The sequence below is a fragment of the Talpa occidentalis genome, unplaced genomic scaffold, assembly GCF_014898055.3.
Source record: "Talpa occidentalis isolate TD23 unplaced genomic scaffold, MPIMG_talOcc4v2.1 talOcc4.8, whole genome shotgun sequence".
In the NCBI taxonomy this organism is placed as follows: domain Eukaryota; kingdom Metazoa; phylum Chordata; class Mammalia; order Eulipotyphla; family Talpidae; genus Talpa; species Talpa occidentalis.
The window spans coordinates 76,983,601-77,039,510 of NW_023605194.1; the positions used below are offsets into that span (position 1 = coordinate 76,983,601).

General features: G+C 53.2%; 2 protein-coding genes across 2 annotated transcripts; both read left to right on the top strand.

Annotated features, from left to right (window-relative positions):
• The first annotated feature begins 2,587 nt into the window (after window positions 1-2,587).
• On the top strand, window positions 2,588-25,525 carry CSRP1 (cysteine and glycine rich protein 1). Its single transcript, XM_037496056.2, has 6 exons — window positions 2,588-2,706; window positions 12,437-12,549; window positions 18,093-18,261; window positions 20,406-20,535; window positions 23,768-23,861; window positions 24,314-25,525. The coding sequence occupies exons 2-6, from the start codon at window positions 12,438-12,440 to the stop codon at window positions 24,388-24,390; spliced, it is 582 nt and encodes a 193-aa protein (XP_037351953.1). The 5' UTR covers window positions 2,588-2,706; window position 12,437; the 3' UTR covers window positions 24,391-25,525.
• Window positions 25,526-40,673: 15,148 nt separating this feature from the next.
• On the top strand, window positions 40,674-43,915 carry PHLDA3 (pleckstrin homology like domain family A member 3). Its single transcript, XM_037495843.2, has 2 exons — window positions 40,674-41,124; window positions 42,425-43,915. The coding sequence occupies exon 1, from the start codon at window positions 40,685-40,687 to the stop codon at window positions 41,060-41,062; it is 378 nt and encodes a 125-aa protein (XP_037351740.1). The 5' UTR covers window positions 40,674-40,684; the 3' UTR covers window positions 41,063-41,124; window positions 42,425-43,915.
• Window positions 43,916-55,910: the final 11,995 nt, after the last annotated feature.

Here is a 55,910-nt window from a genome sequence, read left to right on the forward strand (position 1 = left end):
CGGTCTTCCCTGTACTCCCAGCACAAGTCCATGTAGCACAAGACCAGCACAGAGCAGGCCCTCTGCGAATGTCTGCTGAAGGAATGGATGGACAGACAGATGGACAGTGAGAAATCTCTGGCGCAGCCTGATGCGCTGTCTCTGGGATGCTGTGAGAAGCTAAGTCAGTCACATGCTCTTCAGTTCAGCCTCACACCCAGGTCCCCCTTATTGGGGATAAATAGGAAAAAAGTACTTGACACAGGAGGGGAGAAAGAAGATGAGCCAGGGGAAAGAGTGTGTCACACTGAAGGTGAGAGGCCCAGAGAGAAGTCCCAGCAGAGGCACCCACCCACTTTTCTTTTCTTTTCTTTTCTTTTCTTTTCTTTTCTTTTCTTTTCTTTTCTTTTCTTTTCTTTTCTTTTCTTTTCTTTTCTTTTCTTTTCTTTTCTTCTTTTCTTTTCTTTTCTTTTCTTTTTTTAGATTTATTTATGCATACAAGAGTTGGGGTAAAGGCCAGAGGTGCAGGGGATGAGAGGATTCACCAGAGACAGAGTGGGGAGCAGAATGGACGGATCTACTGAAATACACTGCTGAGGGGGTTAGCGGGCGAGACAGGTACCATGTGGGTAGCTCCCTGGCCAGGGATTGAACTCATGTTGCAGTAGCCGTGGACCACCTGACAGTGCTGATGCCTAACCCCTTGCACCACCAGGGAGACCCAGCACCCACTTTTCAAAGCTGCTGTTCTGTTTTTTTTTTTTGGGGGGGGGAGCAGGACGTTCTCCTTTAAATAACAGGGAAGAAGGGGAAGTTGAGAGGACAGGAGCTGTAGGAGGAAGGAGGGAGATGTCACTAAATAGCGCATGGCTGGCCACAGAGAAGGCTCCTGGAACTTAGCATCTCATCCCGCCCTCCCCTACATCCCTGTTCCTCTCGCCCTTTCACAGATGCAGAGCCCCAGGCCCAAGTGAGCTGTGTCTAGGCCCAGGCCAGTTTATAGTTTGTAAACATGTTGTAAATCTGGTTTAGCAGGCAAGACAGCAAAGACATCTTCACGGGGACCATCCTGTGCATCTGCTACCTGAAGGTAAAGTCAGTCTTTTCAGGTAAAAAAAAAAAAAAAGAAAAGAAAAGTAACAGTGGTCACCCAGCCTTGCATCTATGCAGCGCATTCATTAGCAAGGGGGGCAGAAAAGGAAAAAATTTAAATCCTGCATGGCCTGCCTCTTGCATCAGCATCAGCATGGCTTTAGGTCAGGACAACCTAGAGCTAGAAGCCTCTGCTGTCAACAATTACATTCACAACATCAATGACTCACTGCTTCTACCCATACAAACTAAATCCAAACTTGTGTTGGCCTATTAATATGCAGCACTGTTCGGAGAACTGTGATGATGCCCCTTTGACTCTGATATCAAAGTGAGATGAACCGGGAAGAAGAGACTGAGTAGAAAGGGGTCCCTGCCAGCTGCTCCCGCAGCCCTCCCCCCTCCCTAGGGTGGGGCTTGATTTATAGAGGATAGAGACAGTTAGGGCTTTTGTTTTTGTTTTAAAGCCAAGGAGGGTTCATTGAGGTAAGCACAAGGCAGGAAAAAAAAGAACTCATTTTCAAGGGGTTGTTAACTCCCACACAGGGCAATGCCTACCTTAACTCCTGATCTCTGGTAGGTAATTTGTGTGTAAGAAAAGCTAGAGTTTAGGGTCTCCCTGGTGGGGCAAGGGGTTAAGTCTCAGCACTATCAAGCTATTGGCAGCCACTGCAGGGTGAGTTCCATCCCCGGCCAGGGTGCTACCCACATGGCACAGCAGACCTCTCCTGCCTCACCCCCTGCTCCCCTCAGCAGTGTATTTCAGTAGGGGCCAGTTCAGCTCCCCACTCTGTCTCTCACCCCCCATATCTCTGACCTACACCTCAGCTCTTGGATGCATAAATAAAGAAAATAAATCTTAAAAAAAAAAAAGAAAATCTAGAGTTTCAGAGGCAGAAGTTTTTTTTTTTTTATTATTTTACTTCGTCCTCTGTGGGAGCCAGGGGAGAGGGCTCAGCCTTCAGCCTCAGCTCAGGTTCGAGCCCAGGGCTGCACAGGTCAGCGCTCCTCACAGCAGGCCCACATTTTATTTTGTTTCCTTTCATTCTTGTGTTTAGGGAACAGGGCTGGTGGGCTGTTTTCCCTGCTCCAACCGTCATTTTGACGATCTAATAAACTCTTTGTCTATCCCCTAGAATTTATTGTCAGTTAACAGCTGAAAAGGCAGGATTAGAACTTGGCTCTGACCCTGCCGGCCGGTACAGGCAAGCGTGACCCGGCTTTCCCCTCTCCACCTTTCCCCTCTCCACCTTTCCCCTCTCCACCTTTCCCAAGCGTATCTGATCTCTCAGATTCCAACTCCACCCTCCCAGGCGACAGACAAGAAAACCTAGAGAGGTTCGGGGCAGGTGTAAGAGACCGGGGCTCTGGGACAGGCACAGTAGGGTCGCGGGGGAGTCTGTGCCCCCCGCCCTCCCCGCGCCGGCCGGCCGGGCTGCCCGGGACTTGGGGGGCCGCGCGCTGGGCTCCGCGCCATGACATCAGCCCTGCCGTGGTGCAGTGTGCAAAGCCCACTGGTTGGCGTGGCCCCGGACACGCCTTCAGCGAGCGGAACAAAACCGGGAGCAGGAGGGGCCACCCAGACCGCGCTTCTGAGAGGTTTCCCGCCCGCGCACCCCCAGAACCCGCTGCCAGGTGAGTGTTCCCCCGGGGTTTCTCGCGGGCTGCGGGGCCCTAGCGCCGGCCCCAGGGTCTGTCCCGCCGCGCCGTCGCCGGGGGCTGCAACGAAAGCTGGAGGCCAAGTGGCGCGGGCAGGGGGCTGTCGCGGGCCGAGAGTCCGGTAAGTGGCCGGAGTCAGCCTGGGGGACGCTTCTCTCTCCAGAAGGCGCTGGGTCCCACCCAGCCTAGGGCTTCCTGGACACAAATGGACCCTGAGTGACCCTGACCCTGACACGAGCGGCCAGGCGCCCACACTCTCCCCGCCCCCCTGCCTGCAGGGCCCGCAGCAGAACAATTGAGGATTCTGAGACCCACTGATGCGCTTTGTGCGGCTGGGGGATGAGGACATCCGTGCCACCCTCCCCTCCCTCCTGCTCCCAGGGGAGCCTGTGCGCGGGTGGGGGGTAGCAGCTGCCTTCGTGGGCCAGCCTGAGTGCAGGTGTGTTTTCAAGCTCCCAGAAGAACTAGAAGCTGCAATGGTTCACCTCCCTCCAACCCAAGAGTTGGCACCAGGTGGGGACAGTACTGAAGTCTGAGAGAACCCACAGTGAGTGTTGTGTGGCCTCAGCCTTGACAGCTGGACTGACAGTGAGAAAGGGCTAGTGTTGAGCACATTGAGAGCAAGGCACTAAGCAGCCTCTGAAGCCCGCGTTTCGTCAACTCTAGAATATTCTGTATGCTCCTGGCTCCTCGGCTGCTGCCATCCACTCAGAACTGGTTATAGGTTGCAGCATGAGGGTGGACTCAGGCCCTTCCTTTCTCAGCTGAGAGGACCCTGCTTTGGGGACCCTGTTATTTGGGGCCAAGATATCCTCTGAGCTCTAGGAGGGAGTGCATTGAAGAGGCAGCCTGAATCTCAAGGGGGGCATTGGACTGACAGAGTTTTGACTGGAATTTGCCACTTCACACACACCGGAGACCCTGGGCTCCTGATTTAACTTCTCAGTGCTCTCAGTTTTGGGGGGAATGTCCTTTGGGAGTATTTTACACACAGGGATGCAGGAATGCTCGCTGACTCTCCCCCCCTCAGCCCCCTATCTGAGCCCTTCCTAGGAACACGGAGGTGCTGGCTGCCTCTCCCTGTCATCTTAGGGTGCAGGTTGGGGATTTCCCCAGGTGGGATTTGGGGACAAGGCTGCTGGGCTTCCCTGCTCTCACTCAACACCAGCTTCGGAGCCCCCAAGCAGGCTCCGCCCAGGGCCAGCTCTTAGAACAGAAACACCATCCTTAACCCTTAGCTGCTAGTGGTAGCTTTCATCCTACCCTCTCAGAACATCCCAGCTTAGCAGCTCCAGCCTCCCAAAGCGAGTTCTGGGGACTGACCTCTGCCTCAGGGAGGATATCCGGGGCGGGGGTGTGGAGGTTGGGGGGGGGGCATCTAACAGGGAAGGAAGTTGATCCCACAGAGGGTGTGGCCAGAGGCGCCACCGTTAGCTGCCCCCAAGTAGAGGGTCTGCGGAGGTGCGGGGGAGACTGGAGCACTGGCTGTCAGCATGCGACTGCCTGTGCGAGAACGTGAGGCCTCTCCGCTCTGAGCTTGCCTTGCCTCACTGCAATTCTGCCTTGGAGCCAGCAAGTCCTCTCCAGGCCCAGTTGCAGCCTGGGAGTGTATTGTTGACATTTGGTTGGTGATCAGTAAATATTTGGAAAATGAATAGGGTAAGAATGGGCTTTTGGCAGAGCTTCTGTACAAGACACTAAGTGACCTTGTGAGTAGTGACCAGCCAGCTTTTCCTTGTGAGTAGAATCGAGGACCCAGTTGGAGTGGTGGGGGCGAGGGAGGGGAAGGCATAGTTCTTATTCACTGTGTGTCTCCTGGTGGGAAAAACAACCTGGGAAGGCTTTTGTGGTAGGCTGCCACTGTTTTAAATATTTATGCAAACAGGGCTTATTGTAAAAAGTTGGCCTCCTGCAGGACTGTGAAGAGCCTGGCTTTCACAGAGGTGATAATGAGGGGCCTTAAACAAAGTGGCACTCCTGCAAATGAAAGGACCCTTTCCTCTAAGGCAACCACTTGTCAAAGTTCACACAAAAAGAAACAATAGCCTAAGAGTGGCCTTCCTGGAATGACAGGAGGCAGGCTCTCTGCACTGTCTCCCAGGATCCTCTACGTGTGGTCTCTGGGACAGTCTCAGAGGTAGGTGCCGTGTTCCCATTTTACAGATGAAGACACTGAGGCTCAGAGGTGATAAGTAACTTGCTCGTATTGCGGCCCATCCCTGAGCAGCCCACTCAGACAGGCAGGCTGCTGCCCAGTCTACTGCCCCTGAGCCATTATCTGTAGTGGCTGCTTTGCATTTCCTATTTCTAGATCAACGCACTAAAGAATGTCTGTCATTTGTGAAACAGGTTAGCTTTGCAGCTCCTTGTAAACCATTTAAGGAAGTTGGGGCTCTGACTACTGTCAGAGAATGGGGGTGGGATCAGGGCTGGAATGGCATGGCCCAGGAAGAGAGGGGCTCTGGAAGTTAGGATCCCGATCCCAAGTCTAATGTGTGTTTGAATTTCAGGGAAGAGAAGCCTGGAAAAGAGCCTACTTGGGAAACACACACACACACACACACACACACACACGCACCTGAGTGTAAAGTAGGGGGAGTGAGCAGGGGTGTACTGAGTACTGACTGGAGCCACTTTGCCGGCTGGTTTCCAGTTGTCAGGGATTTCTGTGGTAATGACGGACAGAGCTACGCAGCTCCCCAGGAATTTGTCTGACGTCAGCATGGAGCAATTCCCATGTATGGTAAAGTGTGTAAATACCGAGGCAGCTAGCATTTCCAGACGCTGGCATTTCCAGTCCTTCCCCAGGCCAAAGGCAGCGTCTGATTCTTCAAAGTGACACAGGAGGAAGAAATAGAAGATTTGCAGATGGAGCACAGGCCCCTCCCCATCAGGCAAGCAGACACATCCTGCCCAGTGGGCCTGCAGTTCTTTCTACAGGGATGGCGTGGGCTGGGCTTCCTAAGAGGTCAGCTGCAGACAACCTGTTTTTGTAAGGTCTGTAAGCACTTTTATAAGTGCTAATTTGGTTTTGCTTTTTAAAAATTAGTCAAGAATTAATCAAGAAAAAAATCTTTCAGCTCTTTTCAGCTTGAGATAACCAACTGTTACCCCTCTAAGTTGATACCATTCCAGATTAAAAAAAAAAACAACATGCAAAGCAACTTGATCTATGAATTTGTCTGTGAATGCTTATTATAATATAGGATTTCCTGGAGTGGCTTTGGAATACTGAAAAGAAACCTTTGGCCTCCATTTCTACCTTTGTTGGCCTTCAGAATTCTGAACTCCAAGGGTGGAGTTTGCTGAAAAAGGCATTGGGGGTAGCAGGAGAGGAAGAGACAGCACCACCCATGTCAGCTCACAATCTCACAGGGCCAAGGGACACAGACTTGGGAAGAAAAAAATCCCACCACAGAGAACGAGAGAGCTGAGCTGAAACGGCAGTCCGCGTCCCCTGGGAGCCAGAGTAATCATGGCTCAGTGATGCTCATTAACTTCTTGAGAGCTGAGGCGTGAGCAGGGCTCCCAAGAAATCATGGGTAATGTGGGGCTGAGGCCAAGCTGTGCTCCATGTTGGCATTTGTCTCCCCACACCCCACCCATCAGTGACCATTACTTTCAGGGCATGTTTGTTTCTCGGGTTTTCAGTATCACCTCCAAGATGTTGACTCTGAACCCAGGCCAACGCCCCTCTTCTCTCCTTCCGCTCCTTGACTGCCCTCCAGATGTGGGGGTGTGGTGTGGAGATAGAGGCCGAGCTGTGGGTTGGAAAGGATGGCAGTGCTCCTGAATACCTGGCCACATTCCAGCCCAGGTAATGCAAGCAGCACATTTCCAACCAAGCACCTGACAGGTTTCTACCAGACCCAGTGGGTGGGTACTTGAGCTCTGTGCTCAGAAGTCACTCTTTGCCCCTGAGGAACAAGAGATTTTAGAAGGGCAGATGGGATTTTCCACTGGAGTAATAAGGATGTGGCATCAGTGGCTCATCAAATAAGTGGTTTGATATGAGGGGGCAGGACTCTCCATCAATCACTGGTCCCGTGGAAATTGTCAATGTTCAATGTTGTGTGTGTTCCACTCAAAACAAGTTGCGTGTTTCTAAGATGGCTTCTTCAACGTGAAGCTTGACCATACGGGACCCACCATCTCGGCTTAGCCTGTACGTGGAGTCTGTGCTGTGTCTGCTCAGGCTTTGGCTGGGTTCAGGCCACCATCTTGGATCTCTCCCTCAAGATTGAGGGTCTGGATACAGCTCTTCATGGGCCAGCTGGTTCTCGAGGTGTGAGCATCAGAAACCCAAGCGAGGTGCTTATCACAGGATGGCAATCTTTTTTCTTTTTGAAGGAAACAATTTTATTTATTTACTTATTTCTTCATTGAAGTAACATTACATAAGAGGCCAATCTTTTTTTTTAAGATTTATTTATGCATGCAAGAGCTGGGGTATAGGCCAGAGATGTGGGGGGGTGAGAGGACTCACCAGAGACAGAGTGGGGAAAAGAACAGACAGACTGACTGAAATACACTGCTGAGGGGACCAGCGGGAGAGAGAAGAGAGGTCTGCTGAGCCATGTGGGTAGCTCCCTGGCAGGCCAGGGATAGAACTTGTGCTGCAGAGACTGCTGATTGCTTCATAGTGCAGTGTTTAACCCCTTGCTCCACGAGGGAGGCCCCAAGAGGCCAATCTTTGACTTCCAATTTCCAGCCAGTCCTGAGAATCTTGACTTTTCAGGTAAATAGCCAACCCAATACATTTAGCAGAAAACTTCAGCTATTGAGATCATCAACATGTGACAAAGAACAGATGGAACATGGACAATTTCCAGTGAGAATGTCACTCTGAAGGGAACCGTTGTGGGCCTCGCCAGTGGCACAGTGGGTTGAGCGCAATGCTGTGAAGCTGTCTGCAGCCTCTGCAACACCAGTTTGATTCCCGGCCAGCCAGGGAGATACCCACATGGCGCAGCAGACCTCTCCTGCCTCACCCGCTGCTCCCTTCAGCAGTGTCTTCGGTCTGTCTGCCTGTTCTGCTCCCGCTATCTCTCTGGTGAATCCTCTCACCCTTTTGCGCCTCTAACCTATACCCCAGTTCTTGCATAAATAAATAAAATCTTTAAAAGAAAAAAAAAAGAAAAAGGGAACCATTGCAAGCCCAATGTGGACAGTGTGATAAGGAGGACAGTAGAGTGTCCTGATCACTCACAACAATACACAAGAGTTGCATGTCAGGATTTGTCTGTATCTCAGGTAGCCTGGGGGAATTAACCCCAAAGAAGGACAAGTCCCTGGTCCCAGACTCATTCACTGGGATGACAGATAAGTCAGGAATCCTTGATCCTTATTTGGTAGGTAGCTTCTCAAGCCTTGTTCCTTCCAAGTGTGGACTAGTTGGGAAGAAGAGTAGACATCTGGCCCCAAGTCTGGCAGGATGATAAGACATGGCCAGGCCAGTCCTGTTAGTGCTTGTCAGAGGGATGAGCAGTCAGCCAGGATTTCATTTAATCCCTTGAACCGCTTTTAGGAAGTCCGTGTGTTATAGGACAGCCCCGATATTGAACGGGTTGCCTGGCTGTGGGTCCTCACCCACGCGCTTAAAAGGGACTTATGAATACTCCACTACAGGCACACACAAAAGGTTAATAAAAGGTTTATTTACAAGGGAAAAGGAAATAAGGAAAATGTACAACTCAGGGAGAAAATAGGGAAATAAAGTCTTTAATGCGTCCTACCCGATCCGCCGACCTGGAAACCCAAAGTCACTCTCAGAGCTGGCCGGATGCTGCGAGCTGGCGGAGAGCCCAAATGGGGGACCTCCCCAAAGCCCACGTCTTTATACTCACTTGGCTCCACAAAGCCTGTATGAAATTAGTTTAGGACATCCTTTTCCCCCTAACACGTGCATGGTCCAGTTTAGAGACAAGCAGGTTGAAACTCAGAGAGGAAAGTAACTTGCCCAAGATTACCCATCTAGGAAGAGATGACTCCAGACCCCACTTTCCTAAGCACTGAAGAAGAGCACATTGAATTTTGACCCCGGGAGCTTCTCTCCCTCCAGTATCAGGGAGGGCCTCTGTTCCCCAGAACTGGAAAGGCAATTAAGAAGGAGCCAGGCATCCCTCTCCACACTCCAGGAGCTCAGAAGCAGGTTTCCTTTTAAGGCAATCCAGCTGTCCCCATAGGCAGCCTGCCTGCTGAATTTGGCTGCTAAAGAGAAGGGGCTGGGCTAAAAGCAGGGGTGGGGTGAAGAGCGGCCCCCCTTGCAGGGAAGGAGGTAGCTGGGGCTTCCTCCAGCTGAGACACCTCCCCAAGGCAGGGTTCCCCGAGGGTCTCCATGTGGACAGAGGAAATGCAGTCCCTGCCTGAGACTCTTCCAACAAGGGCGCAGTGCTTGCTTCCCATTGAGAGGTGCTGGGCCCCTTGACCCTCTTCTGAACTCCCGAGGGACACCCCCAACCAGGCTGTGGGCCTCAAAGGAACGGCCCAATCTGAGGGCAGATTTCCTCGCTGGCAGGGCCTTGGGTTTCACCCATTCTCCGCCCATGTTCCTGCTTCCCTGGGGCCCTGCTGGATGTGGGCCCCTGACATGAAGCCAGGGAGAACAAGGGAGGCCTGTATGGAGCTATGGATCTCCCCCAGAGGGAGAAGAGGACTTTTGTGTCTGGGAACAAAACACGGCTTGGGACTGGCTCGCAACCTCGAGGTGAGGGCAACTTTCCCCTTTGGGGAAGTATTCCTAGGGACACGGCCTGGCCCTTGCTAGTCTGGGCTGGGAAAGGCAGGAGAGAGCCATTGGGAATATACCGGTGCCCCCAAGTGAGGCACCCTTAAAGATGGCATGGTGACACGCTGGCGATGGGGGTGAGAGGACACAGAGATGAATGACCCTCATTGGAAACCCGGTTCTGCCTCTTCTAGCCCAGCGGTGGCGGCAAATTGTTTGACCTTCTTAAGCCTTATTTCCTTATCTGAAAAGTGGGCATTTATTCTTCATGTCCAGGTAGTGAGAATGGCATGGAACGTGTGGAAAATTCCGACGCACTGCACTTGATGGCCCTCTGTCTGGGGGTCCCATCCCGTCCCTCATCAGAGGCAGAATAGAGCCATAGGAATGGGCATATTTACCCCAGAAGCTTCCAAGCGGGGCCCCTCTGACATCTCAAGACCATGAATCACTTATGGCAGGAGGCTGGGTAGACTCAGTGGCCAGGCTCAACCCCTGAGCTGGGGGTGGAAACCCCCAGTCACTGTGTGCAGGAGCAACTGCCAGAATAGAGTCAGGGATCTGGAGCAAGGAAGGAAAAGAATGAAGTAGTTGGTGGGTCACATTCTATGGATTTGCTACTCTGAGCTCTTGCTCACGAGTGGAAGCCTCGGGAGTTCTTGGGGGATGAGGGGTCTGGCCCCTGGTTATCTGAGGAAGGCAGAGAGGTCATGAGCAATGAGAGAAACCCTACCTGCAGGTGTGTCTGTCGTGTGGTGTGTGTAGGCCTGAGGAGCCCAGAGCCTGGGAAGGGGACAGCTGCCTTAAGCCTGGGCCACCATTGCCTGTTAGACCCACATGGGAGAGGACAGCAGCCTCCATTGGGCCCACTGCCTCATCACAGCCACCTAGGGTGCTCTTCCCCAGGTCTGTGCTCAGGCACTAAAGGTGCCAGGCCCTGTGCTAGCACCCTGGGGGCTGAACCCTGATGGTGCGTGAGGTGGGAAACAGGAACAGATGGAAAGTTAGTGGAGAGTGTGGTGGGGATTGTCCAGGTGAGGCCTTTGGTTCTCAGGCCAAGGGGAGTCAAGGGTAGTTTTTGAGTGGGGGAAGCACCACAAAAAAGACCTGGCCTCTCAGTGGGGGAAGGGCTAGGAAGGGGATTCCAGAAGCTGAGAGACCCTAATGGTTGTCTCTGGGGATGCATTAGGGATGCCTTTCTCTCTCTCTAGACAAATCCAGAATTCTCTCCTCCCTTGGGGGAGAGTGTGCTTGCCTCCAGCTGACTCCCTCAGGAGATCCATGTTGTTTTTTCTCTAGAATCCCCAGAACTCTCTTATCTCATGACTTGAATTATATAACCGGCCTGCCCCTAAACCTGGGTTGATAGGTTTGGTCTAGGCACACGCCATGCTGAATATTGGGGTCCCAAGAAAAAAGGTGATGGTAGCATGGTATCTCCTTCAAGGGAGCAGGAGTAGAACTGGCTGAGGGTGACAGGTGATTGGATTGGATTAGGGGGAGTGGAAAGAGGAGAGGAGAGACTCTAAAGAGATTGCACCTGGTTTTGAGGTGAGGGGGTTGGTAAAGGGGAGCATAGAGTGGGCAGCAGAGAGATGGGCCCATGCTCTCTAAGGTTTGAGATAAGATTCCTTAGTGACAGGAGAGGAGGTTGGTGTTACCACAAGAAAAAAGAGAAGTCAGAAAAAAACAAGTTTGAGAAGGCAATGAGTTCGAGTCACTCTGTTGAAGTTGAGGCACTCGTAGGCCTTCCACTAGTAGGCCTTCCACTCGTAGGCCTTCCACTCGTAGGCCTTCCACTCTTAGGACTTGCTCACCTGAAACTGGGTGGATGAGCCTGAGCTCAGAGAGCCTGAGCTCAGAGAGTCAGAGATACATGGAAGCCCTAGAAGTGGAGGTCACTGCAGGCATGGGTGGGGGCATAGGAGATTGGGGGAGAGACACGGACCAGGATAGAACCCCAGCCTTTAGGAGTGGGAGGACAGAGTGGACAGAGTGAAAACATGTCTAGCTCCTCCACTTTGACAAAGCCTATCACTGCAAGATCTTTGGGGTTCCAACCCATCACCCTGCCCCCCATCCCTCTCCCCTTCACAGCCTGCACACCCCACCTCTGTGTGTCCTAGGCTATGGAGGTGCACAACGTAGAGAGCATGGGCCCAGCTGTGCCTTTCGGTTTTGGGACCCCCTGTGTTCACCCTTCAGCTGTTAAATGAACCCCCGCATGAACATGTGCTGTGAGCCCACAGGCTCTCTGCTTGAGCTGAGGCCTTTGTCCAGCTGGGGGAGACTCCAGCAGGGTAGCCCATGACCGAGCAGGCACTGAAACCTGAGGACTGGGCCTTGTGTGCCTGCCTCTGCTTCTTGATTTTTAACTTTTTGGTGAGGTGTAGCTTACATACAAGAGAGCATAGACAACTTGGGTGTATCCCTTAAGGAATAACTGAAATGAGCTCCCAGGTGATGACCCCCCAAGTTAAGTAAAAGCACATTGCCCCACTGGCCACCCTCAGGGCATGAGCCTGTTCTCCCTCCTTAGAGGTAACATTTCTAAGCTAATAGCTGATGTAGCCCCACCTTTGCTTTTCTTCATCACCACTCCCCTGCAGCCATCTCTTGCCCTTAGAGAGGCTTCCACACATGGTCTGCTTTGCTCACATCTGTGCTGGGGGCCTCACCCATGAAGAGCCACTGCCCCAGCCCGGCCTTGTGCTTCAGTCCAGCCCTCAGTATGCCTAGCAAGGGCCTGAGTAGCTGCTCCCTGAATGTCAATCTGACTGGGGGAGGAACCCCTAAAATAGGGTCCTGAGGAGGCTGTGGAGAGCATGCCAGAGGAAGTGCCTCTCAGAGTTGGGCCCTCTGGGGCTCTTCCTCCATCTTTCTCTCCTTCCCAGCTGCTGATGGATGCTGTTCTGACCTGGACAGTCTGTGTTTGTACTTCCCTGGAGGAGTCATGCCCATTTCTGTGTTCCTTTTCAGGATGCCGAACTGGGGAGGAGGCAAGAAATGTGGGGTGTGCCAGAAGACGGTTTACTTTGCTGAGGAGGTTCAGTGCGAAGGCAACAGCTTCCATAAATCCTGCTTCCTGTGCAGTGAGTGTGGGGCTTGGGGCTGCTGTTGCCGAGGGTACTGGACCTGGGCCTGCCCACACAGGCTGGGCCTGTCAACACCCCAGGAACTGATCCCAGGGGATATAAACAGCCTGACATTTGGCCGAAGCGCAGCTGGGGAGGGAAACACTTAAGGGCCTCTTTGTTCCGCTCAGAAGCCGCTTCTTCTAAGGGGATGAACTGGCCAGGGCTGGTGGGGGTGGCGGGTGTTTGGGGGCTTAGAGCCAAGTTGTGGAGACTTGGTTAGGAAAACTTTCCACTCCATTTTCTCTTCTTTCTCTCCCTGCCACAACCCCCTCATTTAAGAGGAAGGCACTTTTTAGCCCAATGTTTCACTAGCTTTTGGAACCAGTTATCCCTTGGAATGGCAACCAAAGTTGCCCTTCTGGGGTAGCTGGTCTGGAGGAGGAGCTGGGTTCTCCCTCCTTAGACCCCAAGTGGCCATTCTGTCCTCACGTCCCATTCCTACTGGCTCCCTGAGATAGGAGCAAGACCACACTTATCCCCGAGCAAGGCTTGCTCTGATCCCAAGCCTGGGTGAGCAGGAAAACAGCAGACCCCAGGCCTGGGGAGCCCCGGGTGGCCGTGGGGTCCTGACTTCACCCCCCCTGCTGACTGGTGCTTGGGTAAGCAGTGTCCACTTGGGGAGGCCTCCCCAGGGTCCTAAGAGATTTGGGTCATTGTGACCAGAGGACCTGGGGAGGAAGAAGAGTAACTCCAGCAAGATGTGTCTTCCCTGAGGACCGGCCGCGAGCGGACGGCCATCACTCAGCCTTGAGTCTGAGAGGCAGTCAGTCAGGGGTTGGGTTTGAGTTCAGTTTTTACTATCTGTGCAATAACAAGCAAATTACTTGTGATTTTTCTCATTCTTACAGAGCAGATAATAGCACTTACCTGGGGGGTGGGAGGGCGCTGTTGTGAGAATTAGAATGAGAGGAGTCTGGAAAACAAATAAAGCACTTAAAGTAATTATGGGTGTTCAAAAAAGGCTAGGCACTCCACACACACATGCACGCACACACACACACCTCTCACACACATACAACATGCATGCACACCACGCACACCAACACATGCAGATTCATCTCCCCGCAGCGCCACAGACACCGCTCACATACATCACACTCACCCTTGACATTCACCGCCCCCAACACACACCATACCCCCACACATGGTGCCGAGGGGTCCATGAGCAAGGTGGTGTGATGTAAAGGAGAGAGAGGCACAGGGGCTCTGCTGCTGGCTTCACAACACAAGGGAATGTTGGAATGTGCCAACATTCAATAGCCCCAGCCCATCTGAGACATCAGGCAGTGAGTGGGGCCCCCTCTATCCTGCGTCAGAGTTGGAAGTGTCCCTTGGCTTTGTCTCAGGTGACTCGTGCTCTAGGGTAGGGTGCAGGTGGGTTAAGGGCCACCCGGCTCCTGGCAGTTCACCAGAACTCTACCTGCTATTGGCAGACGAACCAGTATGGCTCCCGGGCCTCCACGCCCCAACAGGCAGCAAGGCCATGTGTGCTGATGGGGGGGTGCCTGAGCTCTCGGAGCCTCACTGGCCCCCAGCCCCGGAGGTGACCGCACACAGCAGTGTCCTATTATTAGCAGTTCACTGCACTTAGCAACTTTTTCCAGAGGGAGTGAGGTCTTGGCAGTGTCTGGGAAGAGCATCCATGGTGGGGTCCTCAGGGCCCCTTTTTTGGCTTCCAACTGTTGCTTAATCACTGATTAAAAGGGCCCGGCGTGGTGGAGAGGCATCATGCCGGCTGTGGGCTGTGGAGGACAGGCTGTTGGTCAGGCACCCGGGAAGCCAGGAATTCAGGGGGTGGCATTGGAAGGAAGGAGCAGGCCTGGTCGGGTGTGAAGGAGTGCTGAGGATTAGAAACAGTTGTAGAAAGTTAGGCTGGGGGCATGCGGAGGGGAGGGCGGGGGTGTTGTGAAACCAGCAGCATGAGGAGCCGTCTCCGGGTGCAGGACTGCGGGATTCCTGGCATCAGAGCTGGAAGAGGACCCAGCAAAGGGAGGCATCCCCCCAGCGTGCTTCTCCCCAGTACCTGGAGCAGCACGAGCTCACATAGGCCCTCGGGAAGACCTGTATGCACGGAGGAGTATCACTTCTCTTTCTCAGTGACGTGGGCTGTGTGTCTGGTTGGACTTCTGGAATTCAGAATAACCCACAGAATCATAGGCCTTTCCCTCCTCAGGAAGAGAAAGATCAGCAGGGTTTAGGCCTGGAGGTCATTTAGCACCTTAGGCCCTCGAGGGGCAGGGCTGGGTGGATCCCCAAAAGAATCTAACCATTCCTTGATTCTGGATTCCTCTCAGCTAGGCACCCACATTCCCTTTCTGGAGGGTCTGGGACATATAGGAGAAGTCAGAGGAGCCCACCCTGGGTGTGGCCTCTGACCCGGGAGCAGGGACTCATAGGGCATGCAGTACTCTGGCCTGAGAGGCAGCCAGGAGGCTCAGCTCTGTAGTGGGGGGCCTGCCCCATGCCATTGCCCTTCTCCAGGGCAGGTTGGGGTGGCCAGCAAAGACACAGGGCATGAGCACAGGGATGGCTCACCACGGTGCTGCCCCCACCCCAGGCCCCGCCCCGATACCAGTGTCTTCTTGCCCACAAGTTGAGGTTTTCTGCCACCCTCTTCTAGCCCCACATGCTCGACCTACTGAAAGGAACTATAGGCTGGCAGAAAACAGGCGTGCAAATCAGGGCTGGGTTCTGGCCCAACCCTGCTTCTGGTTAATGCTTGAACTTTTCTTGTGAGCCTTGGTTTTCATTCCAGAAGCAGAGAGAATCCATCTCTCCCACCTCTCACTTGGGCTGCTGTTTCCCTGTGCTTCCTAACAGCATCCCAAGGCCTGCCCGAACAGGTAGCATCTGGAAGTATGTTTTCTTTTTTTTTTTGGTGGGACCCTCACCGGCAGCCGGGGAACGAACCAGCGCTGCAGAGACCAGCGCTCAACCACTGTGCCACCAGGGGAGGCCCTGGTAGTATCTTTTCTTAATAAATATACATAACCAGTCTGTAGCTAGGTGTCTTTTTGGCTTAACACAATTTGCTAGAAATTTATTTAGGTCTTCACTCAAACTTTCCTTTAACTGAGTCTTTGGAGGAGAATAGAGGTAACCCAACTACAGCACCCAGATGAAGGTGGAGGGACAGAAGGCCAAGGTGGGGTGTTGAAGGTGGGTCCTGGTAGACAGGATGGGCCTAACAGAGAGGTCTTGACACCATATGTGGAAGTCAGGGCTCTGTCAGCACAACAGGGAACGCCTCTGGGTTGAGCTTCCCGATCTCTTACTGGAAAGATGGCTCAAAGGAGGACTGTGTTCCCTCAGCTGCTCTTGTCTGGGCTTTCTGTTTTCCTTCTGGTCCTGGAATTTCCAGTTCAACTTGGGTCTTACAGGAAGCAATTCCAGGCCAGCTCCTGACTTCCCACCCTAGAAGGGAATGTTGGAGCCCTGGCCTGCTGTTCTCTCTTGCTCCTTCCCGGGCTCCAAACCTCAGGGGAGGCTGTGGGAAGTTCCATATTTGGGCTGCCCAGAGTCCTGGAATGAGGTGGGGACCAGAGGGCAGGACAGGAGGGTCCTTATTTAGTCTGAGGTCTCTAACCTGGCGCTGGGGTGAGAGAGGAGCTGATGGAAAGCTGGACCCTTTAAAGGCAAGAGAATAGCAGGCCTCCCTGTTGGCCTAGGGGTTAAGTCTCAGTGCTACCACCATGTAGGCTCACCCAGGTGGTCCGAGTTCAATCTCTGGCCAGGAGGCTGACCCACATGGCACAGCAGACTTCTCCTGTCTCACCCACTGCTCCCCTCAGCAGTTTATTTCAGTAGATCCACCTGCTCTGTTCCCCACTCTGTCTCTGGTGAATCCTCTCACCCCCCCCTCCTTGCACCTCTGGCCTACACCCCAGTTTTTCTATGCAACATGAATAAAATAAATAAAAATCTTACAATAAAGGAATAATTCTTAAAAAAGAAAAAAAGAGGATGGCAAGTTGTAAGTTGCTAAGCTGAGGGCCTTCTCAGGGAGATGAAAGGTATGGCTTCTTCACTGGTTTCCATCTTCAGAATGATGTGTTTGGGGTTACGGTCCACTTGGGTGCACTGGATCAAAGTTCAGAGAATAACGTAGCACCAAACTAGTATTCTAGGATGAGATCTAAAGAAATAGAGTTGATAGAAGTTGGTAGAGGTTGGAAGCAGTGATATTTTGAGGCCTGGGCCTGTCCCTCCTGCCCCCTGAATCCCCATGTACTCACCTTACATAATATAATAAAAGTAGGCAACATTTATTATGTGTGCAGGGCCTTGTGCTAAGTTCATCACATGTTAGATATCATTTAATTTAATTCTCACACCCACATTTTGGGGCAGGTTATTATCTGTGTTGACAAATGGGGACACTGAGACTAGAAAGGCAAAATAATTGGCCCAAGATCACACAGCTGGAGAGAAGGGAGTTGGGATTTCACTCTGGGTGGTCCGACTCCCCTTGGCCCCAGGAACTGTTTTACTCTGGACAGCTGTACACAGCTCTCCTCCCAGATGAACCGGAAGATAAAGGAGGCCCCAAGCTTTCTAAAGCATTCCAATTGCTAACTCACCCCATTCCAGTCTTTCTTTCCCAAGAGTCAGGAAATTCTTCCATTTCTGACTTCAGTTCTTTCCAAGGCACAGTGATTTCTGAGATTAGAAACTTCAAATCTTGGGGCCTCCTTGGTGACACAGGGGTTAAGGTCTCAGCACTATCAAGCTATTTCCAGCCACTTGGCCTGAGTTTGATCCCTGGCCAGGGAACTGACCCACATGGCGCAGCAGACCTCTCCTGTCTCCCCGCTGCTCCCCTCAGTAGTGTATTTCAGTAGATTTGCCTATTCTGCTCCTCACTTTGTCTCTGGTGAATCCTCTCACCTCCCCAAACCTCTGGCCTGTACCCCAGTTCTTGTATGCATAAATAAATAAAAATAAATATTTTTTAAAAAAAGAAACTTCAAATCTGTGGTTAGCAGACTTGCACCCCATTTCAGAGCCCTGCCATGCTGGGGACTTACTATTCCATTTTCTCCTGGGGCATCACTGTGCCTGCATCCCTGCTCCCCAAGCGCATACAGATTGTCCTTCGGGCTGCCTGCCGTGGCTGGAGGCAGGGAAACCCTGCCCTTTTTCTTCCTTCCTTTCTTTTTTCTCTTCCTGTTGGGATATGAGGTCTCTTTGTCAAGGCCAGAATGAAGGCCCTCAGCAGGTTTCCTGTGGTTTGGGGTCAGCCTAGGCTGTTGCCCCTGACAACCCTGGGTTGCCCTACAGCCTGGAGGGGCAGGAGGGTGCAGGACAGAGGAAGGCACATGGGCTCCTGACAGCAGGGGCTGGGCCACTCTGTCTCACCCTCTCTCCTCCTGGCTCACTGGCCCTCATTTCCAGGCTGCTCCTGAAAGGTCATGTGTGCAAAGTGCCCCGAGCTACTGCTGCAGGCCTGGCTGGCCGCAGCTCCAGCCCCAACCCCTCACACTTGCTTCCCTCCGCAGTGGTCTGCAAGAAGAATCTGGACAGCACCACCGTGGCCGTGCATGGCGAGGAGATCTACTGCAAGTCCTGCTATGGCAAGAAGTACGGCCCGAAGGGCTACGGCTACGGGCAGGGCGCGGGCACGCTGAGCACGGACAAGGGCGAGTCTCTGGGCATCAAGCACGAGGAGTGAGTACAGAGCCTCTCCTGCCGCCTCCTGCGCCACCCCACTCCCTACCTTTGCTGGGTGAATTTTCAGCCACTTTTGGTTAAACACTCCAAAACCCATTGATTTCAAAGGTAGTCTTAGGGATGCCTGTTTATTTCAAAGGAGTCAGTAGCATGCCAATCTGTGGAGCGGGGGTTCCAGTGGTGTGTGTGGGGGGGGAGCTGGGTTCCTCCATATATGGCTTTTATAGGGGTCAGGGCTAGGAGGCACCCCAAGAATTATTTAGTCCAATTTTCTCTTTTTTCATATGAGAAAAGCCAGCCGTGGTGGCTCAGTAATTTGCTGGAGTACCCACAGCCCCTCAGTGTCCAAAGCAGGCTTTCAGGTCTGGGAAGCAGCTGCTTTGTCACCCTAGCCTTGCTTGAGCTAGCCAGCTGTTTCTCCCCACCCAAGGGGAAGTCACGTCTCTTCCTTGGCAATACCACAGGGTGTCACTCCGTCCCCAGCACCCCTGACCTCTGACATGTAGTCAGTTTGTGGGTCAGCAACTTGGCCCTAGGGGATCAATGGAAATGACAGATGAGTTAGCACATTTCAGCCAAGGTCATTGCCCCAGTGGGAATGATTTGTCAGCAGATTGCCTGGGAAGAAAGAATCTGCTGGTGGGCTGGCTGCAGGGTGGGGGACAGAAGAGGGCAATCTTAGCAAATGAGGTGCTAAGTGATTCTGATGGGTTCAGATGTAGTTGAGATTCAGTAAGTGAGGTCCAGATGAATGGGGTCCTTGAGGTCCAAAATCTGAGAAAGATTTTGGCAGTTTCCCCATTCAGTGGCACACAGCGAGTTTACTAAGGAAAAAGGCATTCCCAGGACACAGACAGGCAGAGGCCGCCCTTTAGAAGGGCAGGCTTAGGACCTCCCTGGTGGCATAGGGGTTAAGTCTCAGAACTACTGTCTCGCCCGGCCTGCTGCTCCTCTCAGCAGTGTATTTCAGTAGATCTGTCTATTGTGCTCTCCACTCTGTTTCTGGTGAATCCTCTCACCACCCCCACCCCCCACCCTCGCACTTCTGGCCTGTACCCCGGTTCTTCTACACAAAAATTTAAATAAATAAATAAAGGGGACTGAGGTGATGGTGCACGGGTGCATTGGTGAAGGAAACTCTATGGGGACGACACCTGAGGGGGTGGGGGGAAGCAAATATTGTTTAAAAATGAACAATGATGTAAAAAAAATTAAAAAAAAGAGACATAAATTATTATAAAAAAATTCCTCTTTCAGGCCTTCAAAAAAAATAAATAAAGGGTAGGTTTATTAGTAAAAAAGAGGTATCTGTGTAGACAAGGGTAGGCAGAGTTGCATTTTGCCAGAGCAAGGGGTACCTTTTTTTTTTAAAAAAGATTTATTTATTTATACAAGAACTGGGGTATAGTCAGAGGAGCGGGAGGCTGAGAGAATTCACCAGAGACAGAGCGGGGAGCAGAACAGGCAGACTGACTGAAGACACTGCTGAAGGGAGCAGCGGACGAGGCAGGAGAGGTCTGCTGCGCCATGTGGGAACCTCCCTGGCCGGCCGGGAATCAAACCGGCACTGCGGAGGCTGCGGACAGCTTCACAGTGCAGCGCTCAACCCACTGCACCACTGGGAAGGACCAAAGGGTACATTTACAGAGTGTTCTTCTGGGGGAGTTGTTCCTTTGTGGACTTTTACCTATTGTGAAATCTATCACTTCTGAGGTCTGGCTGGCTTGATCTATAAGGCCTGATGTTTCTTTGTAGTGACAGGCAGTTATTGTGCCCACCTCCAGTCCATGCCTACACATCATCCCATGGCAGGTTTAAGGCTCATTAATCATTTTTACCCATAACTCTAGTTTCTGGCTTGAGAAGATTACTTCCTGAATTTTCTGTTCTAAGCTTCCATCAATTCCAGCATTTTACCTAGGGACTGAGGAAAGGATGATGGTTCAGTCAAAGTGACATTGTGTTGAGCCCTGGTTTGCCCATCTGTAAAGTGGGTAATGGTCTGGTGAGACATGAAGTGAACTGCCCCCTGCCTGGTGCATGATGCACAGGGCTCTCATGCCCCCCCACCCTTTCTGTGACAGTCCCACCTGTATTTCTCACATGAGGACCTCACGGCTGTGCTTCCCTTCCCCACCCAGGGCTCCTGGCCACAGGCCTACCACCAACCCCAATGCATCCAAGTTTGCCCAGAAGATTGGCAGCTCTGAGCGCTGCCCCCGCTGCAGCCAGGCTGTCTATGCTGCTGAGAAGGTGATTGGCGCTGGGAAGGTAAGGCGGGTGCTGGCATCATGGGGAGAGGAAGGGGCCTTCCTGAAGTGTGGGTGCTGGAATGTTGTGAGTCTGACCCCAGCTCTGCTTAGGGGAGCCTGTGCCCTGGGCTGTCAGTGTTTCCCTCTGTCCCCGGAGTTGCTGGTCCTGGTGCCCCCCAGATGCTGAGGCCCTGAAATGACTCGTGAGCAGAACAGCCTTGGCACTGATTATTAACAGCCGGGGGCAAGTCAGAGCAAGTTACAAAGAACCACGTGTGTCTCTAGAGTTGGGGACCACAGACCTCCAAGAGTGGGTGGATGGGTTTCAGAGGTCTGCAAACCCCCTAAAATTAAATGTAGTTTTGTGGGACCATGTCTCTTTCCAGGAAGATCCATAGGTTTCTTTGGATTTTCAAATGATTTATGATCCCAGAATGTCCGTAACCACCTGCTAATCCACATCTATTTATTTCATTCAGAGGATGTAGATTTCCAGAAACCCTTCGTATACCCTTAAGACAGAGATTTGCAATGTTTGGGGCCTATCAGAACCCCTTGGGGGTGTTGTAAACTATTTCTAACTGCCACTAACGGCCTTTCCCCATATCCCAGTGAGCATGGCCTTGCCAGTATCTCTGCGACATTCTCATAGTGGCCCCATCCCCCAAAGCACAGTTAGACTCAGTGGAGGGAGCCCCTGTTTGTCGTGAGCCAGAGCACATCCCTCAGAGAGGCTGGAGTGAGGTGAAGCAGGAGGCTCTGCCGTATGGCTTCCCATCACAGACTGGATCACAGTTTCAGCTCTCCAGCTAGAAAGGGTTTCTGGATCATCACGGGGGCCCAGGGTAAGGAGGGAGTTGGTCATGTCCACGGCAGGCCAGTGGGACAGTGGGGCAGAGGGCCCATCTGCTGCAATTCTGCATGTGGGCTTGGCTTTAAGACTTTTTTACGCTGGGGAATGGACAGGGCACAAGCAGGCCAGATCTGGCCCATAGCAGGCTCTCAGTTCAGCCCTTGCAGGCATGGTTGGAGGGAGGGAGGTATTAGAAGCTCATTTTGTAGATGAAGAAACTGAGAGTCTGAGCTCTCAGGATCAGTGCAGATCTTCTTGCCGGGAAGTGGCCAAGCTCAGGGTCAGGCCAGGCTCCTCTGACCTCACAGCCCTTGTTCTTACTGTGGTTAACTCTGCTTCGGGCCATTTGATCTCTTTGAATCCATTTTCTCAGCTGCATGGCAGAACGGGCTCTTTTATTACAGCATTAAGACCTTGGGTCTTAGCCCAACCTGGTCTGAAATCTAGTTTTGCCACTCACTAATTGTGTGACCTTGGGCATTTAACCTTCCTAAGCCTCGGTTCTGTATCTGTGAAGGGAAGCAAATGATGGGCCCTGACAAGGTTGTTCCAAAAAATGAAATGAGACTAATGCCTGTGTCTCCTCGGCTTCTGCCGCCATTACTGCTTACTTTGTAGGATTGTTGGGAGGGTGGAAGGAAGATCCTTGGCATTGGTTAAATGATATGAAAACAAGAGATAGCATTAATATTATTAAGTTGCAATGTCTATGATAACAGAAAATTATTTAAAAAAAAAACAAACTCAAGGATCGGGATCGTTATTTCTAGCAGTTAACTTAAAGTCCAGGTCTTACCACTAGGGGGCAGGGATGAGAGAAATTCGTGCGCAGGAGAGGTGGAGAGAAGCATGGAGCATGGGGGTGCTCTCAGGTGTTGCATGGACTAGTGCTGTGCCACAAGCGCTGTGGGAGGCTGGGCCACAGGAAGGGAGGTGGGTGACTCAGTCCTTCCGCAGCTTGGAGACTATAGGGTGGAGGCCCTGCTTCTTGAAGGAGGATGCTGATTGCTGAAGGCCCAGGACACAAAAGGGGGGGTGTGGGGGACTCAGATCGGGGTCCCATTTCAGCTCCCTGGACCCTGCTGTCCCTAGAGCCAGGAGGAGATGCTGATATGTATAGTCTGGTGCCCAGGAGTTGAGGGATTTCAGTTTCGCTTCTCATCCTCCAACCCAGGCGCCAGTTGGCTGTTCTGAGGGCATCTCTCCCCTTAAAAGGCCTTGTTTTGTCTGATCTGAATGCTGCCTGTCTGGCAGAGCCATCTACACACTGGCCGCACAGCCAGATCAGGGGCGCTGGTGTACAGGCCCCCTTACCGCCTGTAGACCTGACCCCCTTCTCCCTGTAGGCCGTTAGCTCTGTATTGCCTCCGAGCTCCTATGAGAACTACAAAGGACCTTCTATGGTCCCTGGAGAAACTACATCCCGTGGCCTTCACTGCAGAGTTCAGGGCACTTAGGAGACCCTCGCTTCTAACCAAGTCAGCTGGACATAGGCTCTAGGCTCCTCCGGGCCAGGCATGTGACACTAGTAAGGTCACTGGATCCTCACAGCCTCCTGGTAGAGGAGACTCTGCCACCCTTCCCTCTGGGAGCTGAGGGCCTTGGGGCAAACAGGCCACCTGGTTCTAGAACTTCAAAGGCCAGGGTGGTTCTGAAAGCTCTCAGTTACCCCAGGCTTCCCTGTGCCAGGCCCCGGTGTGCATGTCCAGGCCTCACATCCGTTCTCTCCCGGAGAGGAAATGCTGAGGCTGTGCAGCCACACACGCTGCCAGGACCAGTCAGAAGACCTCGCCCATGTCGCTAATCCTGGGCAGGATTGGTCCGGAGAAGGCTTGTCTGACCCTGCCTAGAGGAACAGCTATCTCGGAGGTGACCGCCGCCCGCCTCCCCTTTGTGGTGGGTCTGGGTGCCACCCAGCTCTTGCAACACCAACTTGAAGGTGGTTCCAGATCTGCTCCACCACATCTGGGGCCCACGCATGCCCTGCCAGTGTGTCTCCAGCACAGCACATTGTCCTTCCACATCCTATGTCAAGGGGAGCGGAGCTGGGAGCAGGGACCTGCGGGTGGCAGCATTAACTCTTTTTCTTTTCTTTTTTTTTAAGATTTATTTGTTTATGCATAGAAGAGCTGGGGTACAGGTCAGAAGTATGGGGGGGGGTGAGAAGATTCACCAGAGACAGAGTGGGGAGCAGAACAGGCAGACTGACTGAAATACACTGCTGAGGGGAGCAGTGGGCGAGACAGGAGAGGTCTGCTGCGCCATGTGGGTAGCTCCCTAGCGGGCCAGGGATCAAAATCCTGCTGAAGAGGCTGCGGATAGCTTCATAGGTTGCTTCTTAACCCCTTGCACCACCAGGGAGGCCACGACAGCGTTAACTCTTTCCTTCCCTTTCCAGTCCTGGCATAAATCCTGCTTCCGCTGTGCCAAATGTGGCAAAGGCCTTGAGTCAACTACCCTGGCTGACAAGGATGGCGAGATTTACTGCAAAGGTGGGTGGCTGAGATTTACTTTTGGGGAGCTGAGGGGGCTCAGGAGTAAGTACTAACCAGCTGGTTAAATATAAACCAGTCCTGGCCTTGGGGTTAATTCCAGAGTATCTAGTGTGACCCCTTCAGTTTGCAGAAGAGGAAACCAGCCACCAGCCCAGAGGGGAGCACGGTGTGGTCAGAGCCTGTGGAAAATTGGGGTCAAGGGGCAGGGCCGGATTTCTGACTCCCCTTCATGCTCCTACAGCAGATAATGCTTCTCCTGTCATTTTGGGGACAGGGGAAATGGATACACGAGGGGCCAAGAACCCCCTCACTATTGGGGTTGGGGTGCTGTAGAGGTAAGGGGGTGCTGTGGGCTTTATGCTCCAGAGATGTGGTCAGGCTGGGGGTGCGGGGCCAGGAGAGGCAGGAGGAAGCAGTCCTCACCCTTCCCTTCTCTGCTCTCTCTGCAGGATGCTATGCTAAAAACTTCGGGCCTAAGGGCTTTGGTTTTGGGCAAGGAGCTGGGGCTTTGGTCCACTCGGAGTGAGGCCCATGCTGCCCACCACACCCTGGCCACTCCTTTGCTTCTCATCGCCCTTCCCTCCCAGCAGCCTCGGCCACCTCCAGGCTCTGCCTCCCGCTCCCAGATCCACCACACTTCACTAATAACTTGAACTTGGCTGTTTGGCTCCCTTTGGTTTGGGGTCTGCCTGTGGGCCACTCCTCTAAGGGGCATGGCCTGCCTGGACTGTGGCGATGTCACCAGTAGGAGACCTCAGTGTTTTAGTCTGTGTGGGCCGAGGACTCTCTCCCCACACCCCAGCCCACACCCCTCTTTTCATCGCCTTTTAGACTAAGTGCCCATCAACTGTCCAAGACACCGGAGCCCACATCCCAGAGCCCTGGGAACAGCAGGGGACCCAAGGAGGGAGACATGGAAAGCTGTGGTTTACTGGACCCCGAGATGCCTCTGTGGGAAAGAGGGGGGCTGCTGCTTGCTGCTCAGCACAGGCTGGGGAGTCATCAAATGGGTGGGAGCAGAGTGGCAGGCAGGGTGTGGAGACAGGAGGCACCTGCTTCTCTAGGCCCCTTGCCTTTGACTTTAAGGATGTCCTCCCCCTCAGGCTTGGGGGAGAAGAAATTGGTCTGAGGACCCAAAGTCAGGACGTCATCTCACCTTTCCCGGCATCTAGCTCCCTGTTTGTTGGGGACCCTAATGAAACACCTCCACACACACTCCCACTTACCGGTGGCACAAATCTGAGGGTAGATCACACTGCCCCTCACCCTGGGTCCCCAGGCTCCTCCCTGTCCCAGCACAGCCCAGGCCAGAGCTCTCTAGGCCCTCTCTGTGGAGGAGCCACACAAGCCTCAGGCCTATCCTGACACCCTCCTTCCTGCATTGGTCCTCAGGAGCTTCCTGAGGCCCCTTCCGCTCCCCACTTCTCCAGGGACCCTGCTCTGGCCACCTCCCCCACCCCACCCCCACCCCCGCCTTCCAGGCCCCAGGGCAGGAACAGCAGGAGAAAGGGGTGGGGCCAGTCCAGGCCACTGCCAGGCCACTGAGGGATGACACTATGGGGCCATGGCTGGAAGGGGCCACGCGGGCTGTATTCAGGCTCACTCCTCATCTGGCCAATAAAGCTGTTACAACAGAACTCTGGTGTCCCATCCTGCTTCCTGAGCCCTGCCGTCCCCTGGGGGTGGGAGGGAGCTTGACTGGAACAAGCTTCACTACCCTAATAGCTTGACTAGCCTGGTAGAAATGAAAGTGCTCAGTTCCTGCTTCTCTCAGGGCTGCTTGGTCTCCTGGGTCAGTTCTGACTGAAGCACCTGCCTGGAGCCATCCCACCAGCCAAGCCCCGCTGTCTGGCCTCAGCCCCGCCCCTGGCTGTGGGCACTGCGTGGGCGCTGGAATTTGAGGGGCTCCACTAGGCCTCCAAACCATGCTCAGAACTTCTTCCAGCTTGGAAATTCCCAGAGTGAGAAGGAAAATACCAGACAAACTTCCACGTCAAATCCAGAAATCTTACTTCTTTTTTTTTTTTTTTTTTTTAAGATTTATGTATTTTTTCATAGAACTAGAGGTATGAGGTATGAGGTCGGGGTGTGAGAGGATTCACCAGAGACAGAGTGGGAAGCAGAACAGGCAGATTTACTGAAGTACACTGCTGAGGGGAGCAGTGGTCAAGGTGTGCTGCCATGTGGGTCAGCTCCCTGGCTGGGGATTGAACTCATGCTCCAACAGCTGCAGATAGCTTCATAGTGCTGACACTTAACCACTTGCATCACCAGGGAGGCCTGCAGAAATCTTACTTCTGTCCAGGAGTGGGGATGGAGTGGAGGGGCCTAACTCAGCCTGCTGTACTGATAGGGCCCTGTCTTGACCTGTTGGGGCAGCTACAACCAGCCTCCATAAATGGTGGCATATAAACCACAGAAATGTACTCCCAGTTTTGGTGACTGGGAAGCCCAAGATCAAAGCACTCGCAGATCTGGTGTCTGGTAAGAGCCAGCTTCCTGTTTCCTAGATGACTTCTCAACGTATCCTCACAAGACAAGTGGACAAGAGAGCTCTTTGGGGTCTCTCATAACGGTGCTGATCCCATCCTAGAGGATGGGATCCTCATGATCTAACCTCCCAAAGTCCCTAGGTCCTAATACCATCACCTTGGGGGTCGGGCGGTGGGGTGTAGGTAAGCCAAAGTGACTCCATCTTGTATTAATGCCATCTTAGACCCGTGACCCACACTGCCCTGGGTCAGTGAGCCAGTTTCCCCATAGTTTCTTTCACATGCATTAACCCGTATTCATGAGCCACACAAATCTATTCACCTTAGAATAAAGACACGTGTGATGCCCCTACTGCCATCTGGCATCAGTAACTACACAAGAAGGATCACAGGTGCTAAGCAGGGCAGAGGAGAGGCCCAGCCAGGGTGAGGGCATGGATGCTGCCCAAACAGATCCCTATCCCACAGCCTCGGCACCGAGGGCCTGTGTGTCTGTCAGTTGCCCTAAATAAACCAAGTGTGATTGATGCTTCGTTCTTCTGACTCAAGTTACCTTCTGAGTTTGGGGGAATGTGTTCGTTTCTGCAGCCACACAAGTTAGGATTTCAACTTAGACATTTTGGGAGGACACAAACATTCAATCTATACCATTCCCAGCTCCCCAAATTTGTATCCGTCTTACATGCCAAATGTATTTATTTGATCCAAATAGCCCCAGAATCTTGACATGTTTCCACATTAACTTTAAAGTTTAAGTCCAAGTTCCCTGAAATGTCCTTTACGTCAGATCTGGGTGAGACTCAGGCACGGCTCCTCCAGCTCTGAAACTGTCATGTGCTTCCCAAGTTCAAGGTGGGAAAAATGTAGGATAGATTTTCATGGCCAGAAAGGGAGAAATAGGAAAGAGGAGAGGAGCGACAGCCCATGTAAACCCAAACCTCAACGGGGAGAACTCCTCTGGACCTGGCAGCTTGAGAATAATCTGTCCTCTGACCCCACTGGGGTGGCAATGTCACCCCACAAACCAGAGGGTGCTGCCCAGGCCTGGGATTTCTGCAGGGTCCCACCTCTGTGGTGGCCCCTGCAGACCCTGTTTTTTGACTTAGGTGGAGGCAGCCGTGACCCTTGAGTCTACTCTCTGGGCCTACGACAGCCGTGGTAGGCTGAGGCCCCGAGTCACCTTCCAAGTCATTCTTCCATTGTCTTGAACAGGACTTCTGATGAGATGGCCGACTCCTAATGAGCCTTACCATACGGTCACTTTGCCACCCTTAGGGTTCCCATTTCTTGAACTATAGATAGGCTACGATTTCCCCAAACCTTTAAGTTAATGCTTTCTTGTTTGCTTACACAATTCCATCTATAAGTTGTCTCCCGCTTGCATTTTGCCATAAGCACTGGAGAAGTGCTAAACCAGTAGTAGTCTGCAGTGCCAGAGGTTGCTCAGCCAGACACTCAACTTCACTGCCCCCGAGTTCTGCCTTCCACAATGCACCACAACACTCAGAGCCAAGTCCCATGTGACTTTATTGCAAGGATCACCTTGTCTCCAGTTTGCAATAGACAGTCTCCATTTCTTCAACCAGCAAGGCCTTTAGCCACCATATTTCTACCCACATTCTGCTCAGAATTCCTTAGGCCTTCTCTGAGACCAGGAGGCTTTCTCTCAGGTCTCCTCTGTTCCTTCTGAGCTCTCACCAGAATCTTCTTTAAAGCTCTGTTCACAGCAAGATGGGTTTATTCTAGCAGACATTTCAAAACTGCCAGCCCGTCTGCCCACCACTGGGCTCCAAAACCACTGCTACACGTCCAGGTATTTGTGACAGCAGCGCCCCACATCTTGGAACCAATTTTTATCTTAGTTCTCGTTGTTATAAGCAACTACTATAAATAGGGCAGCTTATAAACAATTTATTTCTTACAGCTCTGGAGCTGAGAAGTTCATGACCAAGTGCTGGCCCATTGAGCATCCAGTGAGGGTCAGCTTGCCTCACAGGGCAGAAGGGGCAGGTTCTTACACAGGGCACGGATGGCAGGAGGGCCCTACCCTTGTGACCTGAGCAGCCCAGAAAGGCCCCACCCCCTAACACCATCACTGCGGAGTTTAGGATCTCACCATGAATTTTGGGGAGGACACCAACATTTTAATCTCTGGCAGGCCTCACAGTCAAGCCCGAACATTTTGTTAATGAGCTCATCTGAGGGATTGCAGTGACCTTCACCTCGGAGAGGGGGGTGGGGGGGTGTCTGTCTGATGTTTTAGGGCTGGGTTTCTCCGCCCACACAGTGAATTTACAAAACAATACGCAGATGCTTTAACAACAGCCATGTGTGCACAATGTCCAGGTCACCAGATTCAGCCTGAAAGGTGCCCTGTCCTTGACTCTGGTTGTGGAGCGGAAACATGTCCATGATCGTCAACAGTGCAGAACAGGAGGGAAGCGCAGGGTGAGAGGGGAGGAGCTGAGAGGAAACGCCCGCACTGCCTGTGAGTTCCCCGGGACGGGGACGGAGCTACCATCCTGATAACGGCCTCTAGGTCAGCCAGGGATGTGGCCATCCAGGCCTCCGGGGCGGGTCTGCACATAGGGAGGATGGATGGATGGATAGATGGATGGATGGATGGACGGTCTGACTGAGGATCACTCTGCTGATGGGCGCCTTTGGGGCTCCAAATTGGGGACAGACTGCCCTCTGCTGGCTGCGGGGCGGGCCTCTGGCACCCCCTCACAGCGCCACCCGTCCAGCCGCTCCTCCACGAGCTGTCCAGTTCGGGGAGCACCAGTCTTCCAGACCAGCTGTGTGCTGGGGAGAAGACCGAAGAAGCTCCTGGGGGTGAAACCGGAGTCAAGGCAGAGAGGAGAGTAAGGCGGAGGCCCCAGGCCGGCAAACACTGTCTCGGTGGCGAAGGGCGGGGCGGAAGGGCTCAGAGAGGAGGGAGGGGCACCCAGAGGTGGAGCCGTCTGGGGAGGGGCCCCTAGCCGCCGGCGCGACGCTTGCTCAGAGCCAGGAGCCACCAGGTGGCGCTGTGGAGACGCCAGAAGGCTTCCTCTGCGGACGCTGGGCTTTGGGCCCAAGTTTCTTGCAGGCGGGGTGCTCTTCTCCAGTCCCTAGATAACAGTCTTCCCTTGCAGGGTGTGCACGCTAATAGTGGCTTGCAGTGAAACAAACTGTGGAACAAACAGTATAACAAACTGACCCACAGGAAGACTGGAGCAAGGATCTTTGTGTCCATCCAGGTATTTCTTTTCTGTTTTCTGTGGTGTTTGACTCGTGTCCAGGAGCGGCAGGGGGTGGAGCAGTGCCCAGCTTGGTCCCAGACTCTGGGTAGTTAGGGTGCGGTGGGAAAGAGCTGCCCCTTCCGATGCAGTGGAAGGAAAGAGCTGCCCCTTCCTCCTCCAAGGGCCATGACATCTATTTGGGTGACGTGAGGATAGAGAGAGCAGAAGGAACCAGATGGAGGGATGAGGTCAGGGGTGAGGGAGAGTGGGGTGTCCGTCTGTCCATCCATCCTGATCCCCCTTTTGGAGGGGGCAGAAACCCAGCAAGGCCACCTTTCCCAGACCTGAATCAGGTGAGGGTGCTAGTGATTGGAACAGGATGAAGAACCCACAGAGATCAACTACTGAATGAGTCCTCCCCCACCCCCAAAGATAACCACTGGGGAAACCTTTTAAAATGGACTCCTCCCCTACCCACCCTAGAGATTATGATTCAGTGGGCCTGGTTGGGGCCTCAGCCATTCTGATGCGCAGGTTCGGCAGGCTTGAGGACCTGCCTATTGGTCCCTCCTCCTGCTGGTGCCCACCTGCACTCCACAGTCTGCCCTCTGTGGTAGAGTTGTCCTGGTGCCATGAGCTCAGCGCCCCGCCTGGCAACTGGCGCTCGGTTCTAAAGATTAGCAGGACTTCCTGGAACTTCCTATTTCTGTCCCCTAGAGTCATCCAGAACAGGTCTAATCCCTCTCTTGCGTGACAGGCCTTCAGAAATTTGAAGACAGCTGCCTGGCTGGCCTGAGTCTGCACTGCTCCAGACCAAACTCCCCCACCCCCAACCCCACTCTGCCTTTCAGAGGGTCCTGATTGAGGCTCAGGGGAGTCCGGTGAGGCCATTTCATGTGCTGAAAAAGAAAAACACAGCCAGGGCTTGTGGGCTGTCCAGGGGCCAGAGCTGCAGATTGGGGGCCTTGCAATAGGTCAAGAGGGCAAAGCAGAGCTGCTCTTCCTGAGAAAGACCCTGAGCCTGTCAGGACCTGACCTCTTCCACCTCCTTTCCTCTTGGACATTTTGGAAATAACATTCATCCATCTCTGGAGCTTCTTTGTGACATAGCCTGTTTGAAGACCTTAACTCAACTATTTAATCCTCACAAATAACCCTGTGAGCTAAATGCTATTGTTATATCCATTTACAAATGATCAAACTGAAGCCAAGAACCAAAGACCTTAGCTCAAGGTCAAATGGTGGAGCAGGCTAGAGATCCAGGCAGCTGGTCCAGGTTCTGCTCCTTGCATCACTGTTCCCAACACTCTTCTTTCTTCTTTTTTTAAAGATTTGTTTATTTATGCATACAAGAACTGGGGTACAGGCCAGAGGTGTGGGGGTGAGAGGATTCACCAGGGACAGAGTAGGGAACAGAACAGGCAGATTGACTGAAATACACTGCTGAGGGGAGCAGCGGGCGAGCCAGGAGAGATCTGCTGTGCCATGTGGGTTGCTCCCTGACTGGGGATGGGACTCGTGTTTCAGTGGCTGTGGACAGCTTCACAGGTTGTGTCTTTTTTTTTTTTTTTTTTGATTTATTTATTTATTTATACAAGCACTGGGTACAGTCAGAAGTGCAGGAGGGTGAGAGAATTCACCAGAGCCAGAGCAGGGAATAGAACAGGCAGACTGACGAAGCACACTGCTGAGGGGAGCAGTGGGCGGCAGGAGAGGTCTGCACGCCATGTGGGACCCTCGCCCGGCTGCCAGGGATCGAACCGGTGCTGCAGAGGCTGCAGGCAGCTTTGCAGCCCAGCGCTCAACAGCTGCGCCACCAGGAGAGGCCCCACAGGTTGTGTCTTAACCCCTTGTGCCATCAGGGAGGCCCCCAACACTATTCTTTAAAAGAAACTTCCCTGTGCCAGGAGATGCAAGGAGAGGTGCTAGAGCTATAGCAATAGCTAACATCTACTGTGCGTCTGAATACCTGGCACTGTCTGGGTCTCTGCGTCAGCACTATGAAGTGGTTGTATTAGCCCTTTATTATAGAAGAGGAAACTGAAATCCAGTGAATTTTGAGTGACTTATTCAAAGTCATTGGCCAAGTGGTGGAGCCAAGCAAGATTGGAACCAGCTGTGTGACTTTGGGCCAGCCTCCTCCCCTCTGGGTGTCAACCTCTCATTTGTGAAATGAAGATGTTGGCCTAAATTAATTCTAGAGAAGTGCTTCTCAGGCTTTAATGTGCACACAAATCTCTTTCAGATCTTGTTAAAAAGCAGATTCTAATTCAGTAGTTTTGGGTGGGGCCTGGGATCTGGCATTGCTCACAAGCTCCCAGGGGAATGTGGTGCTGATGCTGCCCATCCCGGGACCACACTCAAGCAGCTGGGCTCTAGGGGACCTGCCCCACTCTGATGTTAGGAGTTTATGGGCCTTGGAAGACTCACCCCGAAGGCCATGAAAATCAAGGTGGCAGTCTGTGTGGGCAAAGCCCTTCACGGACTCTTGCTCTGCCTCCCAAGCCCTTGGTGCCTTTTCTGAAGTACCTGCCCCTGACCCTTCAACACTGCCATGCTGTTGACCTCAGCCCAGCTCCCCCAGAGTTCAAGGGATTGAATCTAGGCCAAGGTGGGGCTGTCGTCTTGAAGGAGTGAATGGAAGTCCCTGCCTCCTGGGCCCAAGGCAGCCACACAGAAGCACCTTTAGGGCTCCTCACAGATGCTCCCCCTCTCCTGGGCATGTGGTAGGGTTATATTACAACCCCCCTCACCCTGGAGTTAGAATGGGCCATGTGGCTTGCTCAGGCCTCTAAATTGAGAGAAGTGACTTGTCACTCGTGGGCAAAGTGCTTGAGGAGTGCCCGTGAAAGTCACCATGTCCCTTTCCCGGCTACAGAGGGCAGCTGTCACCCCTCTCCTGCATTTCACATGCGGTGGCTTGTTTGAAGACCTGAATGTGTGAGTTTGCCCACTGCCCACAGAAGCCTAGGGGTGGGGAGGGGGGTGCTGTCATAATCTCATTTACAGAAGATCAAATGCATCAAGATGAACCTCTGTGGGACCTCCCGGGTAGCCTAGGGGTTAGTCTCAGTGCTATTACCTCTATGGCCTGAGTTCAATTCCCACCCAGGGAGCTAACCCACATGGCGCTGCAGACCTCTCCTGTCTCCCCTTAGCAGTGTATTTCAGTAGATCTCTGCCTGTTCTGTTCCCCACTCTGTCTCTGGTGCATCTTCTCACCCCCACACCTCTGGCCTGCACCCCAGTTCTTCCATGCAAAAATAAATAAATAATCTTAAAAAAAAAAAAAAAAGATGAGCCTCTGTCAACCTGGACTCACAAGCCCACAGTGCACAATCTGAGTATGTGAGATGTGACCTTTGCTGTATTGGCCTTTGGGGTTTGATGGGAGTTTGTTAGTGCAGCAGAGCCTAGCTTACCCTGACTAATGTGCATGCCAGAGTCAGCGTGGTGGTGTGAATGCCCTGGGTAGGCTGAGGCCAGTACTGGGGCCGTGTTTCTCCACCCCCCCATCTCTTCAGGAGGGAGAACATCTCCTTGCTGACCATAGGAGGGAGGCCCCCCCCCGCCCCCGATGCAAACTCTACCTCCTCTGTTTTGCCAGTTCCCTGTAAAAAGAGAATTAGGACCCACCCATTCATCATAGTATCCCCTGTGTCTCACCTGGTGTCTGGCTTCTGAACACTGAATTCACACAGGCCATAGAACTTATTCTGATGTCCCTTTCCATGAAGCTCCCTGTAGGTCAGTCTGAGACTGCCTGGAGCTTCCCCTCCCTGGCCCCCATGTCCCTGTGCCTAGAACCACTGGTTCATTTCTTCTTTTATTTTTTAAAGATTTATTTATTTTTGTGTACAATAACTGGGCCAGAGGTGCAGGGTGGGGGTGAGAGGATCACCAGAGACAGAGTGGGGAGCAGAGCAGGCAGAGCTACTGAAACACACTGCTGAGGGGAGCAGCGGGTGGCAGGAGAGGTCTGTGCGCCATGTGGGACCTTCCTCCGTGGCCGGGGAGCAGCCGGGGATTGAACCGGCACCGCAGAGGCTGCGGGCAGCTTCGCAACCCAGCGCTCAACCGCTGTGCCACCAGGGAGGCCCAAGAAGGAAATACTTTTGACTGTCACCTTTCCCTTTTCCTTTTCCTCTATGCAGTCCCTGCACTCCCTGCAACCAGCACCATTCGGGAGATCCTCGGAGTGGTTGCTGTTGAGGAGGAGAGGGCAGAGTCACTCAGGAATTCAGGAAATGTCAGCCCTGAAAGGGGACTTCTGAATGGGCCCGACCAGCCCCCCATAGTACCTAGGAGAGGGCTGCTTTATACTCTCCTGGGGGCAAACACATGCAAAATGAAGACCTGGCATTGTGGTCTCCGGGGTTGGGTGGTAAAAAGACACTTTTGTGTTTTACATTTTTTTTTTACAACAAAAATGCAATCACGTATTAGCTGCACTTAAAGCCGTCTTTATGGTCAAAGGAAAAGAAAAAGCAAGCAGTGGACCGGAGAGCAGTGCAGGTGTGCAGGTTCGCCCTGCTGCTGTGGCAGGTTGGTGAAAACCAGGGTACCCTGGTCACCAGCCAGTCTCCTGATGTCCTTGCCTCTCCACCTGGTGACGGCGATGGTGACACAGTCGCGGCAGGGCAGCCCCTTTGGGCCTGTAACATGGACACCCAGATGCCAGACGACATGGGAAAAGGGAGGTTGTGCAGGCCCCGACCTGAACCCTGGGCCCACAAGTCCGATCTGTGCCAGACCAAGCTGGGATCAAATACCTTCAAGCCCAGACTCAGCCCATCAGAGGGGGCAGTGGGCGCTCACAAGACGAAAGGGCTCTCTGGTGAATCAGGAAAGTTATTGGGCTGGAAAGTGATTAAAGGGCTGAGCGTGGGAGGGGATTTCCACTGAGAGAGCCAGGCCCAGGAGCAAGCCTGGGCGGGCCTGCTGCACGGTTGCTGCCCACTTGAGGTCTGTCGCAATGGTGCCATAAAACCCAAATCATTAGAGACTTGAAACCTTCCAGAGCTTTTTCTTCTGTTTCCCTTTAGAAAAAGATCCCAGGAAACCCCAAAGTCCTAGAACAAAGGACTCTGCATCAAAGAGGAGGGGGCATGTCAGGAGAAGCCTGAGGGAGAGTCTGCTGAGGGGGCCAGTCTCCCTCCCCAGGAGAGGAGGGTAGGGAGGGATCTCTGGGCTGGAAGGTGGGTGCAGAAGGGAGGAAGGGGGGCAGCAGAGTTGGGGGAGTCCCATTTTCCTTTCCCACCTAGGTGACCTGATGACTGGAAAGGTAGAGCAGGTGGTGGTGGAAATAGCAACTCAGGGGTGACAGCCTATATAGACCTTCTCTAGCCCCCCTAAACTAACCAGGATTTCTTTTAAATCTAACCCAGGCTTAGTGTTATGAACAAGGAAACTGAGGTCCTAGAGGGGAAGTGACTTGTCCCAGGTGTCACCGAGCTGGTGCTATCACTGGGTACCCTGTCCCCTGGCTAAGTGTCCCTTCCTCTGCAGCGTTGTCTCTCATACTTTCATGGGCATCGAATCACCAGGAGGGCTCATGAAGACTCAGACCACTGGGACCCAAACCTGGACTTTCTGACTCTACACTTCTAATGAGTGCCCAGGCAATGCCAAGGCTGCTACCATATTTCCAGAACCACTGTTCTAGGCCCTTATCATCTCAAGCATGTTCCATGGACTAGCAGCACCGGGGTTACATGGACGTTTCTAGAAAAGCAGAATCTCAGGTCCCACCCAGACTTACTGAATCAAAGCCTGTATTTACAAGAGCACCAGGTGCACTTTATAGTCTGAGACACTCTGGTCAAATCACACAGCCTCTTCCTGTGCTGGGCGTCAAATCCAGGCAGCCTAGGTGGCCTTCCCATCCCAGTTGCCAGGGAACAATGGGACAAGTGCCAGGGGCTTAGGGGAACCTGGTCCTTCTCAGGATGAGGAATGGGCAGGGAACTGCAGAACTGGGGGTGGGGGTGGTCGTTCTGTGGTGCCTGCACCCCACTCCAGGAAGCTCTATGAGCCCGCTCTGGGGAACTGCATGGCCAGCAACTGCCTTCCAAGTCTCTAATCAACCCTTGCTTCCAAGGCAGCTCTTGTGTTTCCAAGTATATACAATACACATGTGTTTATTTCTAAAATAAACACACACATAAAATATATGTGATGCATGCACCTGACATTCATACTCTTTAGAGGATGCTTATTCCCAGGACAACATTCTCAACCTGAAGGTTACAGAGGTGACACTGATATGAATCCTTCCAGGTACACTTGTGCAGAAGAGAGAGATGGACTTTTTGGGATCACATGATATACCAAATCACCCTTACTATGTTGAAATGTTTCCCCATGAAACAGGGTATCTTAGACACCTGTCCCTGTGAAGACCTATAAATCTGGCCATTCTCCTCTGACTCTGCCTTAAGGGTGTGCTGTCACCTGTAATAAAACTTCATTTCTAATTCACCTTAAAAAGAAAGACCTGTACATCTGTTCATTATTTGTAACACTTCCACTGTAAAACATTTGTGTATTGTGCATTTGAACAGATTTCCAAGGGAAGGAATGCATGCACATGGTAAGAAAAAACAAAGGTCAGTAGGACAGGATAGGGAGCCATGAAAAAGCCCAAGTCCCTGTCTCCTGTCTTCTCCTCCCCCAGAGGAACTACTACTAACCATTAGCTGTTTTATAAGCAATAGGCTTGATTTTCAGAAAAGCTTTACATTTACAGAAAAACTGAGCCAATAGAACAGAGTTCCCACTGCCACCCACACTAAGTTTCTCCTATTATTAACATCTTGTATTGGTGTGGGGCATTTATTACAAATAAGGAACCAGTACTGATAGATTTATTATTAGCAAGTGCCCATGGTTTACAGTAAGGTCATTTTATTTAGCTCTGTGGTCTTTGACAAATGCCAAGTGTCATCCATCCTTACAGTGTCGTGCAGAATAGCCTCCTCCTCCTAAAAAATTGCCTGTGGTTATTATTATTTTAAATAATACACCTAGACTTCTTTTTATTAGTTCACCATTTATTAGTTCATTAACACTAAGTAGCATTACTGACTTGTCGTAAAGACAGGGGAGCTACTGCTTGATCCTTTTTCCATCTCCCTGTTTTTGTCAGTTACATTACCATTTCAGTCACTCATTCAAACATCTATTTACCAAGGGCTTGTTGTGCACTAGCCAGCATGCTACACGCTGGGGCCAGAAGGAAGAAAGCAGGTAAGACTCTCTGCCAGTATGGAGCCCACATCCTAGTAGAGGAGGTAATAAATAAGAAAAACAAGGAATTTTTGACAAACATTAGAAAAATATAGAAAGAAAGGTGATATAGTGAACATAAGTGAGAGAGAGAGGGAGAGAGAGAGAGAGAGGTTTTCAGTAGGAGGGGAAGGCCTCAATGAGAAGGTGATATCTGAGTGAAGTATTGAAATGAATTGGGTCATGATCTGTGGGAGAGAGTAGCAAGTGCAAAGGCCCTGAGGCAGGAGAGCTTGTCTTGCTGGAGGGATGGATGGTGAGGAGTTTCATGATCAAGGGACAGGTGGAGAGGTGACAGGTGGAGCGGGGGACAGGTGGAGGGGGTACATGAGGGTCAGAGAGGAACTGCAGGTCTTGTAAAGCTGACCTGAGCTTTATTCAGAGAAAGAGAAGGGTCTGGTGGATTATAAGCAAAGGAATGACACCCCCATACTTCAGTTTTAAATTTTTTATGGTTGTTAATATACAGCCCATTTTGTAAATATAATGATCTTCCATGCTTTTTCTATAGATTGGTATAACAATTAATGATCACAAAACAGTATTTCTAATAAGGGTAAACAAATATCATAGTAAACAGAAGCCATATTACTTTTTGTGTCTCTCTGGGTCCCATTCTTGCCTCTACCCTCCTTAGTCTTTCTTTCCACCCTGTCCTGGGTGGCTACCCAGGATGGATTCAGGGCTCCACAAGAGACACCCAACTGGAGCTTTTCCTGCACTTCAGTCCCTGGCGCCATTTTGTAGTCTAGCCTGTTCCAGTTGGACTCAGCTTGGCTGACAGGGCAGATCAGCTTCCCTGGGGTGGTCAGAGGGAGGAGCCTGCACTGGGCTATGACCAGGGGACATTCTGTCCAGCAGTTGCATGCAGAGTCAACAAGTCAATAAGAATTGAGTGAGTAATTCTGGAACCCAGCACTGTCCCAGAGGAATGCCCCAAGAAGGGTAAGTTAGAGCTTGCATCCCAGGGGCAGTATAAGGTTTCCCTGGCAAGGAGGAAACATCAACACCAGTCCCCCTGCCTCTCAAATGCTTCTTCATCCTTCTGATAGCCCAAGTAATCCAAGCTGGGCCAGAGCCTCTCCTGGACGGGGCTCCCAGGGAAGATGCCAATTCTGGGGAAAGGTTTAGAATGAGTCATCTCCCCTTGTCCCAGGTCAAGAGACCGGAGGACAGGACTCCCAGTTTTCAAGGACCTACACAGGCCACTGGGGAGGTGTAGTTTGGGAACTGGATGTTTAGTTGATAAAGACCTTTCTCAATAGGGTATGTGATGATGAATTTCCTCCTACGGGCTTTTCTTTACCCACTCATCTTGCTATCCAAACTTTCTGTCTCTTGCTGTTTCTCCTACATCTAAAAGCCTGGCACCCTTCTAGCCAGTCAGCTGAAGAAAGACGTGTGGGTGGCCGGGTCATGTTTAGTAGGAGCCATGGGTGCTCAGATGACTATGGAGAGTTGGTACGGCATCATCAAAAGATGCTGGGTCCTCTTAGCAAGCCCACATTTTTATCCCCGCTTTGCCATTTACAAAGCTGTGTGACCTCATCTAGGTTGCTTGACCTCTCTGGTCCACTATTTTCATCAGCAAAATAAGTACCATAAAAAAGAAATACCTAGCATGATAATCAAAAACAAATGAGAGGATTCTGCAAACTTTAAAAGCACATATGATTGTGAACTAAACTGGACCCAGGCTTACTGAGCCTGGAGCTCAGTAAGGGCAGAGGAGGAGGTGCTAGCAGGGAAGCAGACTTAGGTCTGGAGTCTTGTTTCCTCAATGTTAGACATTTGGATGTGTCAGGATCCAAAATGACACTAACGCAGGAGCTGCTGTGGGTAGGAGGGCTGGAGGGAGAGGCTAGGGGAAGGCATGCCTGGCTCACAGGCTTAGTCCTTTGGGGTCCCTAAGGCAGGGGTGTGGGAACCTCCAGTTCCCTCTACTGCTGCCCTCTGGGCTTCCAGAGTTACCTTAGTGGATGCCTCTCTTCCCTCATGGTGCTGTCCACTCCCTACTCCCACCCAGGACAGTTGAGAATTAGGGAATTAGCTGTCCCAGGCATGGGGTTACTAAGGCAGGACATGGGCTAAAAAGCTGTGGAGGGGAAACTGACAGCTTCCTTTCCCTACCTCCTGATTGGGGTGTACTGGGAAAGGGCACCCTTTCCTCCACCCTGTCCCCGCCCCTGTGTCCGTTAGGCTCTGCATCTTTGGGCCTGAGTCTGGAAACACAGGGTGTGGGAACAAAGAGGTCTTATTACTGGTATTGTTACATACCATTATTCCCATAATAATCTGTTATTAACATGTCAATGAATAGGCCCTTAAGAAACTGCAGGCCTGGAGAAGCTGAGAAGGGCCAGAATAACGATCTAGGGGTGCCACCTTCCAGTGCCCAGCCTCATCTTGGGGCCCCTATTCTTCCCTAAGGCAACAAACGTGGGGGAAGGGGAGGAATAGTATTTATTGAGACTGAGAGTTGCCAGGCCCTGTCCTGGGCAGGTCTTATGCATGTAATCTTATTCATCACAACAGCTCCATGAATAAGAATAAATCAATGACCCACTGGAAAGAGGAGTAAGTCAAAGGGGATCATGAAATTGCCCCACGGGGACAGGACACAGTAATCAAGGGGAGAGAGGGGAGGTTTAGCCCAACTCTGCTAAGCTTTACAGTGTCTTTTCACTGTATTCTTCAGGCGGAAAAGGGAGGGGAGCCTTCTCTCTCCTCACCCTGCTGCAGCTCAGAATCCAGGGGGAAGGCCACTCTTAGGAGGGGGAGGAGAAGCAGGGCCCATGCTCAGGCCTGGGGAGACTCTGCCAGGCACGGCCAGCACGTGGGGTGTGTGCCCTGGTCCCTCCAAGTGTGTGCAGGGACACCCTCAAGGCTCCACTCAGTTGCCTTAACTCCTCTCTTCTGGCCTCCAGCTCGGGAACGCGGGTAGGGGAGGAGGGGGTAGTGGGTTCGAGCAGAGACAGCTGTGAGTTGCTTCTTTTGTGCCCAAGGGGGAGGAATTCAACACAGGCTCTAGCCCCCCAGCCCCGCCCCCAGGTTCTTCCTCATTTTTCAGATTGCACGCCGCCGTGGGGGAGCTGGCCAAGTTAGGGGCTGGGGGCCGGGGGCCGGGGCTCCGCGGCCTGGGAAGCGTCCAGAGGTTGTCTGATGCCCACCTTGCCAGGCCTCACCGCTGCTTCTGCGGAGCCCTTCACCCCTCGCGCCAGCCGCGACCCTCCCAGCGAGGACCCGCTCCCCGCCTCCACCTTCCCCCGGGGTCCCAGGCCGGGGAGCTGTGGTTCCCGGAGGCGGCGGCCTCCCGGCCGGGCGGCCCCCTCCCGGCCCAGCCCGCCCCGCCCGGCGCCCGGCGCCCCCGCCGCGGCCCCGCCCCCCGCGGCCCTGCCCGGGCGGGTGCGCGGCGGAGGGGAGGGCCGGCCGGGGCAGGAATGCGGGGCGGGCGGCGCAGGAGGCGAGCGGCGGAACATGTAAGGGCACATCCCGCGAGCTGCCGCCCTGCGCGCAGACGGAGCCCTGGGGAGCGCGCGAGCGGACCGCGGGCTCTCGGCCGGGAAGCCGCGGGGCAGCGGGAGCCGCGCGGGGAGCCGCGGGGGCCGAGGCGGGGCAGCGGGCGCCCAGCGGGCCGGGGGACGCTCGCGCGCCGCCGGGACTGCCGCGTCCGGACGAGCGCGGGGCGGGCGCGCGGGGCAGTCGGGGCGCAGGTGGCCGGGCGCGCGGCCAGCCCGCCCGGGGCGCCTGAATCCGCCGGCACCGCCGGGAGGGCGCCGCGCCCGCCGCAGCCGCCGGCTTTCCCGGGACCGGGGCGCCCATGACGGCGGCCGCCGCGGTGCTCAAGGAGGGCGTGCTGGAGAAGCGCAGCGGCGGGCTGCTGCAGCTGTGGAAGCGCAAGCGCTGTGTGCTCACCGAGCGCGGGCTGCAGCTCTTCGAGGCCAAGGGCACGGGCGGCCGGCCCAAGGAGCTCAGCTTCGCGCGCATCAAGGCCGTGGAATGCGTGGAGAGCACCGGGCGCCACATCTACTTCACGCTGGTGACTGAGGGCGGGGGCGAGATCGACTTCCGCTGCCCGCTCGAGGACCCCGGCTGGAACGCCCAGATCACGCTGGGCCTGGTCAAGTTCAAGAACCAGCAGGCCATCCAGACCGTGCGCGCCCGGCAGAGCCTCGGGGCCGGGACCCTCGTGTCCTAAACCGCCCCGCGCCCCATCTTACCTCCACGCTCCCCACCCACGAGGTGCGGAGATCCCTCCAGGTAAGCGTCCTGGGGGCTGAGCCCGCTTTCTCGCCCCCCTCCCTTCTCTTGCTCCTAGAGGGATGGGGCTCCCACTTCAAAGCTGGACCATCCCAGGGCCGACAGAGTAGGAGCTCCCGGGGGTGGGCTCCGGGGCCCCAGAGTTGGACTGTCTCTGGTGTCTCTGGCTGTCAGGCACGAGGGTTCTCAAGTGACCAGGGCCTGTGAAGGATGAATGGACGGGCCTTCTCCCAGGCTGCTGGGTACTGTCCCCCAGGCTGCTGGGCCTCTGCCCGGGCTGTGGCTTCTGGGAGCTGAGACGGTGAGCCGGGAAGGTGGGATGAACCAAAGCTTGACCCTCCTTTGAGGACGAGCATTTGTCAAGAACGGAATTAAGAAAGACAGTGACCCTCGGCAGAGTCATCAGGGGTTGGGAAGAGAACCAGGAGTCGCAGCACCCACAGTGGGGCCTCCGCAGGAGCTTGGCTGGGCCCCTGGGTGCCAGTGTCCACTTGAGTCCTGAGCTGGTGGGAGGCCAGGGGAGTCAGAGGGTGGGCAAACCAGGCCAGAGGCCAAGCCAAGGAAGCCAAAGGGAGTGGGCCTGTCTGCCTTCCCCTGAGTACCAACCTGTGCCCACTGTGCCAGAGGAGACGCTGTGGGAGGGGCTGGGGCACTGGAGCATGGTAGGCGGGTGGGGTGCAGGACAGGGTCATGATTGGTGATATCTTAATCCTCCTTGAGCCGCAGAGTCGCGTAGAGTCGGGGGTGGGGGGTGATTTGTGGTCAGAAAGACCCAGGGGAGGGACCAGGAATAGAACCTAGAAGCCCTGGCTCCAGCCCTGTGCCCCATGCCCTCTTCCCCAGATGCCACTCCCTCCCCATGGGAACTAGCAGCAGGTTGGAGGAAGAGGTTACAACCTTCTAGTTGAAATTTCTCTGGTGGAAACCTATACCCAGTCACCCCACTACCACCTCCTACACACCTTCACCCTCCCTGCCCTGCAGCTTCTCCACCTGAAAACATGAGGCCAGTGAGCCTGAGGGCCCCACGTGGGGTTCTAGAGCCCTGGCCCTCCTGTTAGCTGACACCTCAGGTTGTATTGAGGCTCCGAGGCGTGCTGAGAACTGACCCACACTGATCCTCAGGCCTCAGGGAGACTGTGAGGACACAGGTCCCCGAATTCACTTGTTTGTTGCACTCATGCTGCTGTTTCTGTGTCCCGATGTGGAAGACGTTGGGGCCCCTGGGGTACAACAGCTTCCAATAGATGCTCGTTACCCAGGTGTCTGCCCCATCCTGACTGCTGTTCTTTCTTACCAGCTTCCCTGCCCCTTTTGGCTTATGGGGGCATGACTGTGCCCGAGATGGCGAGGCAGAAGCAGTGGACATGTGGAGGAGACACTGGAGCTGAAGGAGTGGACAGGGCCCGGGGAGGAAGGCAGAAGGCCGCGAGGGGCTGAGGATGAAGATTCAGCCCCTGGACACTTTCAGATTCTCAGGACATAGCCAGCTATGGGCCTTGTAGTCCCTGGCCTGGCCTCTGGCATCGTGATGGAGAGCTGGCATCAGAGCCCCTCCCCCGTGCTGGCCCTGCCATCTGTTCTGCAGACTGCTGTTGGGCCCCAGCGTGGTGCCTGCCTGGAGGAGCGTCATCCCCATGGGGTTTAAGCCAGAGCCTCAGGACTTCGGGGGCCAACCTGGTACCCAGAGGAGGAATCATCCTGGACTCATCATGGCTGGGGGAGCTGATGGGCCTGATGCTCACACTTGGGGGTCTTCTGCTGCTTAGGTCCTTCTGGGACCCCCATCCATCCAGGCCCTCTCTTTGCACACTTCTTCCTCCACCTCCTGCCCATCTTCCCTCCACTGCGGTGCCAGGCCTGGAGGTGGTGGGGGTCTGGTGGGGGTTTGGCCATTACCATTTCATACCTATCCCAAAATGAAGTTGCCCTGCTAAGGGCAGTGACCACACTGTTTGCTGAGTGAAATTCTTTACCCACAGCCACCCAGTACTTGGAACATCTCTCCCCACCTCTACTTCCCCAACCTAAAGCTCATTCTGAAATCTCTAGCCTGGGTTGGGAGGGAGGGGACACAGCAACCAGGGAGACATGGCTTCAGTGGTCCCAGGAAGGAGGGATGTTAGGCCCAGGGCGAGCGGTGAGTGTCTTCTCCAGGAGGATGCCATCCTGGGAATGGCTCAGCTTTCTGGGCAGCGCCTCCCTCCCTGTCAGTTACACACTCAGGCTTTATACACGTGCAGAGCAAGGCTTCTGCTCTGGACGGTTGAATGGAACAATTTCAGCACTGGGGAAACCAAGGTACAGGAAAGTAGCTGCCCTGAGTTTTGCAAAAACTATGAATCGGTCACCCAGGAGATCTTTCCAGGTTGTCAGTTCATTCCACCTGCTTTCCTGTGTCATCCACCCACTTCTGGCCTTCCTGGCTGCAAACCAGTGGCCTACTTCGGAATCTCTGGAAAGAGCAAGGAGGCTGAATGGCCTCCCATAATTTTAGTTGCATTTTACTAGCCTCTTTGTTCTTCCAACCGGTTGGGCTCCCTGTCAGATTTATACCATCCTCTTAAAAACCTCTCTGTCCCACATCTCATTCCCTCAGCCACCTCAGGAGCGTCTTGTTCATCTGATATATGAACTACATCTCACAATCGGATAAGAATTTACTGATTAGAAATCTTTCCAAATATCTGTTATCAAGTTGTACACCTGCCCCCTGGGCAGCCCGGTGCCAGCATGGAGGACAAGCATCGTCTCCCCACAATGCTGAGAAAGAGCTGGGGGATCCATTTGTCTGTCGTGGGGTTTGGGGAGAAGGTTGGGGAGGGGTGTTGGTGTTTGCCATTCCTTTGATTCAAGCTCTGCCTGTGGGAGAACATCTCCCGCCTGTAAAACAGCAGCCTCTAAAACAGAGTCCTTGCTCTTCCAGAGGTGATGATGGGAACACCGGCATAAAGGAAGGTCTCCGGGCGGTCAGATGTAGGAGCCTGATGGAGCAGATGGAGTCGGGATCCGGCACTCTCATGCAGCCAACCTGCTAAGTGCCTCCGCTGGGCCAGGCCCTGCACTCAGCACTGGAGATGGGAGATAAAAACGACCCCACCTGTCCTGCCCTAGAAGCCCTGAGGAAAGTGGGGGGACCAAATGGCATCCTGTGCCAGCAGAGCTGGCTGGGAGCAGCCAGGGGAGCGCTGGATTGCCTGCGCCCAGCACTGCGGCTGAGCAGGGCTGGGAGGGATGGTTCTGGGAACTTGACAGCAAAGGCCAGAGGGGTGGAGGGACATAGGGAGGAGGGGAGCTAGAATTTGTAGCTTTTTGAAGACACCAGGAACTCAGAGATCTGGGCTCACACACCAAGTCTTGTTTTTATTTGTAAGAATCTGTGATGTCTGCAGAGTCTGCCTTGCCGGGCAAGGGGCAGCCAGTATCCTGGGCCCAAGGGTGTCCCCAGTGTTCTGACAATTCTGAATTCCGAAGGAACACAAGCCCTCACCCTAGGAACACTTGGCTGGACCACAAGTAGGGTCAAGGCCTCCTTGGGGGCACGAGCAGGCGGCAGACACGCACACACGCGCACGAATGGAAGAACTGTGCTCGGTTGGCCTGTGGGTGAGGGAGGTGGGGAGGGGCTGCTGCCACCGTCTCTCCCCCTGCCCTGGCAGCCCTGGCACCACCCCGCCCGCTGCATGAGTCATCAATGGGAAAATGAGACAGGGCAAGTCCCAGCTGAGCAACTGGGAGTCCGATGAGGCGAGGCGTGGGGAGGCTGAGAGCAAAAGGGATGGGCTCGCCTGGTCAGGGTGAGCTGGGCCTGGGAGCTGAAGTTTTGGCAAGAGTGAGGCTGTTGCCAGGGCAGAAGGAGCTAGAATTAAGAGTCCCTGAGCTGGAAGTGCAGCTGGGGGGGGGGGGCGGGGGTTGGGGGGGTTGGGAGGGTTTGTGTGGGGGAGGGATGGGGTGGCAGGGCAGTGCTGGCAGATCCACAGGGCGTCATGGTGTGTACCCCTGACATCTGGCCTTTCCCAGAAGGCAGGATACATAGATGTCGTGGGCAGCTGTTCACCGGGGCAGGCCCAGGACCCTGGCGAGACTTGCTGAGCTTGCTGACAACCTCAAAGCTGTGCTATGAGCTCTGTGTTGGCCTACTCCAAACAGCTTCTCTGTCTGGAATGCCATTCATTCTGCTCAGAACCTCCAGAGGTTTCCCTGTGACCGTGGGAGGAAGGCCAAACTCCTTGGAAGTGCCACTTTCTACAATCGGGCCACTTTCTAGTGTCTGTCCCCACCACTCCCATGCCCTGGGGCTCCCCGTGCCCTAGGCCCCCCTAAGCCCTGGGCTCCAGCATTGCAAACCCACCCCCTTCTGCAACTGACAAAGGCTGCCTCCTACCTCCAGGCCTTTGTACTCTGACACTGTGTGTTTGCCTCCTTGGCTCACCACCCTGCCAGCCTCCCCTGCTCCACAGTGTGGTTGAGTAACTGCCCGCTGCTCGGCGCGGCCACCCCTTCTCCATGCTGCTTGCTGCGCTGCACTCGCAGGCTTACTGATCTGCTGTCCCCCTAGATTGTTAGCTCCTGTCATTTTTGTATTCCCATTACTTTGAAGTATCTGGCACACAGCAAATTCTTACGAATAATAATAGCAAATTGCTTATAGTGCTCTGACCTGCGATCTGTACCATTATTGAATCATGTGATGCTCCAATTCTGTGCCGGAGGTAGGTGCCATCATTAAAATGTTTTACTTTAAGAAACTGGGGCCCAGAGAGGTTAGGTGACTTGTTTGGAGTTGCACAGCAGCTAATAAGTAGTGGAACCAGGGTTCAGCCCCATCAGTGGGGCTTTAGCCTAGCCCAGTACCAAACAGGTCAATTCTCACTGCATGAATGAATGAATGAATGAACCCATGATTTTGCCTGGAGAAGTTTAGCCGTAAGACAGCGAGAATGAAACACTGAGGAGTGGGGACCAGATGAAAGAATTTTCTGAGAGCTAGGGAATGAGGAAGCTTCATGGAGAGGTGACTAGCCAGTCCTTAAAACGAGGTGAGTCTAACTTCAGGAAAGGATGCAGGGAGGTGTCCTGTGGGCTGGGAGGATCTGGCCAGCTCGCAGGAACACGGTCTGGGGCAGAACCCGCCCGGAGGAACGGAGGGATACCAGAGTGAGAAAAGGCAGTGAGAACTCTGGGTGACACAGTATCCCAGGCTCAGAATCTGGTCCTGTGTTGACCCCAAATACTGCTTATCTCATGACCTGGGTATGGGGTGCCCCATCCTTCAGGGACAAAGGCGGGCCTCAGCAGATCTGACCCCATGCGGCAGTAGCCTTGGCCCCGAGGCCTGTAGGTAGGGCTCACACCTGCTTCGCTGGCCAACCATCCCAGTTGTCCTTGGCTTTTCCTAGGAAAAGTGTTGTCCAGCAGAATGCCCCTGTCCTGGACAATCTGGGACAGGTGGTCACCCTACCCCCAGAACAGGAAGAACAGGAAATCTTGCTTCTCCCACCCTCTTGTCCTCTGCCCACAGCACTCCATCCCCTGTAGGCCCAGGCAGACTCCAAGGCTGAGAGTGATATCACTATGGCGAGGGCCACACAGCCCCGACTCAGGCCATCCCAGGGGAGCCACCGGCATGCCAGCTGCAGGAGCTCTTCAGTCAGCTCTGCCTCTCCTGGACCCCAACACAAAGCAATTCTGTTCACCTCAAGCCAGTGCTTTGTAAGCACCTAGTGTCATGTGTACAGGGACAGAACCCCTCCATTATGCCCAAGGTGATGGAGACAGAGGGGGTGGCAAGAGTAGCAAGGTGGAGACAGACCTGTGAGAGGTAGGGCAGGGAACATTTGAGGAGGGCCTTGAAGGCAGGAGAGGATTCTGATTATAGGGGTGGAGGGGATGAGGGTGGGAGGGGACAAGGTGTTTCAGAGGGAAGAAACTGCCTTCAAAGCCAGGGCTGGAAAGGTGAGGTGGCTTGGGCAGCACAATAGGTTTGCACAAAACCTGGCAGTGGGCAGCTGAGCATAGCGGAGGAGGTTTGGCTTGAGGCAGGCCACTGAGTACTGGCCATGGGGTCTAGGCATCTTCCATAGCCAATGGGAGTGGATCACAAAGCTTGTGTTGTTCACACACACACACACACACACACACACACATTTATTTTTTCTTATAAAAATATGTTCATTGAAGGAAAATGTGAGAGTTATAAAGAAGAAAATAGCAATCACGTTCCCATCTCTCAGATGGAACATTTAGCAGCCTCACATGTCATGGAGAATGATTCCATATGTGGAATATGTAATTTCTCCCACATGGGGTCAGAATTTACATGCTCTATTATTTCTGATTTTTTGTGTATCAATATATTGTGTGATGTCAGGACATTCAATTTTTAATGTCTGTCATTCTATTTTATTTACTATTATGTCTTTGATAAATTTATTTGCAAAACCAACCCCTTATAGTTGTTCTTTAAATTTTTTCTGTTATAAATAAGCTGCAGTGAGCACTTGCTGGGTGAACTCTGTCCCTGTCTCTGGTGGTTTCTTTAGTAGAATTCTAAAGTGGAGTGGCTGGGAGCAGAGGAGGTGTGGTGAGTGGGTAGGTGGTGGTGATCAGGGGCCAGGGGAGCAGGGAAATCAGTTGGAGGTAATGAAGCCTTGGAGAGCTCTGGTGGGAATGGCAAGGAGCAGGTGGGAGACAATTATGGGATAGTAAGCAGTTGGGGTCAGGCCAGATAAGCAAGTTCCTTGTGCCACCCACATGGAAGCTTCCAGGTAGCAGGTAAAAGCTAGCAAACCTGATCACAGGCCTGAATGTGAATTCCTGCCATGTCTCCTACTAGCTGTGTTACTGGGGTAGGTTATTTGGCACCCCATTAAAACAGGGATGATAATAGCTACTTCCTAAGATCATTGTGAGGGTAATTGAGAGAATGCCAGTAAAGTAGATAAGGCACATAGATAGTGTACAATAAATGTTTGTTATTATAGTAATGTAATAATTCTCCTGACTACCTTGCTTTGCCTAATACCCTTCTAGAAAAAACTCCATGTAATTAACAACTTAAATTAGCAATGCTGCCTAGAGCTTGGACCTAACACCCTGCTCCACGTGTGCTGGAGCACAGACCCTGGGCTAAATCACACCCTTGCAGTAAGTGTTCTTCTCTTACAGAGGATGAAAGTGGTGCTTAGAGAAGGGAGCCGTGCTAAGGGGGTCAGGCTCAGTACTCCCCCACTGTCTACCTCCCTGGTACCACCTGGTTAGCAGTGAGGCTGCAGGACGCAGGCAGGCTGCGTGGGGAAGCCTCTGTCATCAGATTGTACTCATTGTCATTATCTTCACTGGCACCGCTAACCAGGCTCCATTCCAGTGGCTCAGTGCCCTTCACACACAGAAATGCCCCGTGCTCCTGCCAGGAGCGAGGGCAAGTTGCACAACCATCTGATTTCACACAGCGTGTGGCCAACCAAGCTGGGCAGAAGGTGAGAGTCTGGCCCTGGCCAGTCCAGAGCCCTTGGCGGATGCCCTTTTGTGGGGATCGTGGGTTTCTTTCCATGCTGAGCAAGATGGCACAGCCCCCAGCTGAGCTCGACAGCCACCCAAGGGAGCCGGCAGGGCAGCCTCTGCTCAGTGTACTGGCCGGGCTGACAGGCTGCCGTTAGGAGTTTTCGATATTCAGGCAGAGGGAGACTTGGACTCTGCTTCCCCCGCTTACGGAACACAAGCCTTCAGGGACGTTTCTCAGTCTGGGAGGTCTCCCCACAGTCCAGGACAACACCTAGCCCCTCCTGGCCAGGGTCTGGAAGAACCCCCAGCACACGCACACACATGCCCTGCAAGCTCCCACAATCCACTGGGCCTAGGTGCTGGCCCCGGGAGGCCATCTATCAACACCATCTCGTTCCTCCACTTCCTGATTCTCCTCAGACCATAGCTTGTCCTTTATGATTTTCTTTGCCAAATTGACTCTTGTCAAAATATTCCTTGAAGAAGGGAGACCGCATGGGACAAGTGGCCTCTGGCCACACTCTACTGTTTGGGTCTAGGTTTTCATAAATGTAGACTGAGAACAACAGCCTCTCTTCCTCTCTCCAGGAAATACACGCAAAGAAATGAACTCACAAAGACAACACGAGGGTCACTCTGGTCCCAGGACCAGACACCCAGCTGCAAGGCAGCCCCTTTTGCTCTCGCTTTTCTAGATGAGCCGCATGCTCTCTGGAGCCTCTGTTCTGGCCTGCCCTGCCCTCTCAAGTCCTTACTGTTCCCCTCATACTCAGTGTGAGATCCTGGGGGCACGTAGATCCCAAGAAGGCCCCCAAAGATCTCTGCCTCCCAATATTCTTGTCTAAATCCCTGGCCTTGAGAGCAGATTGGCCTGGTGATTTGCTTCTAACCAGTTGGAGGGGGGGTGCTACTTCTGTGATCCGGCAACAGCAGACTGGGGTCCCTGTCTTGCTCATGTTGACAAAGTGACTGCCAGTTTGGAAAGACCCCAATGGGAGACCCCTATGTTGGCCTCCTCTGGCCAGCACCCGAGGGAACACAATTGTGCCAATAAGCAGCTGAGTTTGGAAGCAGACTCTTCCTCAGTCGAGCCTTTGAGTGAGACCCCACGCCCGGCTGCCCTTTTGATCCCTGCCTTGTAAGAGACGGAGACCCTGGAGCAGAAATCTGAGTTCCTGGCTCAGAACTGTGAGACAATGAGTGTGTATGGTTTTACACCACTCAGTTTGTTACATGGCAATAGCTAATTAATATGCACAACTCCCCAGGATTCCCTCACACAGGGCAGGTGGCTTCCTTGCTCACATTCATCACAGCCCTACACATACTCTTGGGGTATAACTTTGAATTATTTGTTTGTCACCCTAAGTAGGGGCTACGTTCTCTGTGCCTTTGATCTCTAGTGCCTGGCCTTGTGCCTGGCACACAGGAAGATTCAGTGTTTGCAGAGTGATTGAGATTCTGGCATCTTGCCCTCATTATCTCCCCTCCTCCCCGAGATCTAAGATTGTGGGTGAGGTCACCCTGGGGTTACTGACTAGCAGGAGATAGCAGAGTGCCTTGGCTGGAGAGACCCACAGAAGAGGCCCAGGGCTCAATCCAGTGGTCTTGGAAGACTTGTGAGTCACCAGGAAGCTGGGGGCTGGGAGCAGCAGAGCGGCTTCCACCATTCCACGTGGGCAATGCCCCTGGTCCTGCCGACCTGACCAGTGCAGGGCACCCTGCCTGCCTATCTAGAAACCCTGGGAAGTTTTGCGCTGATATGATGTCCTTGGCCACTTAAGAAAGCTCCCCATGGCAGGGAAGACAAACTTGTTAAAAAAACAGTAACAACAATTCTCCAACACAACCTAAAGAGAGCTTGCCAAGAGTCAGAACCAGCATCGGCTCTCCTGATCCCACCAGGCAGGAGACTGGAACCAGTGGCTTCCTATGGCTGCTGTAACAAACCATTGTAAACTTGGTGGCCTAAAACAACAGAAATTTTTTCTCTCACAGTTGTGGAAGGCCAGAGTCTGGAATTAGTACAGGGCTGATACTGGACTCAAACCCAGGGGCCTGTTTCCCTGCAGGCTTTAGGTCAAATTTGGTTCCTGGCTCTTCCAGCTTTTGGTGGCTCCACATAGTCCTTGGCTTGTGGCTCCTTCACGCTAATCTCTGCCTCGTGGTCACATTGCTTTCTTCTATCACCTCCCTCTGCCTCCCTCTTATAAAGATGCTTGTGATAACATTTACTGCCAACCTGGATAATCAGGATAATCTCCCCATCTCAAGATCCTTAACATAATTACATGTGCAGAGCCTGCCATTCACTGGTTTCAGGGGTTGGAACATGTATATTTTGAAGGGCCATTATGAAGCTTGCCCCAGAGGGTGTGCCTGGAAGGAGAGAAACTGAGCCACAGAGCCACAACATCATATTTTCGCCTAGAAATGGAAGCCTGGATCTGACTCCTGGCCCAATTTCCCTGCCACTAACTACTGTCCCCAAAGGGGTAGGGGGAGGCCCAGGGCAGACAGGGCCCCTCTGCCTTTGCCCATGCTGGCCCTGCCTTCTCCCAGATCCCCTGCTCCTGGCTCTGCCCGCTGCTGGCGTCTGCGTGGGAGGCCTGGCAGCCTGACAGGGGAGCCTGACCACAGAGAGACACTTCCTTCCCTCTCCCCTCCTCCCCTCTCCGTAGAGAAGCATCTCTCCCCATCTCTGCCCCTTGGAGGGGGAGGCTGCAAATCCCCCAACCCGCCCACTGGAAGCAGCTGGTCCCAGGCACATCCTGTAAACTTAACTCTTTCTAGGCCTGCCAACTGCACCCTGGGCCTGTGCTGAGAAGGGCAGGGCCTCTTAGGGTCCAAGCAGTGGGGCTGCTCAGCTGTGTGACCCTGGCAAATGGTCCCAGTACCGTTTATTGGGGGACTTAAAACTGCCCATCCGGCCAGAAGTCAGGAAGGGGTGGGTCTGGTTAACCCTGATGTGGCTGGAGGGGGGTACCAAGCAGGAAGGGTGTTGCCTGGGGCCCACGAGCCTCCTCTTGGGTCATCACTAGCATCCAAAAGCCCTTTGTTCAGAGCCAATTACACCAGCTCTGGGACTAACCGTGGACTAGCTGGAAATAGCCACACCAGCCCCGGGGCGGGGCGCTGAATGGAGCTGTTTACTTAGCTCTCCTCCCCAGCCTGCCTGTGACTAGGGAATCGGGCCTGTTTACTTTCAGCAGATGGTAAATTCTGTATTAATGACCTAACTGACACCAAGAGTCTCCTGCTGTTTCGAATGATGTTCCCGACCTCTTCTGACGTGGGGTCCTTTGGGGGAAAATTACATGGTTTGAAGGGTGTGAAAATGCTTCGGGGAAGACAGAACATCACACCCCTGGGAATAATGAGCAGAGGATGAGCAGGGAAAGGGCACCTGGCTGTCCTGTAGCCAGTGGACTCAGCATGAACCCCTGTGAGGTGTGGCTGGCGGGAAAGTCTCTTGGGGCTTGTGACCACTATCTTATTTGATCTCCCCGACCGCCTGGAACAGAGATGATCCTTGTCTTGCTCGGTGGATAAAGAAGCTGAGCGTCTGGAGATGTTTAGTAATTTGTTCAGAAACACACAGCGATCTGAGTGATGTTGGGGCTGGCTGGGGTCAGAACCAGGTTTGTTGGGCTGAGGACTGCCTGGAGCGCAGCAAGAAGATGCTGAAAGCTGCAGAAAAGGCAGGGCCAGCAAGGCCAGGCAATAAACATTCAAAGTGAGGCCCTGAGTAAAGGCCTGGGAGGATGCAGCCCCTGCTCTGCGAAATTTAGGGTGGTGGCTTGGGAATCAAAGCATTTCATTGTTCACTGTGGGCAGTTTGCTGCCAGGTGTATTGCACGAACGATTAACTGATAATCAATTATTATTAATATATAACTGATATATTTATAAACAATTCTACTCCAAGAGAGCAGAAAATATGCAGTGATGGGTGCTACCTCGGCTTATTGTGGCGATCATTTTGCAGCGGATACAGATATCATTGTGTGGTACACCCGAAACCAATATATAATGTTAATGCCAATTACAGTTCAGCTAAAAGAATAAAGAAAACAATCCATTTCATAAAGACAGCAAAGCAACAAGGACGGGATGAAGGCTGTGAAGAGAGGATGGGACTTGAGCTTTCAGAAGGGGAGGGGAGGGGCAGGGCATCCTGAGTACCAATCTCCTTTGCCCAGAGGCTGCAGAAAGAACCAGCAATGTCAGGGCCACTGTGGGGTGGGAGGGAGGTATCAAAACCCACAGTCAGAGCCCCGAAGGAACTGGGCTGGGGTGCGAGAGGTCACTCAGGCCAGCGCTGATGGGTCCTGGTCTGGCTGCCCCTCCCCCAAGCCATAACAGAGACAATAGTCCCGAGAGACTCCTCCTTGGGACAGGACAGAGGGTGCCAGCCTGCCCACTGGGACAAGGAGCTCTTGTGCCGGCCTCAGCCTCAGATCCTGCTCCACCCTCCCTGGCTGTGGGGGTGGTCGGAAGTTCAGATCCTGGGTGGGAGGAGGCTGGAGCTCATACTACAGGGCCAGCACTAGGGCTGGGGTCACATGGAGGTCTCCAGGGTAGGGCTGGGTAGCAAGTTTTGGGTTCCTGGAGCTTGGAGAAGGCAAGGATTGGCTGCCCAGGGCTACTTCTGCTGAAGCATGAGGCGTGGCCTCCTTTAACAGAAATGAACAGAGATGTTGAATTTCTAGATCTTTCTCATTTGATTCTCATACAACCCTGGAGGGTTTGAATGGAAGGGATGATTACCCCATTTTACAGATGAGAAAAAAGAGGTTCAAAGAGTTTTACCTGAGGCCACTGAGTGAGAGGGAGCTCCAGGATCTGTACCAGCTGAGGCAGTGGGGGCAGGTGGTGGGGTGTGAGAAGTTTACCCAGGCTAAGTGGATTCAGGAGACCCGAGGGCCATGGAAAGAGCAGACGTCAGAGTCCTGTCAGCCAATTCTGTAGCTGAGCCCGCCTCCCATCACTTCAGCTTTCCATCCACTGCCACTGCTCCCCTAGTCCCTGCACCCCCACCCAGGCCTCTGGTAGCCCAGTCCAAGCCTGCAGCATTCCAGGGAAAGGAGGCCCAGGGTCCAGTCCAACAGTCCAAGTCTATTCAGCTTTTCCTTGAAATTCCATACACCCTGGGCGTTTGGCAGGAGCCCGGAATGCACTTCATGTGAACAATTTGTCTTTCATGGTGCATTTGCATCAATTACTCCATTGTTCCTTTTGCCTTTTCCTGGACCACTCTGGCTGGGGGAGGCTTGTGGGTGTGGGAATGTAGGGTGTGGGGAGGAAAGGGCTCCCCCTGGTGGCCCAACATGCACATACCCATCCGGGGCTGGAGCAGAGCTGGCATTTTAGGGCTTTTCCCAGGCACCACATCCTACCCCAGCTCGCCTGTTCCCAGGGCTCCTAGAAGGTGGCAGAGAGAAAGATTATTGGAGGCGAGTAGGCAGAGGTGGGGGCAAACACTTCATAAAAGGAGGGGTACTGTTGTGAAAGAAGGGACCATCCGTGTCCAGGATCGGGGTTCAGTCCCTGAATTGCCCCCAACACCTGTGTGACTCTCCTCTGGCCTCAGGGTCTTTTTTTTTTTTTTTTAATAGAGGCATGTCTTATTTATTTATTTATTTGTTTGTTTGTTTTGTTTATACAAGCACTGGGTACAGTCAGAAGCGCGGGAGGGTGAGAGAATTCACCAGAGCCAGAGCGGGGAGCAGAGCAGGCAGAAGGACGAAGTACACTGCTGAGGGGAGCAGCGGGCGGCAGGAGAGGTCTGCGCGCCATGTGGGACCCTCCTCCGGTGGCCGGGGAGCAGCCGGGGATCGAACCGGCGCTGCAGAGGCTGCGGGCAGCTTCGCAACCCAGCGCACAACTGCTGCGCCACCGGGGAGGCCCAACTGGCCTCAGGGTCTTACCTATAAAAAGAGAGATGTGGCCTGGAGATCTGTGCTCCACAGAGCTAAGTCACGGGCCTGCAGCCTGGCGCTGCCACTCGCTGGCTGGGTGTCAGGTATTTGCCCGTGAGCCTCAGTCTCTTGCTCTGGGAAACGGTGATGACAACGTCTCAGTTCTCACTTTTTGTGGATTCCATACTTGCAAATCAGCGTACTTGCTGACAGTGGTTGGTAGCCCCCAAACACTACTTGGGTGCTGTTGTGGTCACTGGCGAAAGAGGACAGAGCTGTGAAAAATCTGAGCCACGTGCTCTCGAGCAGAGGGCCAGCCCCGAACTCCGCAGGTCACTCCCGCTCGCAGGCGTCAACGGTCTTCGTCCCACAGTCTCTTCCGTGCTATGCTTTTTGCACATGTGTGCTTCTTTTGGTGATTCCACTGTTCAGATGAATTTTTTTAAATGCTTTTATTTTTTGAGCATGTGAAAGCATACCATTTAATTGACTTAAAAGCAATTATCTCCTTAAAGAATATATTTAAGACAAACTTTTAGTAGCAATGCCTATGGAAATGTAACATGTTGAAATTTAACATGTTTTATAATTAAATTATTTTATTGCAGTAACATTGGTTTACAACTGGGTATGCTCTCGGGATATAAGCTCACACCTGCAGATGTATGTTACCATACCACATCCCACCAAAGCTCCATTAGCCTCACCAGCCTTCACTGGGTCCCCTCCTAGCCTTGTTTGGCACCTCCACTTTCTCTGCTCTGGTAGCCTCAATTGATCTTACTGTTTTTTTTTTTTTATGTTTTTTTGAAAAAGATTTATTTTATTTATTTATGTATAAAAGAGCTGGGGTGCAAGCCAGAGGGGTGTATGGGGGGTGGGGGGTGAGAGGATTCACCAGACACAGAGTGGGGAGCAGAACAGACAGATCTACTGAAATACATTGCTGAGGGGAGCAGCAAGTGAGACAGGAGGGGTATGCTGTGCCATGTGGGTTAGCTCCCTGGCCAGGAATGGAACTCATGCTGCAGTGGTGATAGCGATGAGACTTAACCCCAAGGCCGCCAGGGAGGCCCCTGATCTTACAGTTTTAAATGGCCCCAAATGTAGCATTGCAATGCTGACAGCTTAGGGCTCCTGATTCAAGAAGGCAGGCTGTGATGTGCCCTGTGGAGCTAGTACTGATGGGTGAGTGACTCTGTCCTTGGCTGTGAGGTCAATGCTATTGAATCAACAACATAGACTAATAAGGTGCTTTTAAACAGAAACACACAGAACAAGGCCATGGGCTGAATGGTTGATGAAAATGTGGCCAGAGGCCCCTCAGAAGCCAATCCTGCATCTCCCTGGCAGGCAGCTCAT

Coding starts and splice junctions, on each gene's coding strand:
- PHLDA3 (XM_037495843.2), top strand. CDS start 40,685: ATGACGGCGGCCGCCGCGGTGCTCAAGGAGGGCGTGCTGGAGAAGCGC.
- CSRP1 (XM_037496056.2), top strand. CDS start 12,438: ATGCCGAACTGGGGAGGAGGCAAGAAATGTGGGGTGTGCCAGAAGACG. Junction 12,550..18,092: donor TAAATCCTGCTTCCTGTGCA/GTGAGTGTGGGG, acceptor TTCCCTCCGCAG/TGGTCTGCAAGAAGAATCTG. Junction 20,536..23,767: donor AGGTGATTGGCGCTGGGAAG/GTAAGGCGGGTG, acceptor TTCCCTTTCCAG/TCCTGGCATAAATCCTGCTT.